Source organism: Coptis chinensis, chromosome 1, assembly GCF_015680905.1.
Source record: "Coptis chinensis isolate HL-2020 chromosome 1, ASM1568090v1, whole genome shotgun sequence".
NCBI lineage: Eukaryota > Viridiplantae > Streptophyta > Magnoliopsida > Ranunculales > Ranunculaceae > Coptis > Coptis chinensis.
In genome coordinates, this window is record NC_141456.1 from 28,503,572 (window position 1) to 28,561,666 (window position 58,095).

The window sequence follows — 58,095 nt, forward strand, 5'->3', positions numbered from 1 at the left end:
ATTTGGATATGAGTGACAAATTTCAGATTTGGATGCAGGCATATCCGAATCTGAACCTATCCATCTGTACCCCTAATGAAAATCAAGAAGTACAAAGCTCCCCCGTGGGACTTCACTTTCATAGGACTACATAAATTTGTGTGTACTAACTCAAGGACATTCTCCTTTCAGTGAGAAGGAAATCTTTGGAAAGACACCCTGTGTTGCTTTCCAACCAAACAATGAGTACATCTATTTAAAAGCGTACCTTTTATGTTTGGCAATAAGGCCTTTTGCTTGGCAAGAACTTCCATACCTTTTTCTCCCATATGAAACAGTCTCTTATGCCATAGTTCAGAGGAAGCTTCTTCTTGTGCCGCATTTAACTCTGCGTTACACAAACTAGCCTGTTTCTTATAAAGCGAGCAAGTTTTCTTCCCTTTGGCTACTACAATGGAACCTCTGCTCAGTTTCCATACCCCATTACCAAACGAGTTTTGAAAGCCATCATCATCTAACTTCCCAATGGAAATTAGGCTTAACTGAATGTCAGGGACATGTCTTACATCCTTGAGTGTCAAGGTGTAGCCGACATTGGTTTCTACATGAACATCCCTAATGCCTATAATCTTCGGCGACGCATGCTGTTACCCATCTTCACCTCACCAAATTCACCACATTTGTACGTAATGAAGAAACTCCTGTGCGGTGTGACATGACAGGATGCTCCTGTATCTATCACCTACTCTGTATCCTAACAAGAGGCACTAACATAGCACTCAACACATTCTGACACAATTCCCACTAGACCATTGTCTACTAGTGCGGTAGTATCTCGGCTTGTGCCCCGTTCCTCTTTACCATGTCTTCATGTACACAGTTATTCTTCTCATCCCTCTTCAATGTTCTACACTCATACCAGAAGTGACCCTTGGTGGCACAATAATAACATTGTCTCTTTGCCTTAGGAGTTCTAGCTTCACCCCTAAGATTTGCTTCTGTCATCACCTCTAGAATGAGATGGTTTTCTGCTCTTACCTCTCCCCCGCTTCTCTATGACAAGGATCTCTGAGTGAGAGGAGCTGCTTTGTGAACCCCTTCTTGTCTCCTTATTCAACAATGCCCCGGTAGCTATCTCTATGGAAATGATTCCATCCTTAGCGACTCCGCCAAGAGAAACTGCTAAAGTTTCCTAACTGTCGGGTAGAGAGTTTAATAGTAACAAAGCCTCAACTTCATCACCCATATCAATTTTCATTAAAGACAACTGATTTATGGTATTATGTACTTCATTAAGATGCTCAGACATTGAGGAACCTTCGTTGTACCTCGTGTTAGCAAACTTCTTAATGAGTAGTACCTTGTTTTCGGCCGACTTTCTTTCATATAGTTCTTCGAGTTTCTTCCACAAGTCAAAAGCAGTAGTCTCTTGGAATACATGGTGGAAGACATTATCGTCAATCTACTGTCAAATGTACCCAATAGCTTTTCTGTCAAGCTTGCTCCACTCAGCCGCCGCTATTGCATCTGGTTTTACTCCTCTTTTCTCAATGGGTTGTGTCAAGTCCTTGCAATAGAGCAAGTCTTCCATCTTGACTTTCCAAATAGTGTAGTTACCTCTATTTAGACTAGTTATACGAGTGTTTATAGAATGATCCATCTTAACAAGCTATTTCACCCCAAATTTCTTCTTAGGAATTTTATCAAACACCTTCTGGGTAAGATTTGGATAACTATCTTTTATGATTAATCTAACTTGGCTCTGATACCACTTGTTGGGAAAAACGATACCAATCGATCCCCACTAAGATAGCTTGCACTTGAATAATCCACTACTCCAATAAAAAATTCTAATCTTTCACTACAACCAACAACCACAATCCTAAACTATGGATATAACTATCACAAAACAGACAATAGAAATATAGAAAAAGTAAAACATACCACAACACAAAGATGTACCGTGGTTCGGTCAATGATGCCTACTTCTACAATAGCTAATCTTTTTATAAGTATGGAAAGAAATATTACAATTACTCCTCTCAAGTCTCTCCACCTTACTAGATCTCTCTTCTCTCCTTACAAGCTTTTCTCTTTGTAAGGGTTTTCTCTCAATTTTGATTGCTTTCAAAATTGGGTTTCTATTCAAGACTTTGTTTTCAAAAACCTAACTTTCGTTTTTATAGTAATCTTAAATTTCGGCGCATCTGCGAAATTTCGTGCTTATTGTAGAAAAAATCGAACCCTAATGTTTAGGCATGGCCTGGCTCTTGGCAAGGCCAATCTGAAAGCACCCACAGCCTCTTATTTTTCCAACATCCGTAATTCCAAAGAGACATGTTTCATGAAAGGCTAAAAAAAACTATCTTCTTTTTTTCATGGCAAAGGCGTTAGCTACTTTGTCACGACCAATCTGAGCCCATGCGTTCTCGACTTATTCACACCTAACGATTCTGCTTCTTCTTCTTCCTCATGTAAGGGATAACTCCAACAACTTAAGCTTTTGACCAATTTTGGGAGCATGCACTTATGTATTGGAAACTGAGCTTAGAAAGGCCCGACAATGTGTTGTTTTTGAAGTATAAAGAAATGAAGGAGGATACAAATTACTCACAGTTGAAAAAATTGGCCAAGTTTCTTGGGTACCCTGGGCTTTTGCTTTAAAAGAAGAAGAAGAGGGATAATAGATGGGATATCAACGTTAGTTGTGTAGTTTTGGAAACTTGAGCAATGTGAAAGTGAATAAGAAAGGGAAAGAACTACTGATGGAAAAGTAAAACACGTTGTATATTACAGGAAAGCTAAGGCATTGTTGGAGATTGGAGGAATGTACCATCTCACAGAGTAAATGATTGAGAAATTTGACTACATACATCGCCAAAGAAACACTAAGTGGCTCAGGCTTAGAGCATCTCTAGGTGGTGGTAGTATTTCCTTCAAATTTGAAGGCGAAATTTAGAGAAATTGGTTGCAAATTTTGACCAACTCTAAGAGCATTCCCAATGCATATGAATATCAAGGGGATGTGACAATATTCACCTACAAATGGTCAAAAACCTTTTCCCAATGCAAAGGTGAATATCAAGGTGACTATTTTCCCAAGTCAAAACGAGAGTCAAACCTTTAACCGAGATAGTGGCTTAGTTGTGAACTTCGGATGGGATATTGGATTCCGTTTGGATTACAAAACTCATCAGATGGAATCCAACATCCCATCTCGTTATATTTCTTTTTTTCTAGACGGAATCAAACATCTCGTCCGGAGTCCTAACAGCTAGTTCACCAATGGTCAGAAAGTCAGAATGGTCAAAAATAAAAACTTTGGTATATATACAACATTTGTTCCATTTCAACTCACATTTCCAACAATAATATTTCTTCTTCTTCAAAATCAGTTCTTCAAAAAAAAATAAAAATCAAATGGCATCTCAAGCATCTCAAACAACTCAAGCAAGTGGTAGCACTCAAGCAAAAGCAAAGACTCACTTTAGCATGTCCGAAGATCAAGCTTTATGTCTTGCTTAGATAGAAATTAGTGAAGACTCCATTATTGGTACTTTCCAAAATACAAAAGGATTTTGGAATCGTGTAACAAATGAGTTCAATCAAACATGTGGGTCAGATAGGTCTTCCGATTCAATTTGCGGTAGATGAAAATATATTTCAAAAATGATCGATGAACAAGTTTGTTGCAATTGTGAATGCGGTGGAGGCTCGAAATGCAAGTGGTACTACAATACAAAGCTGGGTAATTACAATCTCGTCAATTTGTCAATTTACAAATTTTGTTTATGATTATCTTAGTCTAATTCTTTTTTTTTTTTAGTTATCCGAGGCAAGGATGACGTACCAACAACAAGAAAAAGGGTGTTTTTCACTTGATCATTGCTATGTTATACTCAAGGATAATCCAAAGTGGAGTAGCATTTTTGAGACAAGGTCAAGTCGCCCCACAAAGGGAAAAGGTCGCAAAAGTGATGGTGAAGATTCAACTTCTAATTCACCAAGTGTTGGTGGAGTTGAATTGGAAGGTTCTAAAGAATTGAACGCCCTCTTGGATCGAAGAAAGCCAAGTCCAAGAGGAACGAAGAAAAATCAGTTGGTATGTTGGAGGGTTTCGTTACATGTTTAGAGTATACATTTGCAAATGATGCAAATGAAACACAAAAGTGCATAGAACTTAGGGAAAGGGAGCTTGCACATGGTCAAAGAACTGTGATGGCAAGAGAAGAAAAAAAATTGGGTTCAAATGGAAAAAAATCGGCTTCAAAAGATGTAATATGAAGCTAAGATTTTAGCTATCGATACAAGTATCCTCTATCTTGATACCGCTTTTATAATCGAGCAACAACAAGCTGAAATACGAGCTGAATGGGCAGGGGCTAGAGGTGGTTCTAGCTCTAACTATGCTTATGTAATATCTAGTATTTTATTTTAATTAATTCACTATGTATTTTAATTTCAATGTATTTTTAATTAATGAATTATGTATTTTAATTTCACTATCTTTTTAATTAATAAACTATGTATTTTAATTTAACTATTTTTTTTTAATTAATGAACTATGTACTTTAATTTCACTATTTTTTTAATTAATGCACTATGTATGTTCTTTTCAATGTATGTCTAATTAATGAAATATGCACTATGTTTAATTAATCAATATAATTATTTTCATAGAAATACAATTACCAATAAAATTAAAATATATTATAATATAGTTCATTAAAACACAACTCATAAAACATATAGGAACTTCATAGTTCACTTTTGGAAATACATAGGAAATACATCACACTTTGGAACTTATAGTTCACTTTTGGAATTACATATGAAATACATAAGAAATACATCACACTTTGGAACTTCATAGTTCACTCACTTTCATTTCTATTTTCCCCTCCTTCTCCCTTTGCATCATCCGACCAATTTGGATCATAAATTGGTATTGGTGTTTCTTCAATACCAGTCCAATTCCACACACGCTCAACTAAGTCCCTTTGAAGATTAGTATGTGTAATTTCATTTCTGATTTTATTTCTTGCTTGAATCATCTGATAGACAAAATGATAACCATCATCTTCCTGAAAGAGCTCAGGTATTTTTTCATTCCTCTGACCTTTCCAATTCTACACTCCACTTTCACGTTTCATTATCAACAATCATATTATGCATTATAATGCATACCTTCATTATGTCCCCAAGAACAACAACACTATGACAATGCGCAAAAGCCTTAAAAATATGCCATCTTGCCTGCAAAACTCCAAACGTCCATTCAATATCTTTTCTTGCAGCTTCTTGACGTTGACTAAAGATCTTTTCATGCTTATTTCTTGGATAACGAATGGATTGAACAAATTTTCCCCATTTTGGGTAAATACCATCAGCAAGATAATATCCCATATCGTAGGCATTACCATTCACATTAAAATTAATAGTAGGAGCCTTACCTTTCTCTAATGATTCAAAAACATGAGAACGATGAAACACGCAATGTCATTATACAAACTCCGTAAGTCGAAGAAGCAATGCCGGATCCAACAATGTTTGTCCGCAATGGCTTCAAGTACCAAAGTTGGTTCCTTCTTGTACCCCCCACATGTTGTCTAGCCCATCCAGGTTAGACAATTCTTCCACACCCGCATACAACGATTGATCCAAGCATTCCCGGAAAACCCCTTTCCGCATTTTCAGCTAATATCCTAGCCGTGGTTCCCTTCACTGGTTGGTCGCTCCCAAGTACTCTTCCTCAAACATCGTGATTATTGCAAGTACACTAACACATCATATAGATACATCCGGCTGTGGAATCTCTAATTTGAAAATACCGATCCGTTGAATCGGATGAACAACCAGTTGCTAATTGTTCAACTGCAGCTAATTCCTTATGCAACCCAGAAGTTGCTTGTCGACCCAATCCATCCACCCTGTCTTGGAAGTAGTCCTCGAATGCTGCAACAGTTTTCAACATATACGTAAAAATCTCTCTTGTCATCCTGTACCTTCGATCACCTAAACTTATGAGGAGGCCACCTATAAGGTGTTGTGAAGTAATCCCTCAGTATCTGTTGTTTACTTACATCACCACCATCTCTAAATGTATATGCTCTACCCATCACAGATCCACCGTGTTTGCCTGTATCCACATCTTCAATGGTTGCTTGGGCCATTAATACCCCAGCAGTGTATAATAACTGCTGCCTTCTCCTCCTCCTTCGCCTTATCATATCATTATGCTCTTCTCTTATTTTTTCCATGTAATCATCTTCAGCGGAAGTACCAGAAGATGTAGTAGTACCAGAAAACGAACTATTACTACTAGATCCCCATAAACTAAAGTTCCCAAATGGTGTGGCTATAATGTTGGTAACCGTGGACAAAATTAGAATCTGTTTTTATTTCAAACAACGCCACCATGACATAGCATTTGAAAGTGTACAACGCACTTTCCATAGGTGTATTGCCTACATTCATATTACACTCAATACAACAAACTATTCAATATGATATAATTTCAACTCAAATTTTTTTAACACAATGCAACAAATTCAAAATAATTACACAACAACAAACTTGATATAAACTAACATAAATAATAATAATTAACATAAAAAAAAATTTAAAACTTACTTGAGACTCCGCCACTCTATTTGCTACGTGTTGGACCAATGTTGAGGCTAATGGTGGGTATTCATCGATTTCACAACGCGGTGGAAAGTTAAACCCAAGTTCAATTTCGTCCTCCTCGCCCACATTTTGAGTTCTTGACGATGATCCTTTTTGCCCCCTTTTTTTTATATATATATTTTTGTAACTTTCAAACCATCTACTAAAGCTCTTCATGTGGTGAGGTTGGTGGGGAATCATTGGGGATGGAGAAGTCATTAGGAATTGAAAAATTGAATTTTTGGCAATGGTGGCAAGAAAAATTGTAATGGAGGCGCTTGAAGAAAGTGAAAGTAGGTTATTTCAAGCGTCTATTATATTTGATTCACTGTGACGGGATGTTTCATTCGGCCTCTATAAAATACCGCATTTAGATGTTATATTCCATCTCAATCAAAATGCCCTCCGGATGGAATCTAACATCCCATCCGAGATTAATTTTCACCTTTGCATTGGGCAGCCTCACCGTGCTTTTCACCAAAACGGTGGAAAAGAGGGGAAATACCATGGATGTGAATAATAGTGGCTTGCATTAGGAATGCTCTAAGTGGTCGCAAATATCATTCGCAAATTTGGAATAGGGCTACCTTGCGACATTGACTATTACCATCGACATTACCCAAGTTGAAAAAACAAAATCATACGACATTCCCTGTCACACCCCAAATTTCCAGACAATATTTAAAATAATTATATTCAATTATCTGGAAACCCAGGGTGAAACAAAACCCAAAACCCTGTTATCAAACACGATATATACAAAACTGAAATCAAAATAAAACTAAAAGAAACAATCATTAAATCACATTATTAAACTACAAAGAAACTAACCAACTCTATTACATCTGTCTCAAAACAAAACCGCATCCCTTCAAAAATCTTAAACCGAAGACTAAGAGCAACTCTAAATCACGGTCCTTATCCACTGCACTCCACCATCTACGTTTCCAAGAACACACCCACGCAAAACAAAGTAAACATGGGTTGACCAAATTGAATTTGCCGGTATGAGTAGACTAGCAACAAAATATATATAATAATCTTTCAAATTAATAAATATAACATTACCAACCATTTCAACTTGAAGACAATATAGTTCCGCTTTTCCAAAACGGGCGTAGTTTCTTCCCAAGTAAGATTTCACCCCAATATACAAATTCCAAGAATCTCATATAATAGTACTCATCATTCACACTTTCCAAAAATAACTCACAGCATAAATATCACTTACATTCCATTTATTAAATGCACATAGGATAATCTAATTAAATATGAGTTTGGTATACCTTACCTTTTAGCCAACACGTCGTCTTAGGGTATGATATTTACGTCCCTACAGAAAAGATTAATAGATCATATCCTCCTGCAAAACAGAGTTAGACATCACAATAAAATGATTTATCTCAGTCAGTCAAATTTCCATTCATAACCAAACCTCATTTAAGACATTGAAGTCTAATTAATACAACATAGTTCATCCCGTATATTCGGGGAATACTACTTATCATACCACCTATATCAAGGGTAGTCATTCACATGACATCATTACGTCATAAAGTTTCCAAGTGCATAACTATATATCTCAGACTATTACAAGTCATTAATATTTTCGTAATAACATATCAAGTTATAGTCATTTCGCAGTCATATAGAAATCACAATCATTTACTAATATTATTCACAGTCACACCTCACATCCATAACATCACACAATTCATATACTTTTACTTAAAAACCACTCGTCTACTTATGAGAATGGGGAAATATCCCACCCAAGGAGTACATTCATCCCTTGTGAGTATCAACTCATACAAACCACGTAAACATTTCTCATAAGAAATCATATACATCATATGCAATAACTCCAACACACGTAAAATCAATATTTTTACTTTGCTTATTAATTATCTTGTTGACTCATTTATTCAAAGACACAGCCCAACCTTTAGTTCCTACTCCACGATTTGCATTATACACATTTGCCAAATTACACATATCTGTGTGCCTCACTCACACCGAGTACCACTACAAGACATATGTCCCAAGTGGGATATCGCCTCCAGGAAACATACTTTAATCTTGTAAACTCGTAACTTGTGAGTCACAGCCATCTCTGGGTTTTCCATACACATAATCAGAAAGCCTCCCTTGGGCATAACAAAATATCAGGTCATTCATGGCACATTCAATGAATACCTTGGGTCATTCCCGCCACATTCAAGGAATACTCATCATAATACTTACAGGTCATTCATGACACATTCAATGAATACCTTAGATCATTCCCGCCACATTCAAGGAATACCTATCATAACATTAACGGATCATTCATGGCACATTCAATGAATGTCCTGAGTCATTCCGGCCACATTCAAGGAATATCCAAACCTATATTCCCATACATTCAAGGAATACGACCAACCCGCAAGGCAAATACCTTAGTTCCTCTCTAGGGCAGTCCAAACTATTGGGTCATTCATAGCACATTCAATGAATACCCATCTATCACATGACATCACAAGTCATAAATATTTCTTTTCATCAAAGATGCATGGAGAGATCTAAAGATGTGGGCGACACATTAAATTTTCACCAGACACTTTTACATTGGATTTTAACACTTGAGAGTTTTCATTTATTATAATATTTTTATTACAAAACAAACATCGTCTCAAATAATAATTCATTACTAAAGATTCCAACCACAATAACTAATCAACTCACCTTATTATCAATTATATAAATCATAGATATCAAAATGTTCAATCAGAAATAACGCGTTAGTTAAATGTCTCGCGAATACATTTTAAACAACCATAATCACGTATATAATTAAGTACTAACATTGTACATATATAGTTATCACAATAACTAATATATAATATAGTATAATGTAGTGTAGTGGCTACACTTTTGCTCAAAGCTGCCTACGTATCCAAATCTTTCAAGATTGGAATCAAGCCTTCGTAGTTCTTATTAGCCCCATAGTCAATGCTATAGTTTTTCCTACATTCATCCAAATGACATGTAACTTAAATATTTAGAAACTAGGGTATGTAGACATACTTTTTCATGTAAAACTCGAAGTTCCAACCTCAGCCCATCTAGAAGAAAACTTAGGTTGAAAATGGTAAAAATCCTAATTTTCAGCAAACTAGATTTCTGACGGACTATCTTCCGAATAACACAACTCTTTCCACAGGTATCCAAATACATCAAGGCTTTCTGTGTTGAAAATCTAACACACAGAACTTAATTTTTTATATTTTACAAAAATACTCAATCTCATTCTAAATATTCTAAAACTAGGCTCGAACATAGTACGCAGAAACTGATTCATGACGCACTATTTTCTGTTAGTCAAAGTTCCAAACACCATAATTAATTCCACGGGTCTCGGAATGCGATGAGGCCAATTGGAATAGAAATCATACTTCCAAATCGTACTTTTTATGTTTTATAAAATTCTAACTCTCACCCTAACTATTTTAAAATTGGACTTGAACACAGTGCGCATAAACTGATTTCTGACGCACTGTTTCCTGTCAACCAAACTTCCAGACCTTATATCTATCACCACAGACCTTGGAATGCGATTAGGCCAATTGGGTTGGAAAGCAGACACATAAAACTTATTTTTTCATGTTTTGGAAAGAGTTTGAATCTGACCCTAACTATGTGAAAACTCGATTCCAAACCAGGTACAGACCGGATTTCTGAAATCAGAAAATTCTGATGTGCCAACTTCCTGAACACCGTAACCATATCCAAAAACCTCGAATGCAACGAGGTCAATTGGGTTGGAAAGCAGACTTCTAGACCTTTACTTTTTCATGTTTTCATAAAAATCTAGTTCAAACTCTAACTAAATTAAAACTGAGCTCGAAATCAGACCAGCTAAGCTCAAAACTTCGACATCTAAAACACGCCAAATCATTCAAACACAAACATATCCAAATCTTAAGAATAGAACCGGCCCACTAAACAAGATTAGAACCAGCCCACTTTAAAATATTAAAGACCCAGCCCACAAAAACTTAAACCGCCCAAAAAACAAAAGACTTTTGCTCGCCCAAGCCCAAAAAAAAAGAATCGAGGGAGATATTCTCCTTCTTCTTCCTCGCCTCAAACAGCTCATCTCCCCAAATCAACGACCACAACACTACCACCACCAAACACCATGAAACGATTCGCTTTTGTTCCCCCTCAAAACCCAACCTATTAATCTTATATATAATGGGAAAACTTGCCCCATTTATTAGTCTCCGTATTCTCTTTTTAGACCAAGTTTTTTAAATCAAAAGGGTACCCAAAAGTTTCACCCACGAATTTTCTACACTTCAAGTTTGAAGGGTTAATCGGTAATTTAAAACATTTCCAAAACTATAAGACTCAACGTGATTTTTTTACGGTTTCCCAATTAAATCAAAGGGTACCCAAAATTTCACCCATAAAATTTTCACAACACTTATGTGTAAGGATAAATTTGTCATTCAACAAAGTTTCACCCACTCAACTAGAGTTTCTTTTCGAATAGTCGCGACCGCTTTTGCCCAAGACAAAGCATTGAGAAGGAAAAAAATTGTTCGTTAATGGATAATAGGTAAGTTCTTCTTCTTCTCCTATTTCACATTTTTATTTAGTTCTTACCCAACATGCAGTCTCTCTTTTATCTTTCCATCTATCTCTTTCCCATCACCGCTCAAAAAAATAAAAAATACCGATAAGAAGTTCAAGAGGCAATAGAAACTAAAAAGTAATAAGAGTTTCGTTAATTTTTCTTTTACCTTGTTTTCTAAACGCTTCAATGGTTTATTTCTATTTCAATTTATTTTTGGCTTTTAACTTTTAATTTTGCAATTGTTCCAGTTTCAGAATATTGCCGCCGTTATTGTTGCAATTGTTCCGAAGGCAATTGATCAAGACATTATCAATGCTGAGCCTCCAAGTCCCTATCAAAGGGTAAGTGCATTTAAAGCCTTTAATTACAATTATATCAAAGTATTGATGTTGATTATGACTTATGAGTACTCTTAGCATCATCTTTATCATGTGTTCTACATTGAGATCGGAGTTTATGTTGCACTTGCACGCCATAGCCCCCGTGATGATAACTTTGCAAAATCTCGTGTTGGCAATTGTATTGACAATGGTGTTATCACTTGACACTCTTAAGTTCCAACCCATTTGAACCAAAAAGTGCTATTAGTTATTACCAAATTTCCAAAGCACATTTAGTCCGTAGTATGATTAATTGTTCCGAACGACATGGATTCATAGCTACAACCGATATGATGGATATGGATTAATTTGGTATTGTACATTTATTACTCACGGGTATACAGAACCAAGCAATGTCCGCCTTTGATAGAATTTCCTTTTCATTCCCTCGTTGCTCGTTTGTTTGTCCGTGGGTCAAGGTTTTTAATCATTCAAAAACTTATCTAACTCCATTGGTTCTATTTGATTATACCGTTTGGTTCTCCGTAGGGTGTTTCGTGTTGAAAAAAGACATCTTTGTTTTCATATTCCCTTTCTCATCTCTGTATCTAGAAACGAAAATAGTATCTACTAAGATCTCAAGGGAAATATCACGATCTTAGGTTATATTTGCTTAGTTCTTCTTCGTTTTCAGGTTTCCTCTCATTCATGTCATTCTGTTGGCAATCAAAATAAAACAAAATAAAAAAGGTGATGCTCTGTTGATCTAATGTAAAAATTATTTGACCAAATAATGAACGAATGCGAAGCAGCCTTCTTGGCTGTTATATTGGTGTTATATGATATTTGTTGTAACTTATTATTAGTTTCTGAATTTTTTTTAGGGAATGCCTATGGCACTTTCAAAACTGAAGAATGGTGTGTGGGTTCATATCTTTCCCGAGGGAAGTCGCTCTCGTGAATCGTGATGGTGGCAGAACAATGGGGTCTATCAAAAGAGGGGTTGGAAGGTTAGAATTAATGTTTTATGTTATCAGATGTTCTACCTAAGGTTAGAACAATGGTGTTTATGTTATCGACACATATAACATCAAAAGTCGCCTCGATGGTGCTCGAACATGGATTCTATGCTTGATGTTCTACCTAATGTTCATGCAGGGAAGACGATGGAGTAATGGATCGCACCAGGCGCTTGAAGCAAAAAGAAGTGATGCACTTTTAAAACAAAACAGAACTCCCCCGTCAATCAACCTCCATAATTGCTTTCGCCAGTTTCCTATCCTCCTGTCTGATAGCCAATTCACGGATAAGCAACTTTAATTGTATTTTCTTTTTATAATCTCTATAATCGATCGAAGAAAAAAATACATTCTTTCTATATTGTTGATTGTTGTCGACGTATAAGTGTTGTATCTTTCATATTCTAAAGCTATGCGCGTGCGGGGTTTACTGGGCTTTCATGTTCTTAACTTTATATATACATATATATATTTATGTTATGTGTCCTAATAATGATCAAAGATAAAAAAGAACGCGTGGGGGTGATTGGGGTTTGATTTGATATATTGTCAAAGATAGAGTACAACGGTACAACTAGGGATTACATTCAATGATACTTCTAGGCACACAACTATTATTATTGCTTTATTCATGGTCATCAATCTATAGTTTTAGGAATGATACTTCCTTAGAACTATTGTTTGGTCCAAGTGAATAAATTGTAGTTGATGAATTACTACGCACTTGCTGGCTTGGAGATAATATCTATCTGCACTGTCCAATGAAAAGAGGACACCAAGAAGATTTGGGGATAGGATCAAAGACAATCTATATAACTTAGAATCTAAGAGACTGTTCACTAAATCCTTCCTTTTTCAAGTTACTTTGTGGCCTCCTTTTGGTTTTCTTTGGCTGTGAGTTACACTACTACAGTGACGAAACAAGCAAGTACCTAAAGAAATAACTATTACTCTCGGCATCCAAAGATAAATAAATACGATACTAACCTCTAATTCAAATTCATCAAAACTTTAAGCAATAATGTGTTGCGCGTTGAATTTTCTCGCGTCCTCTTTTATTGTGTCTAGTACAACGATATCGTTTCTATCCACTTTCATGTCTGTCATCCTGTTCTAATTTTTTTTCCATTGACTTTATTTATTGGTTTGTCTTGCTGATTTTGATTTCAAGCTTTGATTGTTTTATTTTCTATCATTTCCCCACCGAGGAGCAATTTGTGTCTATGGAGTATGGAAGTATTAACTTTGGTTTAGAGCACTCTAACCATGCTCTAAAAGGGCTGTACAACAAAGCCAAGTCATTAATGTGTTCTCACTCATATTTTAAAGAAAGGTCGAAGTTTTATTATGTTTCTACTGTTCAACATCTTTTATATCATGCCTTTAGATTTATGTGCATGTTATATATGTTGTGTGTGTAGTATTTTGATTGGTAGTTGTCTTTGATATGATTGCCCATACATTTGCAACAATGGTGTTACACACGTAAGTCATTTGCTCCCATTTTTCTTGGGATTCGAACCAATGGGTTGTAGTAGATTTCGGTTTTTAAACAATTAATTTATTTGCTACATAATACTTCGACCACGTCTTCCAATTTGTTTATGATGCTGATATGGGAATGCCACCTAATGGGTTTACTTAGGTGGTTTTGCCCATGGTGTGAAATGAATGGATATCGATGGTATTATCTCCGTTGATCTTTGAAGTCATATTCTTGAATAATTCTTGCTTACATCGCGTAATACTGATTGTTTCAATATTGTTTTCGCAGATAACATATATGATCATGACTCACATAGCCCGTTTGATATGCTTTTTGTTTTATCTTACATGCTCAATCGTTTGTAACACACATATTTTCTTATGACAGGACATCATGGGCCTACAGTTGGTGTTATTGAATGCCCAAAGCTTCATTCTTTGAAGTCCGAGATAAGTGTTTTGAATGACTTTTTCCATGTGTCGGCATTCCTTTGCAATGCCGATGATAGCCAATACCGGGTAATGTTACTTTAAAAAAACTTTGGAAACAAGACCGATATCATCCAATTGCTTTTATCCTAGTTTGTATATATGCTCCGACATCCGTAACAAACATTTGTAGGTTGTTCAATTTTTGTGTTCTGTGCACTTTGGTCGCAAATTGTTCAGCTGAAGATAGGAATGCAAAGATGTGATGCATCTTCACAGCGGTTAAAGAGAGGATTTCTTCTATCAAGATATGCACATGTAATCTATTGCTATGCCTTGACATTTATATCAATGTGGAGAGTGTTGGGTTGAATATGAACTCCAAACAACATTTAGGTACTTTTATGTTGGGTACCAATTGGGCAACTTTGAACTTGATTGGCTTTTATTTACAAATACCGATATATTTTTTTCTAGAGCATTGCATGATCGAAGAAATGGTTTAGCTCCCAAAAGTCAAACCTATTTGTGTGTGCTATTATTTCTTCTTTAATTCAATAAAGCTTTTTGTGCCTATATTTATTCTTCGAATATCGAGCTTGATTCGATGTAATAGATATTCCAACTCTACTAGCAATTTCATCAAAAATGGGTGAAACATCCCCGAATTATAGAGATTTGTGAAATTTCTCAACTGTAATTCTTCTTCGCGCCATAAATAGCCGTGTAAATTAAGTTTTGACGGTGCAAATAAAGAAGAGGAGGGGAGAGGGGTGCCGGAGGAAGGGGCTGAAGCTCAAGGGAGTTTAACACGGCGCGCGGCCTAATTCATCGGGCCGTATGCCGCTACGAAAGGGATTGCGGGGGGACCAAGATCCGATTTTTATGGAAGAAGTTAGTTTGTGGGACGCGGGCTTTGTAATCGATCTTTGGTTTTGGTCGGCCGTACTTTGGCCCGGCACAAATGAATTAAGCAGAAATTCCTCTTATGTCCCCGGAATGTTCGGAATTTCAAACGTGGAAATTCGATTCATTTCAACTCCAAATTGAACGGACGAGATATCGAACGATCAAGATAAAATGCCATCCACTAGAATATGAAAAATCACATTCAAACATTTTTTTTTTTTGAACAATCTTTGGTTTTATTTATCTACACTTTTATATACAAATGTACAAGTCGAGAAGAACGCGGTCAACAACACCGAAATCCAAATAAAACAACACATCACAACAGCCTTTAACTCAGGCAACTTTCATGTCGGCTCATAACCCAATCCAGCCGGACTGCGGCTTTATCCTTTATGTTTTTGGGGGCCTAGTGGTTCGGGGCGGTTCCATTCTTGACCATATGTAAATGGTCTAATAATAATATTACCCTTAGTACATATGGTATAGCTCAAACCGCCGGGCGGTCCATAGAAAACGATCGGGTTGGCCTGGTGGAATCCATTGCCTGCATCTAACTAAGAAATTCGATGGGCGCATATCACACGACTTTGGGCACCATTCGGGTGCTAATAAAACAAAACGAGTATATACATGTTGAGTCTTTTACGCCGATCCTCAAAACGCACGCGAAGTCTTTTTAACGCCGATCCTCAAGACGAATGTGAGTCTTTTAACGCCGATCCTCAAGACGAATGTGAGTCTTTTAATGTCGATCCTCAAGACGAATGTGAGTCTTTAACGCCGATCCTCAAGACGAATCCCAACCTGTGGGAGCAACGACGACGACGAAGTTTATCCCGTTGGAGTCGGTGTCGACAATAATATACCTTTATAAAACTCATCTCGATAAAAGATCAAGACCGACCCGAAAAGGAGTTTGACAGTTCATACACCACCCCATCCTTTTCGCCGCCGCTTCGAGCAAAAGTACTACGCACCATTACCAATTAGAGATGGGTGAGATTTGGACCAAATGATGAGTTGGAGTTCGCGAGGAAGAGAATAGAAAAGGGAGGAGAAAGAAGGAGTTGAAATTTTGGTACCCATTGTTTTCCGGAGGCACGCTTGCTCGATTATCGTGAAGACATTTATACTCGGTTAAGTAGAGTTTTTGTGGACTAAGGTTCCGGCTTGCAACCACACACACTCTAGGGATTGTTAGAAAAGAAAATAGAAGAGGGCCTCGCTACCCTAATGGCATACTTTTCCGCTTAAATACATGGAAAGAAGTACACCAAATGTAATCTATTAGTCCCAGGTAGACCTGATCATCGAAGAGTCTCTTCGACATCCGGAGAGCGCAACTCATGATAATGTTTAAAGCGGCCATTTACTTGAAATTCGCTACCATCATTTACGTTTTTTACGAGATAGCCCCATAAGGAGAGTGACAGCAGAGACGATTGAAAGGACCGGACCATCAAGTTTTAATTTTCCGGAAAGATGTAATCTTGAGTTGTACATCAAAACTTTTGACCAACTTTGAACTCTTTTCGCAATATGTGCTTGTCATGCACTCTTTTCATGTTGGCTTTATAGATTTCGAGAGATCATAGGCATCACTCGAATTTCTTCAAGCTCATTTAATTTCGCAATTTTCTCTTTTACCGCCACGCGTTAGTGTTATAATTTAGGCTTTTGATGGCCCATGAGAGCACGCGGTGCTCAAGTTCAACCGGCAGATGACAGGGTTTTCCAAAAACGAGGCGATCACGGAGACATCCCTATAGGTGTCTTAAAAGATGTTCCAGATGCCCACAAGGCATCGATAATCGTAGAGACCGCCTTTCCTAGATGGATTGACAGTTTTTTCTAAAATGGATTTTATTTCTCGATTAGAGACTTCTACTTGACCAATGGTTTGAGGATGATACGGAGTTGCCACTTTTGTGCGTGACTCCATATTTCTTTACTAATGATTCAAAATTTTATTGCGTAAATGTTTTCCCCGTCACTAATTATAGCTTTTGGAACACCAAATCGAGAAAAATATTTTCTTTACAAACAAAACGACCGCTTTATGATCGTTAGCACGCATATGCCAATGCCTCAATCCATTTTGACACATAGTCAACTGCTACAAGTATGTATAGGAAGTTATGAGAATTTGGAAATGGACCCATGAAGTTGATGCCCCATACATCAAAGATTTCCACAATTAGAATGGGATTTAAGGGCATCATATCAGGTTGAAGTAATGCGACCTAATCTGGCGGCAGCGATTGCATGCTTTTGCAATGCTCATGTGCATCTCTAAACAGTGTTGGCCAATAAAAACCACATTGTAGAACCTTGGCCGCAGTTTTCTTACCACTAAAATGACCACCACAAGATTGTTCATGGCGAAGGATAACACATCGTTGTGTTCCCGGTCGGGAATGCAACGGCGGATTAGTTAGTCCGAACAATACTTAAAAGGTAGGGGATCATCCCGTAAATAGAATTTCACAAAATGATAAAAACTTTTTCCGGTCATTACTAGACCAAGATAAAGGAACTTCCTCAGTAACTAAGTAATTTACTATGTCCCAAGTACCAAGGGACGAAAAAAATAGAGTACAAGTGTTCATCCGAAAAGGAATCACAGATAGGTTCATCGCGATCAACATCACCGACAAGTCTTGATAAATGGTTCGCAACCACATTTTCGCTACCTTTTTATCTCTAATTTTGAGAGTAAACTCTTGCAAAAGGAGAATCCATCGGATCAACCTTTGTTTTGCATCTTTTTTCGCTAATAGATAACGGCGTCGCATGATCGGTGTAGACAATAGTTGGAGAACCCACTAGGTAAGGATGAAACTTATCTAACGCATATACAACGGCGAGAAACTCTTTCTCAGTGGTGGTATAGTTACGTTGAGCTTCATTAAAGGTTTTACTCGCATAGTAAATGACAACCGGCTTATTTTCTCGGCGTTGCCCTAGTACAGCTCCAATAGCATAGTCGCTCGCATCACACATTAATTCAAAAGGTTTAGACCAATCAGGTGGTTGAATTATGGGAGCGAGGTTAATCGCGGTTTTAATACCTCAAAGGCTTGTTTGCAACCCAAAACTGAATCAAAATCGGCATCTTTCAGCGGGGAGATTGGTTAAAGGTCTAGCAACCTTTGAGAAATCTTGTATAAATCTCCTATAGAAACCTCGCGTGTCCTAAGAATCGCGAATGTCTCGAATCGCTTTTGGTATAGGAAGTGAAGCAATTTTTCTATCTTAGCTTTGTCGACTTCGATTCCTCGCTTTTGAAACGATATGTCCTAAAACTATTCCTTTAGTAACCATGAAATGACATTTTTCCCAATTAAGAACAAGGTTTTTCTCTTCACAACGTGTAAAGACCTTTTCAAGATTTGATAGACAGCCTATCGAAACAATATCCATAAATTGAGAAGTCGCCCATGAACACTTCCATAAACCGCTCAACCATATCATCAAAATATGAAGCATGCAAATGTTGAAAAGTACCAGTGTGCATTGCAAAGGCGAAAGGCATTCGCCTATACGAAATGTACCAAATGGACAGTGAACGTTGTCTTTTCTTGATCGCCAGGTCGATGACTATCCGAAAATAACCTAAATAACCATCAAGAAAGCAAAGTAATAGGCATGACCGCTAAACGCTCGAGCATCCGATCGATGAATGGAAGTGGAAAGTGATCCTTACGAAAGTGGCGGCATTAAGTTTGCGATAGTCAATGCATATTCGCCATTTTAATCGATACTGGCGGAAATGCATTCATCTTTATCAATTCGCATTAACCGTAATGCCGATTTCTTTGGAACCACGTGTACGGACTCACCCAAACACTATCGAGATAGGGTAAATAATACCCGCATCTAGTAATTTTAACACTTCCTCTTGGACCACGCCTTTCATGGTAGGGTTTAGGCGACGTGGTTCACGCTGACGCCTTAGCATTTTCTTCCGTGTATCGCGATGGGTGCACACATTAGGTTCAATGCCTTTAATGTCATCGAGGGACCATCCAATAGCGAACGATGTTGTTGAATGACATTAATTAAACGAAGCTTCCCGATCGTCGGTTAATTGTGAAGAAATAATAACCGGGTGACGACCATCAAAGATCAAGTCAGATGCGTATTTTAATTCGAAGGAAGTGGTTTTAATTCGTGAGTGGGCGAGTTTGGGTATTAAAGATTCTTGAGGAAGGTCATCATCCATGTAGTAAACAGATTGATGATCATCCAAGTTACTTGACATCACCGTTTGTAGGGTCAAATAATGGTAATCGACTCTAATAACTCATTTACTTCTTGTGTGTAATCATCGCCCCTCAAACTCGATTCGCTAAAGGAAAGAAATTGGTACACTTCATCTTCGTGAAAAGAGTTTGTAAAATACTCTTTGCGAATGTTTGTCAACCCCGCTGACCTCACCATCAATGTCGCTCGAAGTTTGTTTCATCAACTTGAACACATTCACCTCGACCGAAAAGATTTCCGAAGGACATGGTCATGGAATCATCTCTACGGTTAATAAGAGCATTAGCAAAGGCGAGGAACGGACGTCCTAAAATGATAGGAATGGAATCACATGCCACTTCAGATCCAAAATAACAAAGTCGACAGGATAGAAGAAATCTTGGACTTTTACCAGGATGTTTTCCACAATTCCTTTTGGATACTTTATGGAACGATCTGCTAACTGTAGAGTCATGGTGGTAGGTTTAAGTTCATGAAGACCTGGTTGTTTAAATAAATAATATGGAAGTAAGTTCACACTAGCTCCCTAGGTCAGTAGTCAGTGCGATGGCCAGGTATTTGTCACCTAAGGTGCATGGAACCGGTCTACCGGGGTCCTTTGTATTTTACTATACCATTGTGTTCGGTGATGGAGGGAAACCGCTCAAATTGAGGAACGCTTGTTGAGGAACATTAGTTCTCCTTTTTGTGGTGCACATATCTTTCAAAAATTTTGCATGTTTTGGTAATAGTTTTAAGGCATCGAGAAAAAGTAAGTTGATTGTTAAATTTTGAAAAGTCTCTCGAATTTCAAAAATTGTCATCGTTTATTCTTTTCCAAGCGTCAAGAGAAATGGTGCCTTAGGGCGGAATTTGGCAAAGGGTCTACTTGCTTGTTTCCTACATTCTCGAGGTGTTGACTTTGTTGTATCGGGGAATCTTCCGTAGGTTTATTATTAGAACTAGATTCCTTGGAACCCTCTTTTTCTTTGGTTGATCATCCGCATAATGATCGATTGTCGGCAGTTTTCCGCATCGTAGAGTAGTGATTGCATGCACCTCACCTTGGTTGGGGTGCTTGTACCAGGGGTATTGGGTCGGGCCTCAAAGGTCGTGGTTTGTTGGTTTAGGGTTTGGAACCAGCTTGAAAACACGCTTTTCGACTTTTTCTTGCGCCAATTGCTAAAGTGATTGTTGGATAGACGTTAAAATTTGAGACTATTGGTTCATGTAAGCCAAGAAAGTCTCATTTGTCCTATCCGTAATGGTTGGCGCGCAGTTGTGCAAAATGTAGTAGTTCTCGATTATTGCTTAGAAGTTGTTGATTATAGTTGGGATTTGGATTAGCTGGAACAAGGCTGCGGTTGGTCTGATAATTAGCATTAGAATTATTTTGAAATTGACCTTGTTGGTATTGTTGATTATTTCCTTGGCGGTATGGAATAAAATTATTGGTAGGTCGAATGGTTGATTAGCTAAAACCGTGAGGAGCCCCCATTTGTTGGTTATTTTGACGCCAAGCGAAATTCGGATGTTGTCTCCACGGTGCATTGGGAATGTTGAATGCACATGCCTCCTCCGCTTGTTGAGTAGGGAAGCATATAATAAGGGACAATATGCATCGATGATCGACTAAGACAAAGGACACAAGGACCGTGTCAACGCTCATGACCGGTTTTGGTAGTTGATCGTTTACTTGAACCGCAAGGGCATCTACTTTTTAGTTAGGGATTCTATCAAATTTTTTATTTCGGGATCGGGTTTTACCTCAAAAATAGATGTGGCTTTTGTAACAAAGATCCTTTGATGATCTAGGCGGCTCGGTGTTACCCCAAAGGTACCTTTTTTAAAGCATTTTTCAAGAAAAGTATAAGCTTTAGTAGCTCCTTTGTCCATGAAGCAACCTCCGCTCATTATATCAAGAGTTTCTTTTTGATGATCGCATTGCACCATTAAAGAATCAACGAACAAGGACAGCTTTTTCTAGTTGGTGGTGAGGACATTCTAATAGAAGATCAGTAAAACGACTCCATGCTTCCGTAAAGGATTCATGAGGATTTTGACGGAAGAATTGAATTTTCTGAAGCATTTCAGTTGTTTTCTTCTGAGTGTAAAACTGAAGCATAAAAGCTTGAACTAGTTTATTCCATGTGTTTATGGATTGTGATTGTTGTCCTGCTAGCCAGATTGACGCTTTTTCCGCTAAAGTGAATGGAAACAAATCCGAAGCAAAGAGTTGTTCCTTAGAGATCACTGGATGATGAAATGTTGTTGCCACTTGTTGAAGTCTACGAAGATGATTGTACGGTTTTTCGTGCTCCAAACCATGATATATTGGTAACAAACTGAAAACGCTTGGTGGGATAATGAAAAATCACCGACAATGTCCTCAAGTTTGATGCAGAAGAAGGTCCTTCCCGTAAATGCAAAGATAGAAGTCCGAGAGGGCTTCTCTGGCGGTGGAGGATCGTCGGCCATAATGACCAAGTTGATGGCGACGGCGGATTGTGATGAAGGTAATTAGCGAAAGAAGAACAATTTTTATTTTAGAACTTACGCAATTGCTTATCGTATTTTTTCGACGATAGGTATGTTCAATTTCTTTAGTGGAACCGCACCTTAATCTCATGCAAGCATAAAATTAGATCTAACTTACGTATGAATTATGAGGACTCGAATTTTATTATTATCTTAAGCATTAGGGTTGAACAACATATGCCTAAGCTCATCGCTAACGTAGCAAAGCGATGAAGCTAGGAATACGCGTGCATAAACCAAATGTACCAGTCACAAGATAGATATGAGAGGATTTCCGTGCAAGCACGGTTCTAATTAAGTAACCTCAATCTTTCAAGTTTCCTAGACACCATTGGAATATAATTTAAGATTTATGGAATTAAAATTTATGCAAAGGTGGTCTTAATTTAATTTTTTTTTATTTTTTTTTTTTATTTTTTTTTTTATTTTTTATTTTTTATTTATTTTTTATTTTTTTTATTTTTTTTTTTATTATTATTTTTTTTTTAAGATTTATGCAAGGGTTAAAATACAAACATGCAAATACGATCTACTCATACAATACTAGGTGCAGTAGCATGTGAAGGTACTCTACTCATACTTATGGCTATACGAATAGGCAAGCTTGTGTCATCGATAATTATTTCCATAATGCACAGCAAATAAACATAAACATCGATAATGATATGTACGCTAATTTGTAAATCGATATTACGTAAACATATATCAACAGTAACAGGAGAATTTGAATCACTCATACGTATCTAAATACCTTAGCATACGAATACGGTATACATACGCAGAATAGATGACAAAACTAAACATGCAAAGTATTATACCTAAACTAAAATACTTAATTTTGTATTGCATAATAAATCAATTTCGACAATACTCATTGAGATTGCGAATGTCCTATAGAGAGCAGCTTTTACCCCGTAGGTTTAGAAACAACTTACCCAACTCAGATTTTAACCCTCGTTGAAATGTTCTCCTCTTTCTTGACAAAATCGACTTATTAGACAAGACCGTACATATATCGTGAGAAATATCAAACATGTAACAAGAAACATTTATAATTAGAAAGACATATACCCATGCAAAACAAGCATTCCATTAATATGTAAATATACATTAATATGCAGATCATGTCCAAGTAATTGTATATAAATATTTACCGGTATACGAACTTGAGTCATACATAATTCGAGGGTAAAACTTAAATAATGATCCATAAATATTTCCTAATACTATATACATGGCATACATGCAGAAAAAAAAAATTACAATAATACTGAAAATTGGAACTTGTAGCTTCCCGCGTTTTCGCCCTCGAAACAAAAGTTTCAATTCGTCGACGCGATTAATCCCAAAGGATTATCGAATATTTCAGGTACAGGATCAGATATTTAGGCCTGGAAATGGATCAAGGTAGATCTGGAGATGCTAGTGGTTGAACAGGAGCAAAAACTGAATAAATTAACCCGTGGGACACGGGTCCCACTCGCTCACGCGACTCCCCAACCGCGCACGCGTGTCCAATATTTCAGAATACTTTCAAATTTTCTCAGAAGTCTTATAATCGCCTGTAGTTATCTCTCCCAGTCCTAACTTTTGGTACCTGAAAGTGGAACGAAAAATTTTTTGGATTACAGGTCAATCGCGAGGCAAAATACGAAAAAATAACAAAAAAAAAACATAAACGAATGAAAATGAAAGGAATGAAGAGAATGGGGGTTCCCCTTTGATGCAACTTCCGATCTTTAGCACACGTTCTATGGCTTTAGAACAGCAGTGGCGCCATTTGATATATGCTTGGAGAACACCACTTAGAGTTTTGAACTCTCTAAATCAATGTAAAAGCAATCAAGATTCCTTACTCACGATCTTCGTTTCGTAGAGTTTGAATAAGGATTCGAACTAACCTAAAGCTTAGAACAACTAAAAATTAGATGTTACAATAAAGGGAAATTAAGGAGTAAGGATATAATATAAATGTTAGATTTTTCCTTCCTACACAAACATTAATAAAAACATTAACAATGAAAACATGCACCTAATACCGAAATGGAAATTTGAAAGAGAAGTTGGAGAGTTAATCCTCCTCATGTGAAACTATCATTAGTGTTGATTTGAAATAGGTTTTGATTCTTCCTAGACTCATAGACAAGTCCCTAACGGAAAAATAGATTTGATCCCTAGCATGCATGGCTCACTAAAGAGCTCATACATGCTAGCAAGTGAAACCAAACAATGACTTATCTCTAAGCTCATTGCTTGATTCCTGACTAAACTCTACACCAACTACCATTTTGGGGTAGGATGTAGAGTAGTTGTTCTTCCTAAACCTACCAAACCAACAACAATTGGTTTACCCTCACATGAGTTAGATTAACTCCCCAAAAGGGAAGTTAGCTCATGATCCTTGGGACAAGGACTTATGAACTAAGAAAAAAAAAACACAAAAGAGAAAGAGAGAGAGAGAGAGAAGAAATATCAACAACCAAACTCACTTCTATTATTTTCTAGAAGAACAAGTATTCCTCCATTAAAACTATTACAAGCTTTTTTTTTATAAAAACTAAAAACTAAACTCTCATTTTCACTAAGGAACTAAAATAATGTCATGTGAGGAAAATAAGTCAAGGGAGTAAATGGAGTGTCCCCACATTTGTCTAATTTCTTCTCCATTTGAGAGAAATCTCATTTTCTCCCACGTGAATTATCAAACCACATTGATTCATTTTTATCTACCACATTAAAACAAAGTGACACCTTGCCTTTTTTTCACTATTAACACCTAATCTAATTTATTACATGCAAGGTGTCAACTTTGCACCAATAATTTGTTATCTTTGTCTTGACATGCTCCATGATTGATGACTCATCCATCTTGTGGCCCCACATAGTGGGTCCATGTGCTCCATCGATGTCCCGTTATTTTGGCAAGTGTTACAATTTTCCGCCTATCGTAGAGTTCATCATACGATTATGCGAGCATCTCTCGTGGTCGCATTCGTGAGTCCCGGTTCGAGAGGTAGGAGCTTTGGAAGTTTGATGTTTTACGTGTGGATTTGGGAGAATTCAGATATACTGCCCTCGTACTTTATTTCGTGTTTAACCAATATTTCCATGTTTCTTGCAAATACCGCAAAAGTATGAAAACATATTTATTTCATGATTATTAAACACATAATTAACCAAATTTATATGTCTCAATGGGGTTTCATAATACACTTTTGGGTGCTTATCAGTAGGAACTTCTGGTTCTAAGTCAACAAGATCATCAATGAAAGTGTCTAGCTTCTCACCATCCTCAAAGTCTGCTATGGTTTGGTCTTCCAAGAACACAACATCTCGAATTTGGATTACCTTCTTGTTAATCGGATCATAAAGTTTGTAGCCAAACTTCTCATCCCCATAACCCAGAAAAATGCACTACTTGGATCTCTCATCCTTGGAAATATGAACAAATGTCCTGCACCCAAATACCCTCAAGTGTCTATAATCAATATCTCTGCCTAATTATACTCTCTCTGGATAATCACTATTCAGAGGTTTCGAAGGTGATAGGTTGATCACATGTATAGTTGTGTGCATTGTTTCTACCCAGTAACTTCTAGGTAACTTAGAGTGAGACAACATGCATCTCATCCTCTCTACAATGGTATGATTCATCCTCTCGGCTATACCATTATGTTGCGGAGTCTTGGGAACGATCTGCTCATGACGAATCCCATGACTCTTGCAGTACTCTTCAAACGGCCCAATGTACTCACCCCCATTATCTGAGCGAATCGCTTTAAAGGCTTCCATGTCTCTTTTTTACACCATGCTATGGAAATTCTTGAACATGCCAAGTGCTTCATCTTTGGTCTTCAGACTATATGCCAATATCTTTCTTGACACATCATCAATGAAAGTTAGGGGTGCAAGTGGATATCCAAATATTTGAATCCGATTCAAATTCGTATTCGAAAAATCAGATATTATCTGAAAATTTCGGATATCGGATTTGGATTCAGATAAAATTTGTAATCCGAAACCATTTAAGATGTGGATGTGGAGTCTGGTGATATCCGTCAGATAATATCCGATCCGATTTAATTATTATAAGTATATTATTAAATAGTTAATTAAATACAAAACATTATTAATTAATGAACTATAAAAAGAAAAATGTGGAAGGGCTTTTTTTCATTCTCCTTTCTCCAGAGCCAGAGACCAACGCTACCACCACAACTCCTCTTCTTCCTCTATCAAATCTTGAAATCATGAAAGCCCATGAAATTGAAAGTGATGAGGATGATTATTTGACTGGTTTCACTAGGGAAATGGCTAGGTCTTTGCTTCACCAAGAAAACCCAAAGACAAGGGTTATGGCTGGTTTGCCTAAATCAACACTGTGTGGACTTGGAAGTTGGGCTGGTTCGAGTTGAGGTAGTCCTAATGGTCCATCTATGGTGTCTTCTCCACGAATGGTGGAGAAGATGCTTGGGATCTTCTATATGCTACCGTTGCTGAAGTTGTAAGGATGAGGTTGAATGAAGAAGGGTCCAAGTTTGGGAGAGGATTTCTTGCTGTTCCTCAAAACCTAACTCCAAAGAACACTACAACTAATGTTGGGTTTTACCCAAATCACTTAAATCAAGCACTTGCTCAGCAACAACTGTAGTTGAATCAGTTTCTTCAGTTGAAGCAACAATAGCAATAGAGAAAACAAATATGTTTTTACAGTTTAGTGATCAGATCAGATATTATCCAATATCCGAATCAGATATCGGATATCGGATACTATTTCATACATCCATCGGATACAAATTCGGATTTGGATATGAGTGACAAATTTTAGATTTGGATGCAGGCATATCCGAATCTGAACCTATCCATCTGTACCCCTAATGAAAGTCAAGAAGTACAAAGCTCCCCCGTGGGACTTCACTTTCATGGGACTACATAAATTTGTGTGTACTAACTCAAGGACATTCTCCTTTCAGTGAGAAGGAAATCTTTGGAAAGACACCCTGTGTTGCTTTCCAACCAAACAATGAGTACATCTATTTAAAAGCGTACCTTTTATGTTTGGCAATAAGGCCTTTTGCTTAGCAAGAACTTCCATACCTTTTTCTCCCATATGAAACAGTCTCTTATGCCATAGTTCAGAGGAAGCTTCTTCTTGTGCCGCATTTAACTCTGCGTTACACAAACTAGCCTGTTTCTTATAAAGCGAGCAAGTTTTCTTCCCTTTGGCTACTACAATGGAACCTCTGCTCAGTTTCCATACCCCATTACCAAACGAGTTTTGAAAGCCATCATCATCTAACTTCCCAATGGAAATTAGGCTTAACTGAATGTCAGGGACATGTCTTACATCCTTGAGTGTCAAGGTGTAGCCGACATTGGTTTCTACATGAACATCCCTAATGCCTATAATCTTCGAGACGCCACTGTTACCCATCTTCACCTCACCAAATTCACCACATTTGTACGTAATGAAGAAACTCCTGTGCGGTGTGACATGACAGGATGCTCCTGTATCTATCACCTACTCTGTATCCTAACAAGAGGCACTAACATAGCACTCAACACATTCTGACACAATTCCCACTAGACCATTGTCTACTAGTGCGGTAGTATCTCGGCTTGTGCCCCGTTTCTCTTTACCATGTCTTCATGTACACAGTTATTCTTCTCATCCCTCTTCAATGTTCTACACTCATACCAGAAGTGACCCTTGGTGGCACAATAATAACATTGTCTCTTTGCCTTAGGAGTTCTAGCTTCACCCCTAAGATTTGCTTCTGTCATCACCTCTAGAATGAGATGGTTTTCTGCTCTTACCTCTCCCCCGCTTCTCTATGACAAGGATCTCTGAGTGAGAGGAGCTGCTTTGTGAACCCCTTCTTGTCTCCTTATTCAACAATGCCCGGTAGCTATCTCTATGGAAATGATTCCATCTTAGCGACTCATGAAAGAGAAACCGCTAAAGTTTCCTAACTGTCGGGTAGAGAGTTTAATAGTAACAAAGCCTCAACTTCATCACCCATATCAATTTTCATTAAAGACAACTGATTGATGGTATTATGTACTTCATTAAGATGCTCAGACATTGAGGAACCTTCGTTGTACCTCGTGTTAGCAAACTTCTTAATGAGTAGTACCTTGTTTTCGGCCGACTTTCTTTCATATAGTTCTTCGAGTTTCTTCCACAAGCCAAAAGCAGTAGTCTATTGGAATACATGGTGGAAGACATTATCGTCAATCTACTGTCAAATATACCCAATAGCTTTTCTGTCAAGCTTGCTCCACTCAGCCGCTGCTATTACATCTGGTTTTACTCCTCTTTTCTCAATGGGTTGTGTCAAGTCCTTGCAATAGAGCAAGTCTTCCATCTTGACTTTCCAAATAGTGTAGTTACCTCTATTTAGACTAGTTATACGAGTGTTTATAGAATGATCCATCTTAACAAGCTATTTCACCCTAAATTTCTTCTTAGGAATTTTATCAAACACCTTCTGGGTAAGATTTGGATAACTATCTTCTATGATTAATCTAACTTGGCTCTGATACCACTTGTTGGGAAAAACGATATCAATCGATCCCCACTAAAATAGCTTGCACTTGAATAATCCACTACTCCAATAAAAAATTCTAATCTTTCACTACAACCAACAACCACAATCCTAAACTATGGATATAACTATCACAAAACAGACAATAGAAATATAGAAAAAGTAAAACATACCACAACACAAAGATGTACCGTGGTTCGGTCAATGATGCCTACTTCTACAATAGCTAATCTTTTTATAAGTATGGAAAGAAATATTACAATTACTCCTCTCAAGTCTCTCCACCTTACTAGATCTCTCTTCTCTCCTTACAAGCTTTTCTCTTTGCAAGGGTTTTCTCTCAATTTTGATTGCTTTCAAAATTGGGTTTCTATTCAAGACTTTGTTTTCAAAAACCTAACTTTCATTTTTATAGTAATCTTAAATTTCGGCGCGTCTGCGAAATTTCGTGCTTATTGTAGAAAAATCAGAACCCGGCATGTTTAGGCATGAGCGCGGGCGCCCTCTTGGCAAGGCCAATCTGAGCACACGCGCCCTCTTATTTTTCCAACATCCAGAATTCCAGTAGACATGTTTCATGAAAGGCTAAAAAAAACTATCTTCTTTTTCATGGCAAAGGCGCAAGGGCTCGCCTTGGTCACGACCAATCTGAGCCCATGCGTGCTCTGACTTATTCACACGAACAGTACCTGCTTCTTCTTCTTCCTCATGTAAGGGATAACTCCAACAACTTAAGCTTTTGACCAATTTTGGGAGCATGCACTTATGTATTGGAAACTGAGCTTAGAAAGGCCCGACAATGTGTTGTTTTTGAAGTATAAAGAAATGAAGGAGGATACAAATTACTCACAGTTGAAAAAATTGGCCAAGTTTCTTGGGTACCCTGGGCTTATGCTTTAAAAGAAGAAGAAGAGGGGATAATAGATGGGATATCAACGTTAGTTGTGTAGTTTTGGAAACTTGAGCAATGTGAAAGTGAATAAGAAAGGGAAAGAACTACCAGATGGAAAAGTAAAACACGTTGTATATTACAGGAAAGCTAAGGCATTGTTGGAGATTGGAGGAATGTACCATCTCACAGAGTAAATGATTGAGAAATTTTACTACATACATCGCCAAAGAAACACTAAGTGGCTCAAGCTTAGAGCATCTCTAGGTGGTGGTAGTATTTCCTTCAAATTTGAAGGCGAAATTTAGAGAAATTGGTTGCAAATTTTGACCAACTCTAAGAGCATTCCCAATGCATATGAATATCAAGGGGATGTGACAATATTCACCTACAAATGGTTAAAAACCTTTGCCCAATGCAAAGGTGAATATCAAGGTGACTATTTTCCCAAGTCAAAACGAGAGTCAAACCTTTAACCGAGATAGTGGCTGAGTTGTGAACTTCGGATGGGATATTGGATTCCTTCTGGATTACAAAACTCATCAGATGGAATCCAACATCCCATCTCGTTATATTTCTTTTTTTCCAGACGGAATCAAACATCTCGTCCGGAGTCCTAACAGCTAGTTCACCAATGGTCAGAAAGTCAGAATGGTCAAAAATAAAAACTTTGGTATATATACAACATTTGTTCCATTTCAACTCACATTTCCAACAATAATATTTCTTCTTCTTCAAAATCAGTTCTTCAAAAAAAAAATTCAAATGGCATCTCAAGCATCTCAAACAACTCAAGCAAGTGGTAGCACTCAAGCAAAAGCAAAGACTCACTTTAGCATGTCCGAAGATCAAGCTCTATGTCTTGCTTAGATCAAAATTAGTGAAGACTCCATTATTGGTGCTTTCCAAAATACAAAAGGATTTTGGAATCGTGTAACAAATGAGTTCAATCAAACATGTGGGTCAGATAGGTCTTCCGATTCAATTTGCGGTAGATGAAAATATATTTAAAAAATGATCGATGAACAAGTTTGTTGCAATTGTGAATGCGGTGGAGGCTCGAAATGCAAGTGGTACTACAATACAAAGCTGGGTAATTACAATCTCGTCAATTTGTCAATTTACAAATTTTGTTTATGATTATCTTAGCCTAATTCTTTTTTTTTTTTAGTTATCCGAGGCAAGGATGACGTACCAACAACAAGAAAAAGGATGTTTTTCACTTGATCATTGCTATGTTATACTCAAGGATAATCCAAAGTGGAGTAGCATTTTTGAGACAAGGTCAAGTCACCCCACAAAGGGAAAAGGTCACAAAAGTGATGGTGAAGATTCAACTTCTAATTCACCAAGTGTTGGTGGAGTTGAATTGGAAGGTTCTAAAGAAATTGAACGTCCTCTTGGATCGAAGAAAGCCAAGTCCAAGAGGAACCAAGAAAAATCAGTTGGTATGTTGGAGGGTTTCGTTACATGTTTAGAGGATACATTTGCAAATGATGCAAATGAAACACAAAAGTGCATAGAACTTAGGGAAAGGGAGCTTGCACATGGTCAAAGAACTGTGATGGCAAGAGAAGAAAAAAATTAGGTTTAAATGGAAAAAAATCGGCTTCAAAAGATGTAATATGAAGCTAAGATTTTAGCTATCGATACAAGTATCCTCTATCCTGATACCGCTTTTATAATCGAGCAACAACAAGCTGAAATACGTGCTGAATGGGCAAGGGCTAAAGGTGGTTCTAGCTCTAACTATGCTTATGTAATATCTAGTATTTTATTTTAATTAATTCACTATGTATTTTAATTTCAATGTATTTTTAATTAATGAATTATGTATTTTAATTTCACTATCTTTTTAATTAATAAACTATGTATTTTAATTTAACTGTTTTTTTTTAATTAATGAACTATGTACTTTAATTTCACTATTTTTTTAATTAATGCACTATGTATGTTCTTTTCAATGTATGTCTAATTAATGAAATATGCACTATGTTTAATTAATCAATATAATTATTTTCATAGAAATACAATTACCAATAAAATTAAAATACATTATAATATAGTTCATTAAAACACAACTCATAAAACATATAGGAACTTCATAGTTCACTTTTGGAAATACATAGGAAATACATCACACTTTGGAACATATAGTTCACTTTTGGAATTACATATGAAATACATAAGAAATACATCACACTTTGGAACTTCATAGTTCACTCACTTTCATTTCTATTTTCCCCTCCTTCTCCCTTTGCATCATCCGACCAATTTGTATCATAAATTGGTATTGGTGTTTCTTCAATACCAGTCCAATTCCACACATGCTCAACTAAGTCCCTTTGAAGATTAGTATGTGTAATTTCATTTCTGATTTTATTTCTTGCTTGAATCATCTGATAGACAAAATGATAACCATCATCTTCCTGAAAGAGCTCGGGTATTTTTTCATTCCTCTGACCTTTCCAATTCTACACTCCACTTTCACGTTTCATTATCAACAATCATATTATGCATTATAATGCATGCCTTCATTATGTCCCCAAGAACAACAACACTATGACAATGCGCAAAAGCCTTAAAAATATGTCATCTTGCCTGCAAAACTCCAAACGTCCATTCAATATCTTTTCTTGCAGCTTCTTGACGTTGACTAAAGATCTTTTCATGCTTATTTCTTGGATAACGAATGGATTGAACAAATTTTCCCCATTTTGGGTAAATACCATCAGCAAGATAATATCCCATATCGTAGGCATTACCATTCACATTAAAATTAATAGTAGGAACCTTACCTTTCTCTAATGATTCAAAAACATGAGAACGATGAAACACGTTAATGTCATTATACAAACCTGGTAAGCCGAAGAAGCAATGCCAGATCCAACAATGTTTCTCTGCAATGGCTTCAAGTACCAAAGTTGGTTCCTTCTTGTACCCCACATGTTGTCTAGCCCATCCAGTTAGACAATTCTTCCACACCCAGTGCATACAGTCGATTGATCCAAGCATTCCTGGAAAACCCCTTTCCGCATTTTCAGCTAATATCCTAGCCGTGTCTGCCTCAGTTGGTTGTCTCAAGTACTCTTCCTCAAACATCGTGATTATTACAGCGCACCAACACATCATAGATACATCTGCTGTGGAATCTCTAATTTGAAAATACTGATCCGTTGAATCAGATGAACAACCAGTTGCTAATTGTTCAACTGCAGCTAATTCCTTATGCAACCCAGAAGTTGCTTGTCGACCCAATCCATCCACCCTGTCTTGGAAGTAGTCCTCGAATGCTGCAACAGTTTTCAACATATACGTAAAAATCTCTCTTGTCATCCTGAACCTTCGATCACCTAAACTTATGAGGAGGCCACCTATAAGGTGTTGTGAAGTAATCCCTCAGTATCTGTTGTTTACGTACATCACCACCATCTCTAAATGTATATGCTCTACCCATCACAGATCCACCGTGTTTGCCTGTATCCACATCTTCAATGGTTGCTTGGGCCATTAATACCCCAGCAGTGTATAATAACTGCTGCCTTCTCCTCCTCCTTCGCCTTATCATATCATTATGCTCTTCTCTTATTTTTTCCATGTAATCATCTTCAGCGGAAGTACTAGAAGATGTAGTAGTACCAGAAAATGAACTATTACTACTAGATCCCCATAAACTAAAGTTCCCAAATGGTGTGGCGGCTATAATGTTGGTAACCGTGACAAAATTAGAATCCGTTTTTTATTTCAAACAACGCCACCATGACATAGCATTTGAAAGTGTACAACGCACTTTCCATAGGTGTATTGCCTACATTCATATTACACTCAATACAACAAACTATTCAATATGATATAATTTCAACTCAAATTTTTTTAACACAATGCAACAAATTCAAACTAATTACACAACAACAAACTTGATATAAACTAACATAAATAATAATAATTAACATAAAAAAAATTTAAAACTTACTTGAGACTCCGCCACTATATTTGCTACGTGTTGGACCAATGTTGACGCTAATGGTGGGTATTCATCGATTTCACAACGCGGTGGAAAGTTAAACCCAAGTTCAATTTCGTCCTCCTCACCCACATTTTGAGTTCTTGACGATGATCCTTTTTGCCCCCTTTTTTATATATATTTTTGTAACTTTCAAACCATCTACTACGCTCTTCATGTGGTGAGGTTGGTGGGGAATCATTGGGGGATGGAGAAGTCATTAGGAATTGAAAAAATTGAATTTTTTTTGGCAATGGTGGCAAGAAAATTGTAATGGAGGCGCTCGAAGAAAGTGAAAGTGGGTTATTTCGCGTCTATTATATTTGATTCACCAGACGGGATGTTTCATTCTGTCTCGTTATAAAATACCAGACGAGATGTTATATTCCATCTCAATCAAAATGCCCCTCCAGATGGAATCTAACATCCCATCCGAGATTAATTTTCACCTTTGCATTGGGCAGCCTCACCGTGCTTTTCACCAAAACGGTGGAAAAGAGGGGAAATACCATGGATGTGAATAATAGTGGCTTGCATTAGGAATGCTCTAAGTGGTCGCAAATATCATTCACAAATTTGGAATAGGGCTACCTTGCGCGACATTGATACTATTACGACATTACCACTGTCGCCCCAAGTTGAAAAAACAAAATCATGACGACATTCCCTGTCACACCCCAAATTTCCAGACAATATTTAAAATAATTATATTCAATTATCTGGAAACCCGGGGTGAAACAAAACCCAAAACCCTGTTATCAAACACGATATATACAAAACTGAAATTAAAATAAAACTAAAAGAAACAATCCTTAAATCACATTATTAAATTACAAAGAAACTAACCAACTCTATTACATCTGTCTCAAAACAAAACCGTACCCTTCAAAAAATCTTAAACCAGAAGACTCCAAGAGCAACTCTAAATCACGTGTCCTTATCCACTGCACTCCACCATCTACGTTTCCAAGAACACACCCACGTTACAAAACAAAGTAAACATGGGTCAGCAAATTGAATTTGCTGGTATGAGTAGACTAGCAACAAAATATATATAATAATCTTTCAAATTAATAAATATAACATTACCAACCATTTCAACTTGGAAGACAATATAGTTCCGTTTTCCAAAACGGCGTGTAGTTTCTTCCCAAGTAAGATTTCACCCCCAATATACAAATTCCAAGAATCTCATATAATAGTACTCATCATTCCCACTTTCCAAAAATAACTCACAGCATAAATATCACTTACATTCCATTTATTAAATGCACATAGGATAATCTAATTAAATATGAGTTTGGTATACCTTACCTTTTAGCCAACACGTCGTCTTAGGGTATGATATTTACGTCCCTACAGAAAAGATTAATAGATCATATCCTCCTGCAAAACAGAGTTAGACATCACAATAAAATGATTTATCTCAGTCAGTCAAATTTCCATTCATAACCAAACCTCATTTAAGACATTGAAGTCTAATTAATACAACATAGTTCATCCCCAGATATTCGGGAATACTACTTATCATACCACCTATATCAAGGGTAGTCATTCACATGACATCATTACGTCATAAAGTTTCCAAGTGCATAACTATATATCTCAGACTATTACAAGTCATTAATATTTTCGTAATAACATATCAAGTTATAGTCATTTCAGCGGTCATATAGAAATCACAATCATTTAGTAATATTATTCACAAATACACCTCACATCCATAACATCACACAATTCATATACTTTTTACTTAAAACCACTCGCCTACTTATGAGAATGGGGAAATATCCCACCCAAGGAGTACATTCATCCCTTTGTGAGTATCAACTCATACAAACCACGTAAACATTTCTCATAAGAAATCATATACATCATATGCAATAACTCCATCACACGTAAAATCAATATTTTTACTTTGCTTATTAATTATCTTGTTGACTCATTTATTCAAAGACACAGCCCAACCTTTAGTTCCTACTCCACGATTTGCATTATACACATTTGCCAAATTACACATATCTGTGTGCCTCACTCACACCGAGTACCACTACAAGACATATGTCCTAAGTGGGATATCGCCTCCAGGAAACATACTTTAATCTTGTAAACTCGTAACTTGTGAGTCACAGCCATCTCTGGGTTTTCCATACACATAATCACAAAGCCTCCCTTGGGCATAACAAAATATCAGGTCATTCATGGCACATTCAATGAATACCTTGGGTCATTCCCGCCACATTCAAGAAATACTCATCATAATACTAACAGGTCATTCATGACACATTCAATGAATACCTTAGATCATTCCCGCCACATTCAAGGAATACCTATCATAACACTAACGGATCATTCATGGCATATTCAATGAATGTCCTGAGTCATTCCCGCCACATTCAAGGAATATCCAAACCTATATTCCCATACATTCAAGGAATACGACCAACCCGCAAGGCGAATACCTTAGTTCCTCTCTAGGGCAGTCCAAACTATTGGGTCATTCATAGCACATTCAATGAATACCCATCTATCACATGACATCACAAGTCATAAATATTTCTTTTCATCAAAGAGGCATGGAGAGATCTAAAGATGTGGGCGACACATTAAATTTTTACCAGACACTTTTACATTGGATTTTAACACTTGAGAGTTTTCATTTATTATAATATTTTTATTACAAAACAAACATCGTCTCAAACAATAATTCATTACTAAAGATTCCAACCACAATAACTAATCAACTCACCTTATTATCAATTATATAAATCATAGATATCAAAATGTTCAATCAGAAATAACGCGTTAGTTAAATGTCTCGCGAATACATTTTAAACAACCACAATCACGTATATAATTAAGTACTAACATTGTACATATATAGTTATCACAATAACTAATATATAATATAGTATAATGTAGTGTAGTGGCTACACTTTTGCTCAAAGCTGCCTACGTATCCAAATCTTTCAAGATTGGAATCAAGCCTTCGTAGTTCTTATTAGCCCCATAGTCAATGCTATAGTTTTTCCTACATTCATCCAAATGACATGTAACTTAAATATTTAGAAACTAGGGTATGTAGATATACTTTTTCATGTAAAACTCAAAGTTCCAACCTCAGCCCATCTAGAAGAAAACTTAGGTTGAAAATGGTAAAAATCCTAATTTTCAACAAACTAGATTTCTGACGGACTATCTTCCGAATAACACAACTCTTTCCACAGGTATCCAAATACATCAAGGCTTTCTGTGTTGAAAATCTAACACACAGAACTTAATTTTTTATATTTTACAAAAATACTCAATCTCATTCTAAATATTCTAAAACTAGGCTCGAACATAGTACACAGAAACTGATTCATGACGCACTATTTTCTGTTAGTCAAACTTCCAAACACCATAATTAATTCCACGGGTCTCGGAATGCGATGAGGCCAATTGGAATAGAAATCAGACTTCCAAATCTTACTTTTTATGTTTTATAAAAATTCTAACTCTCACCCTAACTATTTTAAAACTGGACTTGAACACAGTGCGCAGAAACTGATTTCTGACGCACTGTTTCCTATCAACCAAACTTCCAGACCTTATATCTATCACCACAGACCTTGGAATGCGATTAGGCCAATTGGGTTGGAAGCAGACACATAAAACTTATTTTTTCATGTTTTGGAAAGAGTTTGAATCTGACCCTAACTATGTGAAAACTCGATTCCAAACCAGGTATAGACCGGATTTCTGAAATCAGAAAATTCTGATGTGCCAACTTCCGAACACCGTAACCATATCCAAAAACCTCGGAATGCAACGAGGTCAATTGGGTTGGAAAGCAGACTTCTAGACCTTACTTTTTCATGTTTTCATAAAAATCTAGTTCAAACTCTAACTAAATTAAAACTGAGCTCGAAATCAGACCAGCGCTAAGCTCAAAACTTCTGACATCTAAAACACGCCAAATCATTCAAACACAAACATATCCAAATCTTAAGAATAGAACCGGCCCACTAAACAAGATTAGAACCAGCCCACTTTAAAATATTAAAGACCCAGCCCACAAAAACTTAAAACCGCCCAAAAAAAACAAAAGACTTTTGTTCCGGCCCAAGCCCAAAAAAACAGAGAATCGAGGGAGATATTCTCCTTCTTCTTCCTCGTCTCAACAGCTCATCTCCCCAAATCAACGACCACAACACGACCACCAAACACCATGAAACGATTCGTTTTTGTTCCCCCTCAAAAACCCAACCTATTAATCTTATATATAATGGGAAAACTTGCCCCATTTATTAGTCTCCGTATTCTCTTTTTTAGACCAAGTTTTTAAATCAAAAGGGTACCCAAAAGTTTCACCCACGGAATTTTCTACACTTCAAGTTTGAAGGGTTAATCGGTAATTTAAAACATTTCCAAAACTATAAGACTCAACGTGACGCCGTTTTACGGTTTCCCAATTAAATCAAAAGGGTACCCGAAAATTTCACCCATAAAATTTTCACAACACTTATGTGTAAGGATAAATTTGTCATTCAACAAAGTTTCACCCACTCAACTAGAGTTTCTTTCAGAACAGTCGCACCGTTTTGCCCAAAACAAAGCATTGAGAAGGAAAAAAAATTGTTCGGTGTCAGATAATAGGTAAGTTCTTCTTCTTCTCCTATTTCACATTTTTATTTAGTTCTTACCCAACATGCAGTCTCTCTTTTATCTTTCCATCTATCTCTTCCCATCACCGTTCAAAAAAAAAAAAAAAAAATACCGCTCAGTAAGTTCGCAGGCAATAGAAACTAAAAGTAATAAGAGTTTCGTTAATTTTTTCTTTTTACTGTTGTTTTCTAAACGTTTCAATGGTTTATTTCTATTTCAATTTATTTTTGGCTTTTAACTTTTAATTTTGCAATTGTTCCAGTTTCAGAATATTGCCGCGTCGTTATTGTTGCAATTGTTCCGAAGGCAATTGGATCAAGACATTATCAATGCTGAACCTCCAAGTCCCTATCAAAGGGTAAGTGCATTTAAAGCCTTTAATTACAATTATATCAAAGTATTGATGTTGATTATGACTTATGAGTACTCTTAGCATCATCTTTATCATGTGTTCTACATTGAGATCGGAGTTTATGTTGCACTTGCACGCCATAGCCCCCCTCGTATGATAACTTTGCAAAATCTCAGTGTTGGCAATTGTATTGACAATGGTGTTATCACTTGACACTCTTAAGTTCCAACCCATTTGAACCAAAAAAAGTACTATTAGTTATTACCAGCCAAAGCACATTTAGTCCGTAGTATGATTAATTGTTCTGAACGACATGGATTCGCAGTTACAACTGATATGATGGATATGGATTAATTTGGTATTGTACATTTATTACTCTGGGTATACAGTAACCAAGCAATGTCCGTCTTTTGATAGAATTTCCTTTTCATTCCCTCGTTGCTCGTTTGTTTGTCCGTGGGTCAAGGTTTTTAATCATTAAAAAACTTATCTAACTGATTGGTTCTATTTGATTATAGTGTTTGGTTCTGGTAGGGTGTTTCTGTTGAAAAAGACATCTTTGTTTTCATATTCCCTTTCTCATCTCTGTATCTAGAAACGAAAATAGTATCTACTAAGATCTCAAGGGAAATATCACGGTCTTAGGTTATATTTGCTTAGTTCTTCTTCGTTTTCAGGTTTCCTCTCATTCATGTCATTCTGTTGGCAATCAAAATAAAACAAAATAAAAAAGGTGATGCTCTGTTGATCTAATGTAAAAATTATTTGACCAAATAATGAACGAATGCGAAGCAGCCTTCTTGGCTGTTATATTGGTGTTATATGATATTTGTTGTAACTTATTATTAGTTTCTGAATTTTTTTTAGGGAATGCCTATGGCACTTTCAAAACTGAAGAATGGTGTGTCATGTGTGGGTTCATATCTTTCCCGAGGGAAGTCGCTCTCGTGAATCGTGATGGTGGCAGAACAATGGGGTCTATCAAAAGAGGGGTTGGAAGGTTAGAATTAATGTTTTTATGTTACTGTATGTTCTACCTAAGGTTAGAACAATGGTGTTTATGTTACTGACACATATAACATCAAAAGTCGCTCTCGTGATGGTGTCGAACATGGATTCTATGCTTGATGTTCTACCTAATGTTCATGCAGGGAAGACGATGGAGTAATGGACTGCACCAGGCAGTTGAAGCAAAAGAAGTGATGACTGTTTAAAACAAAACTGTAACTCCCGCGTCAATCAACCTCCATAATTGCTTTCGCCAGTTTCCTATCCTCTGTCTGATAGCCAATTGCGGATAAGCAACTTTTAATTGTATTTTCTTTTTATAATCTCTATAATCGATCGAAAGAAAATACATTCTTTCTATATTGTTGATTGTTGTCGACGTATAAGTGTTGTATCTTTCATATTCTAAAGCTATGTGCGTGCGGGGTTTACTGGGCTTTCATGTTCCTAACTTTATATATACATATATATATTTATGTTATGTGTCCTAATAATGATCAAAGATAAAAAAGAACGCGTGGGGGGTGATTGGGGTTTGATTTGATATATTGTCAAAGATAGAGTACAACGGTACAACTAGGGATTACATTCAATGATACTTCCAGGCACACAACTATTATTATTGCTTTATTCATGGTCATCAATCTATAGTTTTAGGAATGATACTTCCTTAGAACTATTGTTTGGTCCAAGTGAATAAATTGTAGTTGATGAATTACTACGCACTTGCTGGCTTGGAGATAATATCTATCTGCACTGTCCAATGAAAAGAGGACACCAAGAAGATTTGGGGATAGGATCAAAGACAATCTATATAACTTAGAATCTAAGAGACTGTTCACTGAATCCTTCCTTTTTCAAGTTACTTTGTGGCCTTCTTTTGGTTTTCTTTGGCTGTGAGTTACACTACTACAGTGACGAAACAAGCAAGTACCTAAAGTAATAACTATTACTCTCGGCATCCAAAGATAAATAAATACGATACTAACCTCTAATTCAAATTCATCAAAACTTTAAGCAATAATGTGTTGCGCGTTGAATTTTCTCGCGTCCTCTTTTATTGTGTCTAGTACAACGATATCGTTTCTATCCACTTTCATGTCTGTCATCATGTTCTAATTTTTTTTCCATTGACTTTATTTATTGGTTTGTCTTGCTGATTTTGATTTCAAGCTTTGATTGTTTTATTTTCTATCATTTCCCCCCACAGAGCAGCTGTGTCTATGGAGTATGGAAGTATTAACTTTGGTTAGAGCACTCTAACCATGCTCTAAAAGGGCTGTACAACAAGCCAAGTCATTAATGTGTTCTCACTCATATTTTAAGAGAAAGGTCGAGTTTTATTGCGGTTTCTACTGTTCAACATCTTTTATATCATGCCTGTTAGATTTATGTGCATGTTATATATGTTGTGTGTGTAGTATTTTGATTGGTAGTTGTCTTTGATATGATTGCCCATACATTTGTAACAATGGTGTTACACATGTAAGTCATTTGCTCCCATTTTCTTGGGATTCGAGCCAATGGGTTGTAGTAGATTTCGGTTTTAAACAATTAATTTATTTGCTACATAATACTTCTGACCCTGTCTTCCAATTTGTTTATGATGCTGATATGGGAATGCCACCTAATGGGTTTACTTAGGTGGTTTTGCCCATGGTGTGAAATGAATGGATATCAGTGGTATTATCTCTGTTGATCTTTGAAGTCATATTCTTGAATAATTCTTGCTTACTGTGCAGACACTGCATTGTTTCAATATTGTTTTCGCAGATAACATATATGATCATGACTCACATAGCCCGTTGATATGCTTTTTTGTTTTATCTTACATGCTCAATCTGTTTGTAACACACATATTTTCTTATGACAGACATCATGGGCCTACAGTTGGTGTTATTGAATGCCCAAAGCTTCATTCTTTGAAGTCCGAGATAAGTGTTTTGAATGACTTTCCATGTGTCAGCATTCCTTGCAATGCCAGTGATAGCCAATACCAGGTAATGTTACTTTAAAAAAAACTTTGGAAACAGTACCGATATCATCCAATTGCTTTTTATCCTAGCTGTATATATGCTCGACATCTGGTAACAAACATTTGTAGGTTGTTCAATTTTTTGTGTTCTACAGGCACTTGGCTGGCAAATTGTGGCTGCAAAGATAGGAATGCAAAGATGTGATGCATCTTCACAGCGGTTAAAAGAGAGGATTTCTCTATCAAGATATGCACATGTAATCTATTGCTATGCCTTGACATTTATATCAATGTGGAGAGTGTTGGGTTGAATATGAACTCCAAATAACATTTAGGTACTTTTATGTTGCAGGTACCCTTGGGCAACTTTGAACTTGATTGGCTTTTATTTACAACAGATATATTTTTCTCTAGAGCATTGCATGATCAGCAACAATTTAGCTCCCAAAAGTCAAACCTATTTGTGCAGGTGCTATTATTTCTTCTTTAATTCAATAAAGCTTTTTGTGCCTATATTTTCTTATCACCGGCGTATAAACCAAACTGAAGGTACAACTCTACTACTCTGTCATGGCCTTTCTTATTAAAAGATTATTTAGTTTAACTTTTTTTTTCTAACATGCATTTTATTTTTAAGGATTTATTATGCTTCTGATGTTGGATTTCATGTAACCATAAGGAAAATATTTTTTAGGGTTAAAATTGATTAGTTAAACAGAAAAGAATTATAGAAAAATATTGTAAGTTAACCAGACAGGAATATGGGTCCATCTTACATTTTTTGTCAGATGTAAGGCAAACACAAAGGGTAGACTTACATTTTTTGGAGCACATTTTCCCCTCATGTGAATTACGGTTATTGAGGTTTTAAACTAGCATTTGGACGTGCTTATTGTTGTTCTTCATGCGTTGATAACATTGTCAACAATAGTTTTTGATGGGTCACTAGATATTTGTTTAGTAGTCGTGCGTCTACTACACTATCACTTATATTCTTTGCCATTGTAGTAGTGTATTATTTCTGTATTTGCATTTGCATTATGGTACCCTAAGTCTTGACTTCTGTTAGTGTCAATATAGTGGTTTTGCAGATGTCTTTGATGTTGACTACTTCATTCAAGAAATGAAAAACTACATTACGGTTTTGAAGATTATGCCAAAAGAGATAGCATTGAGAGAACCAGTCCAAGTGGACTGCAGCAAACGTAAAGGCCATTTTGATTACATCGAAAGCGTTCTTCCTTTGCTTTTTGAGCATCATTACATCTCAATTACACCAGCAGCAAGCCAGAGAAGGGATATGCATCATTTGGCAATTCAACTACCAGTTGCATCAATTCAAATTTAAACTTCTTTTGACTGTCTTTGTGGATAGAATTGATAGATATGTAATTACTATAGTGCACTTTTGGTTATAGTGCTTGCCTATTGGAAAGTTTTAATTGACACTTGGATTGTCATTATACCATAAGAACTTGAATTTTTACGTAAGGTTAGTCTCTAATACTGTACGACAGTTATGACCTGTACCTCTTCTTATCAAGATATGAAAAGAGGTTTAATGGTTTTAAAGTCAACTTTCAGTTTTTTTGGGTCTCCTAAAGCTTAAACATGTGACAAAAGAAAATATTGTGCTAGATGGCCATGGAAACTGCTTTCATCTTCTGATTCGTCTGAGGTAGTCTTTCAGGGTTAGGCGTTTCTTAAATCGCATATTTTCACAAGGACTTGTGTCTTGGCTGTTGAACCTTTGTTAGTTGTTGTAGTTATTTTGGGCCGATTGAAAGAAACAAAAACACATGTATTGACTGTCATTTTGTGATCCATATGTTGGAACTCATCATTGCTTGAAAAGCTTAACTTAGTTTGCAGAAATATTGCAATGATCTTGCAGGTATCCATTGTATGCCAAGGCTGCTCTTTGTCAAGGTTGTTACAAAGCTCTTCGTCTTACTGAATCTCTAGACAAAAAGGCTCACGAGCTTTTGGATGCCATACCCAAACCCTTTCTCTCCCTTCACCTACGCTTTGAACCTAACATGGTAGCTTACAGTCAATGTGAGTACCAGAGCCTCTCTGCTGCTTCCAGAAATGCCATTAGCTCGGGAAACCCTAGACTAGAGAGATGGCTCATATTTGGAGGAGCCGTGGGAAGTGCCCCCTGACCCCAAATGAGACAGCTTTCATTCCGACGGACACAACTATTTATTTGGCTGCTGGTGATGGTCTCATGGAAATTGATGGGTTAACATCTGTATACACTAATGTTTATACTAAATCTTCTCTCCTCAGTGGTCAGGATTTCACGAGCATGCATTGGAACACAAAAGCTGCACTGGATTATTACGTGTCTGTCAATAGTTGGGTTGAATATGAACTCCAAATAACATTAAGGTATTTTTCTGTTACAGGTACCCTTGGGCAACTTTGAACTTGATTGGCTTTTATTTATAGTAGATATATTTTTCTACAGAGCATTGTGTGATCAACAATAGGTTAGCTCCCAAAACTCAAACCTATTTGTGCAAGTGCTATTATTTCTTCTTTAATTCAATAAAGCTTTTTGTGCCTATATTTTCTTATCACCAGTGTATAAACCAAACTTAAGGTACAACTCTACTACTCTGCCATGGCTTTTCTTATTAAAAGATTATTTAGTTTTTTTTTTTTTTTTCTAACATGCATTTTATTTTTAAGGATTCATTATGCTTCTAATGTTGGATTTCATGTAACCATAAGGAAAATATTTTTTAGGGTATTAGTTAAACAGAAAAAGAATTATAGAAAAATATTGTAAGTTAACCAGACAAGAATATGGGTCCATCTTCGAAGTGTTGTTGATCAAACCTTGAAATCATAATAAAAATGATGCATTTCAAATTCAAAGAGAATAATGATTCATTGGAAAACAAGCACTTAGCAAGTGGAGAATAGATAGTTGGCTGATTGGAAATCGAACGATAATCTCATGTGAAGTTCTAGGACCGGTCGTTTCTAAATTCAGAAAGCCAAACAAGATCAATATGACTTCTATTCATAGTTCGCTTTTAAGTTCAATTGCAGCTTCAGAGGTCAGAGGCTTCTTTTGTACATTGTGCAGTTTAAATCCGATTGAATATGTTGGTGGTGTACTGGTGTATTTGGTTGTTGCAAGTTTGTTTCTAGATAAGTTCTCGTATCTTTATTGTTGTTGCTGAGTAAAAACCTTTTCTTAAAAGTCAATTGTTCGATCAATCAATTGACATTCCAAATGTACTACTCTCTAATGTTTAATTAAAAAAGTGAGGTTTAATATGCCTGTACACAAACTATAGCTTATTATAAACGACAAATACATGGGTTTTTTGTGTACAGTTTGCATGCTTAAGTTAATTAATATTGCCTTTTTATTTTGTGCAATGGTGTCAATTATTTTGTTTGGTTATGGTATGAAGTGCTTACTTAATGTATCTCTATTTGTGAATAGAAGCTATTATATTGTTCACTCTTTTTGTGTTCGTGAACAATATTAGTTTCAAACATGGAGGAAAATATGTGCATGCTACCAAATATGAGAACATTGTCTGATGACCGCCGTCTCCGTAGACAAACTCATAACTAAGAGGTTAGGTTCAATTCCTTTCCCTTTCTATGTACAAAATAATTGGTTCTTTTCATTTTACTCTTTAGATATAATTTCCAGTGACTTCTAGAGGACAAGTGCTTTAGATATGACCCACCTTATATGACTTGATACAGGTAATCGCCGGTTGGAATTGAGACACAACCAAGATACAATTTTAGCTACTGTATAATGGTGTTATACCCAAAAAAAATGTAAGATGATCCTTCCTCTCTATGTTGGATTCAGTTTGGAATTGAAAATATATATTATCTTATTAGACCATATTAGTATATTAAGAACATTTTGGTAATCTAAGTTTCAATGTTAATGGGTACTTTTAATGGGGTCACATATTGATAAACAAAGATTTTTACTTTAAAATTATATAGCTTTAGCTATATGAGAGTGTTTGATACTTGGATGTGTTGGATCAGAATTTGGGGTACACATGAGATGAACTATGAAAGCTAATAGTCCGTAGAGTAGTTTTAGGCAAAGTAATTGGGTAATTGCGGAAAAGTTTAAAGTGAGTATTCAGGCGCAGACCCAAGTAGATTATAACCACACTAACGTTGTTTGTTCCATTGTTATCCCATTCAATTAAGTTAGTTGGTTACCTGGTTTGTTTTTTATTGTGTTGGTTTGAACTCTAAGTATTATTATATTAATTTATGTGTTATAGTTTTTATAGAAAAATCTCAATATGTTTACTAGATATATTGTTCCAATTAGTTGGTAATTCAGTTCGAATGTTTATTAGTTATGTATCTAATTACTGTTTTTGATTAGATTTCAATGTTAAATCTTGCGTTACCCGCCTGTTGACAACAGTTAAAAAAAACAGGCATAACTAAGTTGAAAATCCTTTTGAGAGTAATGGTCAAAAGGATTTTATTGTATCTCATTCCTATCACTTCATATTTCTCATTGATTAAGTTGAAAATTGTAGATGTATAAACTACTATGATTGTACAACCTGGACCTATAGTAGACTTCCTAATTGCCAACCAAAATGTGAGGGATCCGTATCAGATTGACTGGGCAAAGGTAACCTTGGCTGTTTTTCATTATCGGGTGAGTGGTTAACAGTATCTTGCCACTTTAATGCCTTTGGTTTTGTCTTTGTTAACAGGCTAAGAGAACACTCAAAAATCTAAGGATAAAGGCAAGTCCCTCTAATATGGAGAACAAAATCACTGGATTAAGTGAGCTTCCTTGCAATCAGCAAACGTAAGCTCTTAATGAGCTTTATTTTATGAACTTCTTGATCAAACAATGTGAAAATTGTACAGACCGGTTGATATTGTTGTGTACTTGATGATCTATCTTGATTAAACTTCAGCATTTTATATATTTTAATGTGCCTTTGTAGATTCTCATTGAAGCAGAGGAGGGATGAAAATGGGGATGAATCTGCTGAAGTAACAGTCACAGTGTATGATTATTTTGTGAAACATCGAAATATTGAGTTGCGTTTTTCTTCCAATCTGTCGTGCATTAATGTTGGGAAACCGAAGAAACCAACTTACATACCACTTGAAGTGAATTGAAAGCTCTTTTACTTTGGTGTATCAATAGGTCACTTTTGTAGTAATGTGATATACATACTCTCATTAAGAATTCTTCATTGTAAAAGGTCGGCTATCAATTGAAACGGCTTGAAAGGTCAAGCAGTTTAAAATATCAGCTTCATTGTATAATTTTCAACAACAGTTTACAAGCTGCTCTGCTGGTTTTTTACCACTAACATTTTTCCCTTCTAATTTTAACACAACAAAAAATTAGTGTACGTTCGTTAGTTGCTATGCCAATGTTTTCATTAGATTGTATGTTTTTGGACTTAAGTTGGTTTAACTAGAATTCATTCCCTTTGAGACGAAGTCTTCATTGGCAGTTAACATACATAGGTAGAAGTCAAATTTATACATCACCCTATCTAGCTACCCTCTCGTTTCTTACCCATTTCATTTGAAGACACCAATAGAGATAAAGAATTGTTCAAAATTTTGGCAGCACTGCAAGCAAAGACTGCCTACTAAGCTACACGTTTTAGCTCACAAAAGTAAAACCAACCGCAGTTCTCAAATCCTATAAATACTCATCTGAACAACATGAACTCTTCATCTCATTTCATAGCTCAAAGACTTCAAATCTAACAGTAGTAAAAAAAAATCCATCTCCTTCAATATCTGTCCTCTTGAATACTTCAACTTTATTGTTTTATTGTTACAATGAAGAATACATTGATCATTTACATCTACGTGAAGAGTTCTTTCAACACCATGAAACTTTTCAAGCCGTAAAGGAATCGTAACCTCTCTTACTTTCATTCCAGTGTATGTAACTCCCATCAAAAACTTGGAGCCTCTCACTTTTGGCATGGTTATATCGAAAATCATAATATGAAACATAAATAGTTGAAAATATCCATTGTTTACTTATTTGTTGTGGGGTCCTAGGGAATAGAAAGTACATAAAAAAAAAAAGATTTGCCAATACGCTTAGGTTCCAGTCTCATTATTTCCTTCTTGCATGTGTAAGTGTGATGTAGTTTGTTTATTTTTTACACTACTATAAATAAACTTACTTTTTATACTATTGTTTTCTGTTGCCTTAAATTTTCTTCAGTCATGGAATCAAACGATAGTCAAGTTATATCTATGGTGATTTTTTTTTTTAACATGGAGACTCTTTATTTTGACTCCAGAGTACTAAATGATAAGAAACCAATGTATGGAAGATAACCTCATTTTAAGACATTTGTAGATGAGGTCTTTATTCAACATGGCACCTCTGACATACAGAAGTTCCATCTATTGGAAGCAATAGTAGAGTTTTTAGTACCAGTCCAACAATTTTTTTTTTTCGAAGAACACTACCATTTTTCCCAGTACACCAATCTGTATTATAGGTGTTTCTATAATCAAATTGTTACCGCTTGACAAAATGTTTCTATAATCATCTAGGCATAGCATAGTGATTATGCCCAATGGATCACGCTTATAATGCCTCTGCACTCCTTCATCGTGCACTCTGCACCTGCTGCTAACTAGCTACTCAATCATTACACTTAATTTGACTCTCAAATAACCAACATTCAATTGCATTATGTTATCAAGTTGAAGTCGAAAACCTGCCAAAGTTCTGCATGTGGAGTTGGGTGCGTGCTAATAACATTTTCAGAATGGGGACCAACAACCAATGTAAGCATTCAGCGATGCAACTAGCTAGCATCCATAATTTCTTCCTTTTGTCGTCTCCATACAGATGGATTGAAAAAAAACAACACTCTATCATTTGAATCATTCAATCTCCATACACATGAAATAAGACCCACATTATATTGAAAGCTTTTAAATTGTAATCTTGCCACATAAGTATCTTCCAGAAAGCTATTATTTACACATTCAATTCACTCCAACTATTAACATTGTCCAATGCATTTTTTCTAATTGTTTCTAAATAAATAAATCAAAATTGTTTTTTTAAGCTAGCTACAAAATCTTTAACGCATAAATCAACAACCCATATATTCACTTTCGATGGTCCAAGCTACCTACTTATTTAAACCAACAAAAAAAAAAGAGCTAATGGTACAACATCAAAAATCAAATCGAACAAAGAATACAACTAGTGTATTGAAGTGTTTTTTTCTTTATTGAACTTTTTAATTTACTATTCTAATTTACATGCTTTCATTCATTTTCCTAATTTTTTAATTAAAAAGAGAATAAAAATAGGGGTGTTATATTCTTTCCTAGCATCGCAACGACGCGTCTTTGGCTTTAGTATAATTAAAACTAAAATCCCTCATTGCATGGAATCATTAAAATACGCATCAATTATTATTCAAGCGGTCATAAACCCAACTCAATCAAAAAAATATTTAGGCATAAATCAACATTATTCACAAATCGTTTTTGACGCCATTAACAAACCTTGGGACTTCAACAGCACCTCTACACACCACCAAACACCACCAAACACCACCAAACATCAAATAAACAATGAGGTTAGACTAATATATATATAGTTTGAAACTAGAGTAGACTTCGCAAATGGTGTTCTCTCATTGACTTTCTCCTCTTTCTTTCCAAGTGGATGTGCCTTGTGCATGATAGATGCAAGTGCTCGATCTACGGTATTCTGTCTGTAAATCGCAAAAAATTAAACCGCGCGTGCTCTTGCATCATATGAGTGCCTCAGTGCCCTACCAAATTCTTGTTGTTGATATATGATTGAGCTACCTCCTGATTCGTCTTGCTAATGGCTAGTAGCCTAATATGTGTGAAGCGTCATAATGATTCTAATATAAAAGTCTTGTTAGAAAAAGATTGAAAATAAAAAAATGATGGATAGTGCACGACTGCACGTTATGTTTCTAGGGCGCCAAACATTCTGTAGTATGTTAGTATGTATATACGTTTGAATGCTAAATTTTCAGATTTTTTTTAGAATTGAGACTGTGTTAACTGTAAGGTAATTAAGTACATTAAAGTGATCAAACCACAAGTATTCTGTCATCCATATGACCATATACTACAGCAGCTTACAAGAAGGTGGTCACGTTTATAAGGGAAAGAGAAGCTTTCATTTGGATGTATGATACTAGATACACAAAGTTTGTTCGAGCTATTAATTGTACGCTGCCCAACTTAAATCCTTGTGTTTTGTAGCTCTGGCCTCTGGCCTCTGTATTCCTCAAAATATACTAAACAATACTTCTACCATTTTAGTACAAGAACTTATATAAGTAGTTCAAATTAATGAGCCATAAAGGAAGAATAATATGTCTACAATAGAGAAAACCGATTTAGGAACTTAAGATATAGTTGTGAAGAAAATTGCCAATAGAGTAGTTTGACTAGCGCCGCAAGTCTGCAACGTGATGAGGAATGGTTGAGGACAAGCTAGATTTTGATCCCAAGCTAGAAATGTATGTTACCTAAGCCCAGTCTTATTAAGCAGAATAACTGAGGTTCACAAATGGCTAGCCCAAGCGCTCAAGTCCAAGTTCAAGCCCAACGTAATTTACTACCAATGATTAGTGATGTCATGGTTTGATGGCTAGTGAAGTAGTAGAACAAGTGTTATAACCTTCTCATCACCATCAGAGCAACGTTGTAGAGTGGTTTCCATCTCAACATGATGGATGCCACCCTTAAAACAGTTTCTTCAACAGAATTTTTTCGCAAAAAATTTGTTTGATGAAGCCCCAAGTATAGCTATCAAAAGCAGCCAACTGCATGCCTGACAAAACAACTTGAAGTTTTATGGGAGAGTTCTTATGCAGAAATACCCACTGCAATCTCTACAACAAGGTGAGATACGGAGATTAATTTGCCCACGCAATTTTTTTCCATGCAATCAAGCATATATTTGAAATTGCCAAAATTTTAACCTAGGTTGTCTTCTGGACTGACTCGTCATGGAAGCATTTGGTCGAACTTAGAATGCTCTTTAGCTGCTTATAAGCATCATTATTTATTACAGTGCAAAGATTTAAGGTAAATTCTAATGCAGAGACTCAAGCGTCAATAGGCATCTATGCAGAACATTATCTGCTTTAGTAGTAAGCATTGGATGAGTTGTATATGGTTACATATACAAAAGAATCAGGTTATGTAAAACCTGATAGTATCCTTTTCAATCAAATTGGCGTATTCATGCAAAACCAACGGATACAAGCAAGCAATTGAAAATGACTAAATTTCATTTCAACTTCGTAAAGAATATCGTTATACATAAACAATACTACTAAGGTTCTTGTAACTAACATTGTCCTAATTCATCATTGACCCCCTTTTGTAACAACTTATTTTGTTATATCTTGTCGTGCAAAAAATGAGGTAGATCTAAATCTATACCATATATGGCTTTTAGACAAGTTTGCCCAATCAAACCATATATGTCATACCAACCTGCATGATGTTCATGTGAGGAACTGTCATATTTGCAGCCCCTGCTCTGCAGTTCCTCCTCAAGAATGCATAAAAATAATTTATGACTAACTTCTTAATAAACCAAGAGTCCTTGCGGGCCCTCACATCCCCATGCGCGAGCAGATACGTGAATCCTGAATCCATTGCTTCATGAAGAGCAGAAAGCTCGTATTCCAAGCTTGGGTCTTCATCAGATGACATGATACTAGATGGCAATAAGGACACTACTTCTGATGAAGTAGAAGTCCCTCCATTTCCCAATCCCTGGTGCTGCATTAATGGAACTTGAAGATCATCAACCCCAGAAACAGTGATCTCATTGTCCCTGGAACTCACGGAAACTGCGTCATCAAGTTCCATATCTGTGATGCTGTTCTCTAGTGCAAGATCTTGTGCTTCCCTTCTCAAGAACTTCTCAAGGCTCACAACCAAAAGCTGCTCAAATGCTCGGTGGTTTTCCTTCCTTATATCTTTGTACCCGTACCTAGCAATACAACGGAACATATGATAGTCTTTTGGGCAAATCCGCCTGAACAGAAATCTTTCATCTTGAGGAACAACAGGAACTGGAACATATTTGATGCAGACAAATACAATGGTTGAATGAATTGCTGGAAGGCTCAGTAGGAAACGACCAAAGATTGAGGGAACCCCTTGGACCAACTCATTATATAGTAATCCAATCCCTGGTACTCTGACAGTTCCAAGAGTGGATCCAAGATCAAGCATAAAATCCATGGAGATCTTTTCCCTAACTTCACTCTGGTACTTCAGTACACTTCCATAGTTCCAAATGTACATCACACAAAGGAAACAAGAAGCGAAAGCAAGAGGGAGCCACCCACCCTCAAGGATTTTAGACAAGACGGCCGACAAGTACACGAGCTCTATTGCCCCAAATACCAAAGGGAAACACAGAGCAAGAAATAAATTTGTTTGCCATATCAGAAGCATTACAAGTGTTACCAAGGCAGTGCTTACTATCATGACACCAACTTCTGCAATGCCTGCAAATATACTTGGGTTCACATAAGATGGTGTTACAGAGCCAGTAATGGTGGTTTTTTTAACAGTTGAAGATAAGAAGAATGATTCACTGTCATTAACCTATCTAGAAAGAGAAGACCTACCATATGCATTGGCTATGTCAGTGGTGCTCCTGAAAGATGCAACAACTACAATACACATGACCATCAGGAACCAATTGATGACAGGGATGTAGATCTGACCCATGAGTTTCCTCGACGTGTGAATTACCTTTAACCTTGGGAAACACCCTAGTGCCATGGACTGCTTGATGCAAGAAAATGTCGCAGATATCATGGCTTGACTAGCAATCACTGCAGCAAGTGTGGCTATCACAAAGACAGGCCAGAACAGACTATCTGTTTGCACACAATAGCTCAAATTAAATTGTTGACATACATAGTTACGAGATCACTCATCAGCTAAACTACTAAAAATGACAGAACTTTATAGTAGAAACTAACTTGGCACGGAATCGTAGAATATTCTCTCTGTCGAAGATGGGTGTTTCATCAGATATGCAGCTTGACCCATGTATGCCAAGAGAAGGCATGGGAACACCACACATGTGAACGCAATCTGTGGAGTTCATATAGAATCAAAATAAGATTTCAGAGCTGTTTAGGCTTTTTGGACCAATGAAGAAGATTATGTCGAAACACTCTAATATAAATCATGAAAAGGATAACCTGTATAGATAGCACAGAGAAATGGCCTAAATCAGCAAACATAGCTTCAGCTCCTGCAATCACACATAAGGGGCGAGATATCAAGATTTTAATTCGCTAGTATTTATGTTACAAGAGATTATGTTAGAGTTCTAAGGGACATCTCCCAAGGGGATTTCGGATCTTTTAGGAATTTTCTATTATGTAAACCCTGGTATTCTCTTATATATTGGAGTGATACAAGGCCGAAACTAACCAAGGCCGTATCCTCTCTTTTTCTCTTTTTTCTCCAGACTTTCTTCTTCAGTAGCAACAATATATTTTTACTATCTATAAGACTATAACGCTCATTTGTGTTTATCTTTCCTAGTCTTGTAACCAAACATTCATCTCCAAATAGAAATGGAACTTAGGTTTCAAAAAAATACAAACCTATAAACAAAAGTACTTTGAGAATAAAACCAGAATGACTACTAGCACAACTAAATTTGAGAAAAAAAGGGCTTCTCAGAAAATATATGATGTAGTATTAGCAGTTTCGGAATAAAGAAGGCCACTTACCTGTAATGCACAAAACACAACCACCAAGAGCTGACCAGGCATTTTTAGCGTTCCTCTTGAAGAAAAAATAGATGTAAGCTGGATTAAATGCCCTTAAAACTGTAATGTCATGCATTACTATGTTGTATATTCCGATCGTTGCCAGACAAAAGAACCAAAGAGCAAGTGCAGGAGCAAATGACAAGCCCACTTTGCTCGTCCCAAACCTCTGTATGCTAAACAATCCTATGAGGATTACAATCGAAACAATTACCACAGCATCTGCAAGAAACTAAGTTCGAATCAGAAATAATTGCACAATTCACCACCAAGAATGGTGGCTTCCACATTTATCACGGTTGGTTTGTGGGACTTTCTCTTTACTTCCCCTTGGATATATCAGACAAGTGAATTAAGTGATACACTCGGTAGTTTTGAAAATGGTCTATGTGCTGGTTCATAGAGATAAAACCGAAAGATTAGCTAGTAGGGAAAAATTAATCAACTCACTTGAATCAAATCCATGAATTTTACCCTGCAAACCACTCACAGCAGACATCACTGCAAAAAAACAAGGTCCAAACAGAACATTTCAATATAACTCCAAGAATATTCATTTTAAATGTTAAACTTCTATCTTAGCAAGAAACTTTTTCTCCATAGGATGAGGAAAATCGTCCATGAAACAATTTTGCATCCACTCCCACTTAAAGATCCGACATGGTGAAATCACTGAGCAATATCATAATCTAATACAGCAAGTGGACCGAGGACTGAAAATCATATTACTACCCATTTGGTCAGCATATCAAAAAAATTTGGGCTCGCACAGCCAGTCTCGTTATTCTATGACACCATCAATATACGCTGTGCGTGGACTAACAAACATGAGTATTGAGGAAGAGAAAACTAACCTGACATTGCTGGGGTTAGTATACCATCTCCTATAATCATGGAAGTTCCCATAAGAACCAAAAGCAATAAAAGAGTTTTCAAGTACGATCTTCTTTCCAATGTCTCTTTAATGCTAAGTGCCCTTTCCAACTCTGGGGTAGGCAATTTCAGCTTAAAACTGGAAATATATTCATCAGCCTGCTGCCGGTTTGGAAGCAGATTAACTTTAGCGTACCGGCAAATCAATGAATAAAGAGCAAATGTGCCTCCTGCAGTTGCAATTATACTTCTGTCAAGAAACACATTCACCATGCTGTAGGCATCTGAGATATGTAACATGGTTTACTACTGCAAGAACTGTTCAGAGGAGTCATTTGGATTACAAGTTTACAACGCATACCTTCACCATTATCATTGGCTTTGAGCACTATAAAAACGTACTTTGCAAATGGGATGAGAGCAATCGTGTACATGACTAGTGATAAAGCTCCCAAGACATCAACTTCTGATTTTATCTGCACCTTGCTGAAGACATCAGTAAAGACATACAAGGGGCTCGTCCCCAGGTCACCATAGACCACACCAAGTGTTTGGAATGCCATTGCAAGTGTACGCCAAATTGGAACATCCTGGACCATAGAATGTCATCACTAAGAAAATAGCTAGTCTTCTTAGCAATCTTTAATGACACGATCCTTTATAAGAACTACTAATAACTAAGAACCAAAGGGAATAAAATAGTTTTTACATTTCACATACAGTAACTCACTTATTGTTTGATACCAATTGCTTTTTAGTTTTCACTGCAGTCTGCATTCTCAGCATCCTAAGAAATTGTATATATGTACTTTGAGACAGAAACATGTTTGATGTGGTCTTGTTGAACAAGAACATTCAACATTTCAGACAGATGTGGGAATATGAAACAGAGGCGCAGACCAACACCATGACATGCCTGGATGCGAGTTTATATTACCAAAGGAGACAAGAGAAAGAGGATTACATCAATATGACGTCGAAGGACTTGAAAAACAGTGTGAAATGGTTGATCAGTCTTAATTCAATATTCACATCCATTTCCTTTTCACAGTTTTGATTAGGTATAGGTTTTGAATAAACAATAACTGCATTACTACAATTGAGCCAATCAAAAGTACACTCTTTCTAGCAATAAACTAGATGGGATGGATAAAAGGGTACCGATTAATACTACAAATTGAGATTAAAGCACAAAAGTAAAATAGAACTCAAACTAATACTCATTTCCCATACAACAAAATTTAACAACATGAAATGAGAAAAGAGCTACTACATACCTTGGAGTGATGATGAGCATCATAGATTCCCATAGCTTCAACATCAAAAGAATCAACTCTCTTTGGTTTCTTAACAAGCCTTCTTCTAAGAGAAGAAGACTCATGTCTTCCTTGATAGTCTTCACCATCATTCAACGACCACGGTGGAGATTCTGAATCCACTTCACTTCCATCTACCCATCTTGACTCAGAACGAATCAGTCTCACACTCTCTTCATCCCCACCTTCCTCCATATTCCTTCTTCTTCCTCCTCCTCTTTAACTGTTTCAGTAACCACAGATCTTTTAACAACCACTCAAAACTCAACTACATAAAACACACCACAGTGATACAGAACTCTTTTTTATCCTACCTTGTTCTATGTTCAAGTAACCAGGGACCAAAGAAGCTAGTTTTTTCTCTGTTTTTAGCTCAAAACTTCAATTTAATCAATAACCACTCTCAGAAACTCAGAAACTCATCATGTCAATGAAGAAACAGCAGAAACCAATCATTTGCATTGAGTTTTCTTCTCTGTTTATAGTAACAATGAATCAGACAAAAAAAAAAAAAAAAAAAAACTATCAAAGTAGCCTCTTTTTTTTTTTTTCAAAAGCCAATGAACATGGAACACCCCAGTTGTGAAAATATGTTTTGAGTGAATTAATTCAGAGTTTTCAGGCTTAATCTGGTTTCCACCATGGTAGGAGGAAATGTTGAGCTTTATTATTGTTGAAGGAGAAACACTGATACATATTACTTGATTTTACTAAACTACCCTTAGATTATGTGAAATATTTTCATTAAAATTTTTTTCAATAAATTTTTTTATTCAAAAGGTTATTTATTTTCCTGGTAATGCCTACTTAAGTAGTTAAGTTATTGAAGACTAGGGTATGCCCGTGCCGTACGGCACTGATAGAGTCGCCTGCAACGCTAACTCTATAGAAGCAGTCTGAACTTGAACACACACACACATAACACTAAACACACATATCGTTCAATAGAAATCCTTATACGAACTATATTATCTAAAAGTATAAATTTTCCTACTGAAAGTAGTGAACTACAATTAACTTGAAAAAACACTATATGGATCACTATCCACCTAAGCAGGCAACAACAAAGTAGGTAACCAAACAGTTTCAATAATAGTACATTTTGTTTCAAGAACACAAACGGTTGTACATAAATGAGGGTAACAAAATATTTGAAATGAACTCGGGTTTATCATCCGAGTCCCGATACATTGTAATAAGTATGGCGGAAAGTTCTCTCAGTAGTTAGAGCGTAATCAAACAATGTTAACCTAGAAAGTAACCGAAATGGTTGTAATTCTACTTATGCTTCAATTTATTTATGCTACTTTTCCTTTTTATCGGTTGTACCCAAAGATGTCAAGAATCTATATTTCGGTCTTTTGGCCACCCAAACTCTTCCAAAAATGCTAAAACTACTCCGTTTGTCCATCCAAAGCCACCAAGCATATAGGTACACCGTAAACACATAAGAATTGAGATCACCCCATCATTTCATTTTTGCTCTTGATTCAAGGGAAATTATCTATTGCGAAAACAGGGATTAACGGTTATTTTGTTTTATGATATAATTAATCACAATTTCAAATATTTGCAAATAGACTATGTAACTTACTTGAGGGATGTATTCACCACCCCTCCAACCCACCACGATTCCACGATTCCACATCGTATTTTTCATGCATTGTGCAATTTTTCTAAAAATTTTGCATAGTTTGTTTTAGCCATTTCACAAAGAATATCCTCTCGCCATGGATCTTGGTTTGCACTGGCAAGACCTTCAACAATCATGTGTTGTAGTGGAGCCCAACCATTTGAAAAGTCCTTATTCAGTTCCATTTTCTCGTGTCGGGATATGAACCAAAGGAAAACGGATAAAAATATGAGTTATCATGAACCTAAATAACTTCCTCGATCTTTGTAAAACTTGAAAAATAATGGAAAAGTTACTAACCATTGTGTCCCGTGAATTTGATAAAGAAGTTGCAATTCCAAAAGACAAAGTAGACCTAATCTTTGAAGACTTTCCATAACTCGCTTCACAAGAATATTGTCTCAGAAATATCCAATTCACGAAGTTATCACAAGAAAATATACTTCTCGAAGTATGATAATGATATAAAATTTGACTTATCAAAATTAAGTTATAATTAAAGTAACATCTGACATTCCTTAAAATTGAGGCAATGACAAGGACACAAAGAACACATGGAAAATATGGAGAAATGAATCTATGGAAGTAGCAAAGTTCTTAAAAATGTATGTAGTAAGCTACTTACGGGAGCAACTACAAATGCACCAATCTTCTTGTAAGACACCATGTCTTTTGAAACCTCGTTAATAGGAGCTTTAGATTTACGGCATTTATGGAGAATCATAAATATCAATTTAGTAATATGCAGCGATAATTATAGGCTAAGACATCAACTTCATGATGCACAACCAACG

General features: G+C 36.4%; 3 protein-coding genes and 2 long non-coding RNA genes across 5 annotated transcripts; 4 read left to right on the top strand and 1 right to left on the bottom strand.

Moving 5' to 3' along the window:
* The first annotated feature begins 11,531 nt into the window (after positions 1 to 11,531).
* Positions 11,532 to 12,792, top strand: LOC147523308 (uncharacterized). Its single transcript, XR_015196275.1, has 3 exons — positions 11,532 to 11,610; positions 12,474 to 12,599; positions 12,748 to 12,792. It is a non-coding gene; the product is annotated as an uncharacterized LOC147523308 (long non-coding RNA).
* Positions 12,793 to 37,985: 25,193 nt separating this feature from the next.
* Positions 37,986 to 39,953, top strand: LOC147523309 (uncharacterized). Its single transcript, XR_015196273.1, has 4 exons — positions 37,986 to 38,295; positions 38,567 to 38,662; positions 39,524 to 39,656; positions 39,808 to 39,953. It is a non-coding gene; the product is annotated as an uncharacterized LOC147523309 (long non-coding RNA).
* A 920-nt stretch (positions 39,954 to 40,873) lies between these two features.
* Positions 40,874 to 44,070, top strand: LOC147523310 (O-fucosyltransferase 13-like). Its single transcript, XM_086570542.1, is given in 6 exon segments — positions 40,874 to 40,996; positions 41,538 to 41,896; positions 41,992 to 42,108; positions 42,720 to 42,941; positions 43,534 to 43,742; positions 43,745 to 44,070. Coding segments are annotated over 5 exon segments (882 nt in total). The 5' UTR covers positions 40,874 to 40,996; positions 41,538 to 41,888.
* A 2,028-nt stretch (positions 44,071 to 46,098) lies between these two features.
* Positions 46,099 to 46,916, top strand: LOC147523311 (protein argonaute 4-like). Its single transcript, XM_086561954.1, has 3 exons — positions 46,099 to 46,290; positions 46,376 to 46,473; positions 46,616 to 46,916. The coding sequence occupies exons 1-3, from the start codon at positions 46,207 to 46,209 to the stop codon at positions 46,791 to 46,793; spliced, it is 360 nt and encodes a 119-aa protein (XP_086418080.1). The 5' UTR covers positions 46,099 to 46,206; the 3' UTR covers positions 46,794 to 46,916.
* A 4,022-nt stretch (positions 46,917 to 50,938) lies between these two features.
* On the bottom strand, positions 50,939 to 56,309 carry LOC147523312 (Potassium transporter family protein). Its single transcript, XM_086598092.1, has 10 exons — positions 55,983 to 56,309; positions 55,630 to 55,891; positions 54,714 to 54,942; positions 54,334 to 54,582; positions 53,930 to 53,980; positions 53,441 to 53,701; positions 52,901 to 52,953; positions 52,676 to 52,790; positions 52,316 to 52,570; positions 50,939 to 52,192 (listed from the first exon to the last, which is right to left on the bottom strand). Exons 2-10 carry the CDS (start codon positions 55,861 to 55,863, stop codon positions 51,141 to 51,143), a joined length of 2,499 nt encoding a protein of 832 aa, XP_086454218.1. The 5' UTR covers positions 55,864 to 55,891; positions 55,983 to 56,309; the 3' UTR covers positions 50,939 to 51,140.
* Positions 56,310 to 58,095: the final 1,786 nt, after the last annotated feature.

Bases quoted from the DNA above. Each gene is read 5' to 3' on its own strand.
- LOC147523311 (XM_086561954.1), top strand. From the start codon at position 46,207: ATGATTGTACAACCTGGACCTATAGTAGACTTCCTAATTGCCAACCAA. The intron at 46,291-46,375 runs GTAACCTTGGCT...CTTTGTTAACAG, and splicing joins ATCAGATTGACTGGGCAAAG to GCTAAGAGAACACTCAAAAA. The intron at 46,474-46,615 runs GTAAGCTCTTAA...GTGCCTTTGTAG, and splicing joins CTTCCTTGCAATCAGCAAAC to ATTCTCATTGAAGCAGAGGA.
- LOC147523312 (XM_086598092.1), bottom strand. From the start codon at position 55,863: ATGGAGGAAGGTGGGGATGAAGAGAGTGTGAGACTGATTCGTTCTGAG. The intron at 54,583-54,713 runs GTATGCGTTGTA...TTGCAACTGCAG, and splicing joins AGCCAATGATAATGGTGAAG to GAGGCACATTTGCTCTTTAT. The intron at 52,193-52,315 runs GTAGGTCTTCTC...GTATATTTGCAG, and splicing joins TGACATAGCCAATGCATATG to GCATTGCAGAAGTTGGTGTC.